The sequence below is a fragment of the Salvia splendens genome, chromosome 3, assembly GCF_004379255.2.
Source record: "Salvia splendens isolate huo1 chromosome 3, SspV2, whole genome shotgun sequence".
Lineage (NCBI taxonomy): Eukaryota > Viridiplantae > Streptophyta > Magnoliopsida > Lamiales > Lamiaceae > Salvia > Salvia splendens.
In genome coordinates this window covers 3,968,732-4,040,820 of record NC_056034.1, presented here as the reverse complement: position 1 = coordinate 4,040,820, position 72,089 = coordinate 3,968,732, and the positions used below count along the sequence as shown (strand labels likewise).

Below are 72,089 nucleotides of genomic sequence, written 5' to 3'. Positions count from 1 at the left end.
GCTGTTTTCCAGACCTATGGGATGGATTGGCTTCCTCCTGGTTCTCACGGGCAGGAATACGGGTACTCTGCGATCTGGTATGCATTTTTTGGGTGGAAAAAAATGGATCAAAAATTCGCTTTATCACAAATTTTGTTCTCTGCTTCCCACAGACGGCGCCAGTGATGGATCCGCGAATTTCTGATGTTAGTAATTGCTGGTAGAGAATGAAAACTACGACACAAAGAATTTACGTGGTTCGATTTACTGAAGTAAATCTACGTCCACGGGAAGAAGGGAGGGCAAGATTGTATTGCTTGATCTGTTTTCTACAGCTTACAAATACAAACTTGCTATTTGCTATTTTATCTCTAGAGAGCTTAACCTTCTTCTATCTGATCTAAGTTCTATTTATATCTTGAACTAAGATCGTGGCTTGCATCACCACCCTAAGTCGTGGATGTCGTGTAGGTCATGGCCTAAGATCGTGGATGTAGCGTAGGTCATGGCCTACGATCGTGGCCTGAGTTGACACCACGTGGTAGTGGGTGTGTTGGACATCCTGTATGGGTCCACTAACTCCTTGTTCGGTCGAATACTGAGACCGAACTGCTTTGGTTGCCGATCTGAGAGTAGAGCTTGATGCCGACCTGAGAGCAGAGCTTGATAGGATGGCTTTTACCGAGCTGTAGGCTGAGGCCGAACTCTTTGGTAATGCCGAACTCATACTCTTCCTTGGGCTTTGGGCTGATGGGCCGTCATTGCTGTTGGGCTTGTTTAGTACGCACCCCATCACAAACTTTTTGGGTTATAAAATTTCGTCGCTAACTGGATAATCCTAATACTTCTGATTTGAATCTCACCTGTAAGACTTATCGGATTAAACATTTTTCAAAAAAATTAACCATCATAATTATTTTCTCTTTGATTCCATATATTGATATATGTGTGCTATGGTGACATTCATGGGAGGACCCAAAGTGTAAGGGGAGGGGCTTAAGCCCTCAATGAAATATATTTTTAAACTTTTTTCTATTTATTTTTTTTGAAATTTAGTCAAGTTTAGTGTAAGTTATAGTGTAAAAGCCCCTACAAATTATCTAAATTATTCAAAAATATACATCAAAATAAAATTTAGAAATCTCAGCCCCTATGGATGATTATTTCTGCGTCCGCCCTGGTGACATTATAGTTAAAATGACAACCAAGGCAAGCAATATGCAATACATACGCAAGCAATCTGTGATACACAGGCAAGTCACTCGGCATATGGTTCCAAACAATCTGCGATACAAAATCAAAGCACTATGGTGACACCATAGTTAAAATGACAACCTAGGCAAGCAATCTGCGATACATAGGCAAGCAACTCGGCATATGGTTCCAAGCAATCTGCGATGCGAAATCAAAGCACTATGGTGACAACATAGTTAAAATGACAACCTAGACAAGCAATTTGCGAACATATGCAAGCAACTCAGCATATGGTTCCAAGAAATCTGCGATGCGAAATAATATATAATCAAGCAATCTACGATGCATAGACAAACAAACCTACCACGTGACAGGTTAAGGTTAAATCTGCTCTTAAATCTAAGGGTCATCATTGATGGTAGATTGTCATTTTAATTTAGATTGTCATTTTAGCATAACCCTATTGATATATAGTATAAACAATAAATATATACAAAAAGATGGATATAAATCATACTCCCTTTGTCGACCAAATATAGTTTCATTGGTGGACGACACGAGTTTTTAATACTCCAGTAGGAGAGAAAATTGGTAAATATAAAAGAGAAAAGGATAAATTTGGTAAAGTATGAAATAGAAAAAAAATGTGAATAAAGTAGGAGAGATAGATAGAAAAGGCGAGTTATAAAATGAAAGTAACTTTTCATTTTTAGTATAAGTCTAATTTTGATGGATGGTCGAAAATGAAAAGATGAGGCGTTTTTTCATGAACGGGGGAGTATGATAATTATAGATTCAGAAATCCCATTAAAGACAAAATATAACAGGGAATGAAACATTTAGAAGAGAAAGTGTGATTGAATGACTCACTCCGTTTCAAAAAAATAAGGACATTTGGGATGACACGGAAATTAATGCATAATTGGTAAAAGAAAGAGAGATGGGGAGAATGATAGTTAAAATGGTGTTTTAGAGTGTCCACTATAAGGCGGACACGCCCAATAGCCCCGCCCCAATTTTTGTCCATAGCTCCAATTTTGTTGTCCATAGCCCAAAAATTCTATTTCCGCCACTATAGTGGACACCTCCAATAGCCCTCAAATTTTATAATCAATTTTCATTTTTAAATATTTTTAGTTTCAATCAAATGTAATTTAAATAATCGCAGTGTAAATAACTAGAATACGAGGTAATTAGGGCCGAATATTCGTTGTATTGCAAACCGATAAAATTATACAACGAATAATTAAAATAAAATACAACTACAAAACTCCGCCACCGTCTACTCGGGTGATTCCTGAGAGTCGGGTGATTCGTCGTCTCATCGGTGCATTTTTTAGAGAGTGGTTGTGTAGATAGTGAGTGGAGGGATTTTGTGAAAATGGTGATAAATAGGTGGTGGAGAGTGGTATTTATAGAGAAAAAAACAAAAAAAAATTGAAATTGGCGCCGCATGCGCCGCGGCGGATGTCGCCACTATGGTCGCCGCGTCTATAGGCGCGGCTATGCCCCCCCCTGCCGCGTCCTAGCCCTGCACCCGGCGATCGCCCGTCCGCCCCCCATCGCCACGCCCGCCGCGTCCACCCCCGGGGCGGACGACCTTGCCACTATAGCCCGCCCGCCGCCCGCCGCCCGCCCGTGGACGCGGCTATAGCCGCGTCCACTCCATAGTGGATACCCTTATGGATAGTGAGACCCATATTATTATTATTAATGTTTAATGATGGACCTTAGTGGTATAAGTTGTTGTACCCCATTATATAATGTCCATATTTACTTTTTCGTTTTAAGTAAGTGGGCTCCACTTTACACTAACTCATTACTCTCACATTCTAATATGAAATCAATATAAAATGAGACTCGTATTCCACCAACTTTTTCACCTCAATTTTCTTCACATTTCTTAAACCCGCATCGGATAAAAGTGAGAATTTAAATCGTGGATGGAGGGAGTAAATAAATTGATGTATATGGGTAATGAGTTTGAGAGAATCCTTCATAAATGGAAGCGGATATTTTTATAAGACGAATAAAAAGAAAAGTATCCTTATTTTTATCGGACGGATGAAGTAGTGATTTACTTCCCCAAAGAAAAATGTGATATTGAGACAACAAAAAAATGAAAATGTGACTGCCTTTGAACGAAGAGAGTATCTTTTATCCCTTTCATTGCGTTAGTGCATAATCATATTAACATATTTCACCCACAATGTACAACAAAGCTTTTATTAGATGGAAAACACTTTGACAGCGAGCACTTCGGCTGGACAACAGTTTTTGCACTAGAACACTAATGACTTTGGCAGTGGCAGAAGAATGGGTCAAGGACTGTTAGGGATGAGCACTCGAACTGAATAGTCCGAATTTATATTCGGATTGCAGTTTTACAGCCCTAATCCTATAATATATCGAGCAGGTTATTCGAGCTGACCATTGGATTTCGGACTAACTTGACATTCCTGCAAACTACGTTAATTCTTGTTGGAAAAATAATGAATAAATGTTCAATTTTGGTTGGATACCAAACCTCCAAGATTGTGTAAATTTAAATAAACTTAGATGTAATATTCCAAATATATAGGATTTTATGAAACTAAAATATACTCATGTTTTATAGAAACTTTATAGAAACCTAAATAGAATTGGATTTTTCATTATTTTTAATAAAAAAAGTAAAGGGAATATTTTCGTATGATTTAGGTTAATTAGCGTTAATGGGCTCATTAAGTAATTAGTCATTACGTCTAATTAGAAAAATGAATATACATACTCCGTGTATGAATTATGATTTTGACTAGCCATTAATTGGCCAATTAATTATTACTCTGTTACCGTTGACTAACAAGGAAGTCAGTTTTGACCAATTAGACGTTTCCTAATTAATTGTTTAAATAGTTATTTTATGGAAAGGACTTTCGTGATTATAATTAGGGTTTATATTCCATATTAAATCAAACACATAACAGAAAATACATTCTCCGTGTATAATTTTGACTAGCCATTAATTGGCCAATTAATTAGTACTCTATTACCGTTGACTAACAAGGAAGCCAGTTTTGAGTTTTGACCAACTAGACAGTTTGTTGGTCATATTAATGAAAATGGCGTTTCCTAATTAAGTGTGTAAACTTTAAATAGTCAATTTGATGGAAAGGAATTAGGGTTTATCTTTATATTAAATCAAACACATAACAGAAAATAAGTAAACTAGAAAAAGATAAAAAAAAAGAATCTTTAGAGTTGTGCCCGTTCAATCAAAGAAGAGAGTTCAATGAGGTTTTATTCTATAGATCGTCAAAGTAATTTTTTGATCCGACTATGACTCAAATTAATTATGTGAAATAAGTACATTTTATTCAATGATCCTATATGAATTATATTCATTTCCGTTCTCGAATACATGAATTAAATAATATCCCACATAAAAAGACACCCCTACATAACTATTCAACTACTAATCTGAAAATTTAAATCCATAAATTAACAGATAACATAGTGTTATTAGATATCAAATAATATCTCTCAAAATGGTAAATGTAGAAAATATTAGCCACTTGATTGTGTAACAAATAAATCTAACCATTTTTTATCTCGTCAAAATTATCTTTGAAATTAAATTTCTACATAACTATTCAATTTAAATTACTTTTTTTACAAAATATATAGTACTATAAAATTAATTATAGATTTACAAAGATTCTACGAATATTTTAATTGAGTGGAAGGAAATTATAATATTTTTTCATAATATCGTCGACAAAGCAATTTAATATCGACATATACAATATCATCTACACTCTATGTACCAATATCAACTACACATCAATACAGTATAACCAACATAGCTATTCAACACACATCAATACAATATAACCAACATAGCGATTCAACACATGCTTCACAATATCGTTAACTCTATGTAACAATATCACATCACTAAGTATAACGGGATTAGTAATTCTATGTTAAGGAAATTATTCGCACTAAAACAAATCATTAAAGTGAATTTTTAAATTTTATTTATCTCAATGATCGATATTTATTCTAAGGGATGAGTAATCAGCGTGAAATATGACAAAATTATTCCAATTAATATATATACAACGTTAATTTATCAGCACTCCTAAGCCCAACACAGCAACCAAAAAACATAGAAAAACAAAATACTAATAATTAAAATTGCCATTAATATCTGGTTGATTAAAAATAACCTAAACCATAAAAACCCTTTTTTGCCGGATTGATTATCCACAATTATATTTGACGATTACGCATTTCAACAAACAAATGAAATAAATGAATTATAGAACTAAAATTAATTAATCAATCCCCTCTTCGCAACGAAAAAGATGAATTACCCATTTTAGCCTTTCCATTCGATGCACTGCGAAGTAGGCCTTGATTTGTCCGGACCAGCTTTGAGTGGGCAGGGCGTGTCTACGGGCAGCACCATACAGTTATACTGTAGACAAATCGACGAGCTCAGAGGAATCGCCACCGTCGGTTTAATCTCGATCCCGCTCAAAAAATTATGCTGTAAATACAACACTTGAATGCTGCCCTCCAATAACCGGTCCACCATGCTACTCGGCACCCGCCCCGTGAACCGGTTATTGTTCATGTACAAATTCCCAACGGTCGACAGCATCGGCGATACTTCCCCCGACAGCCGGTTAAAGCTCAGATCCACCGTTGCGATCGTAACTTGATCAACCGGTTCGATCGGGCCAGAGAACTGGTTTCTCTGCAGCTGAAGGTTGCTGATCGGGAAACTGAAAAGCTCGGCCGGGATTGAACCGGTCATCTGGTTCATGCTTAGATCGAGGTAGTTTAATTGGTTCAAACCGGAAAAAGCCCGGTCTAACGAACCGGAAAGGCGGTTCGATGCGAGTGATATGTATTGGAGCGATGAGGGGAACCGGAGCGAGGAGATTGAACCGGATAGGTTGTTGTGCTTTAAGTCGAGGCGGGCTAGCTGGTGAGAGACAAAAGGAGGAATCGGGCCGGTGAGGTGATTGTTGCTGAGAACCACATTGGCCAGCGCCGGCAACGCGCCGACGGGGCGGGGTATGGATCCGGTGAGCTGGTTGAAGCTGAGGTCGAGGGTCTGTAGCTGCCGGAGCTGGCCGAGTCCCGCCGGAATATCGCCGGAGATGAAATTGCGGCTGATGGCGAGGAATCTGAGGGACTTGAGCTGGAAGAGAGTGCGGGGGAGCGGGCCGACGACCCGACCCGGGACGATGGTGAGCTCTGCTAATGCCGAGAGCTTGCCGATAGCCGGGTCGATCCGGCCCGACAGCCCGGGTGACCCGGCCCGTGGGTCGCCGAGGTTGAGGGCGATCACGCGGTCGGCGTCGCAGAAGACGCCGGAGAAACTGCAGGGTTCCGCCGTGAAATCCCAGGAAGAGAAATAGTTGGAGCCCGGCAAATCGTTCAAGCTCTTTCTGACCGATTGTAGTGCCAGGAAATCATTCGGGTCTAGCAACGCATTTGCTAGAAGCCCGCATTGCAGTAGCAGAATCAGGCATGCCGAAATTGTAGAGAGATAAGCAGTGTGCATCCTGCAGATATATTGTTGTCGGCGATGTGTTTCTCTCTCTACTTGCAGGTTTGAGAGAGATAGAAAGAGGTGTGATCAAGATGAAGAAAATGGTGGGGGTTTTGATGGTTTTGGGAGAAGGGGAGTGAATGGAAATGTGGTGCGGTTTGTTGTTGTCTAGCTCTCTCACTATCTCAGGTTTATGTTGTCGTTGTGTTTTCTCTGTCTACTGTGTGTAGCGGGTTTTTTGCGGTGATAACATGACGGTTCACTTCTTATTTCATTTTCACCAATATTTTTAATGAAGAGTGTGAATAATTTAATGAGGGAGGTTTGGAGGGCAAACGGTTGTCCGAGCCTACGTGGTAATAAGACCTGAGGCTCGGACTGACACCTCACTTTGGGTTTCGTGACGTGGAATTGGAACCTTTATTATTTATAACGATGATGCGCATTTGTCATTCTATAGTCTATACGTTATTGCATAATTGAAGAAATTGAATAATCTTATGTCAGAGTTCTCTGATTAAATAAATAAAATGTTATGTACACAGTTCGCAAATCAGACTAGAAGTAAATTACTCCGTATATGTTAGCTTACTGCTTACCTAACCAAAAATTTATTTGGTTAGATTATCAATTTTATAGTATAATTTAAAAATATGTTTTGCAATACTCCCTCCGTCATATCATAGGTTACTCGCACTTTTCTTTTTAGGTCATAATTTGAGATTGATTTTTTTAGTACAATTAAATTAATCTTTGATGAATTGTAATAAGAAATCACTTAATTAACCATCAAAGATCTAGAGTTCGAGTCCTTCTTGGCACGACCTTTAAATTTATATTTATTTAACCCATTAAAAGAAAAAGAAGAAGAGAACACTTAATTAATTACTATAATATATAAATTAAATATTATAATTCTTAGAAATAATGTAAGTAGTGTCACGCCCGCATTTTCTAAGGATAGAAAACACGGTTGATCGCGACTAGGAGAGGATTAAAGAAGCGGGGAAGAAAGGGGAAAAACAACACAACTCGACCATAGCTCGAAACAAATGGGAATAGCTCGAATAAAATCAGAGTATCTCAACAATCAACAACTCAAAAATGAATACTATCTCAACAATACAAGAACTCAAAAGAAGGACAACTACTTAGCGGAAGCATTTGAGAGAAGGAATATGCCACGTGTGAAGACATGACACATTCTACACACTTAACTTTCTTCAACGGTCTTGCTCAACACCCACCGCACCCGTCACGCTCAACCTGCAATTTTTAAAAGAAAAGCAGGGTTGAGTACTTGATGCACTCAGTGGACTCATGCCGAAAACATTTTATAAAAGTATTTATCATTTTCACATAAAAAAAATATACTTAGGGCATTGCCCTTATTTAAAAAGAAAGCCCACCTCAAACGCTTAACTCCTCAACACTTTCTTGTTCCAACCGCAACAACGTGCACAAGTTCACCCTTTTTGAAGTATCATGATATGCAAAATTAGACTTTGCAAAAATAATAAATTTAACAATGTAAGCATCCTAAGTGTGTGCTCTATTTATCCCCTTTCTCTTTTCTTAGCAAAACCTCATATGTCAAACTTGTTCCAACATCACTCGAAAATTAAGAATTCGGACTCATCAATTATATACAACGGTACCAGGCATCACTTTAAATCTTTTGATCATCACTAAACTGATATAAGCCAATTATGTAAATTCCAACCACACATGAATTTAAATTACCCAAGCTCAAAAGGTCAATCCTAGTAAATCAATTAAAAAAAATGAAAAAGAGTTTGTAACTTAAAATACTCCCAAACACCACGCATATACTCCTTTCACCAAAACATGTATATATATACATATTAATATCAATTTCCCACTTTAAAACTATTATACACTAAAACTAATTGAGCTCATCAAATAATATAATTAGTACTGCCTCAACCAATTAAAACAAAAATGAAAGAAAAGAGTCAGCAACATATATTTTTTTAACTCCCAGCCACCTTCCTTTTAAAACTAGCAAAACACATAACTTATTAAAATACTCCCAACCAAACATACGTACATATTGCTATAAAAAGGAAAAAGAGAAGTGGTACTATTTAAAAGTATACTCCCACATGCATCCCTACACGTCTATACTCCCTTCCAGCACACGTATATGTACAAAAAGAAACAAAAAGGAACTGCATACCCCCTACCGACAACGTATCTCTCTCCGTGTCAATTCGTTGCCGCTGCCGTCTCCTCCGAGCCGTTGTTGGGATTGCCATCGCCGTCGCACCCCTTTTTCTCCCCTCATCTCTCGGTTTTCTTCTCTCCAAAATTGGATGTGTGATTTTTTTTTTTTTTTTAAATTAACTTCATATATTTATATCATATATATGAAGGAGGAAATTACAAATCAACTACTATAACAAGGAGGAAAGACAAATTACGCAACCCAGGGTTCGAACTCGAGACCTCCAGGATGGACGCGGTATCCAGCACCCTTTACCGCTAGGCCAAGGGGCTTGGATAAAATTGGATGTGTGATTGTTACTAGGGTTTTGAATTAAAGTGGGTAAAGAGTTATTATTGTGTGAACGTGGGATATATATAGACAAACTAATAGATATTGATGGATTTGGTGGTTGGAGAGATTTTAGGGAGTAGAGATATGGGGAAATCGTTTGGTGATAAGGTTTGGAGATATATATTTGACCAAGTCAACTAGGAAAAGATTTAATTAGATTTATTTTATTTTATTTGATTTTTTTTTCTCTTTTTTTTTCGGGGTGTTACAAGTAGTTTGTGTGTTTTCGCACCGTTAATGTAATGATAACTTAAATTTATTGTTTACTTTATTTCTAGTTTTATATGCGTGCAAAAAAGTTACAAATGAAAATCATAACCTTAAATTAAATCAAAAACAAAATTTATTAACATTACGTTAAATGTATGAAATTATGACTGATTATATAGTTTCGTTCTTATACTTATTTTACCATTTTTAATGACTACATGAATAATTATATTAGATATATAAGTAGCTAATAATAAGAAAACAACATAAAAATTAATTATTATATTAAATTATCTTTAACATATATTAAAAAAAACTCTAAAATCAAAATACAATAAAATAATTATTACATACTCCATTCATTCCAAGATAAGCGAAACACTTCTTTTAAGCATGAAACTTAAGAAAATAAAATTTAAAGAGTTAAAGTACAAGAGAGTAAAGTATAAGAGAGAAAAGTAGAGAAACAAAGTGAGAATAAAGTAGGTGGATAATAAATTAGGAGAGATGATTTTTTCCTGAAAAAAGGAAATGGTTCACTTATAATTGAACATCCCAAAAAGGAATATAATTCGCTTATCCTTGGACGAAGAGAGTATATTTTATATTATATATTAAATTATTCTTAAAAATGGAAATATAAAAAGGATGAAAAAAAATTATAGTTCACAGTGGAAGAATTTGGGTCAAATATATATGCGTTCATTATATTAAAGGTAATCTTAATTTCTGGAAAGTTTCCAAAATTTACAATAATGTCTATTTTCAGAAAATAATGGAAGTATTTAGTGGACTTCTATAGATTCATTTGTCAAAGTATTATTAGTTGAACATATCATATCACATTGCGCGCTTAGTATGTATTGAACGTTGAATTTTTTTTCTTATAACATTGACCATTATCGTTTGACCATTAATGTACTACTACAATAATCAATTATAGAACTTGAATAGGTATCCGTGCTCTTGCCAACGAGTATGGATGTGGGCCCGGACCCACTTTTACTCTCTGTCCTTAGGCAAAAGCACAACACTCACATCCGTGCTCTTCCGCAAGGACAAGCTCAAGGTTCCAACTATTCTATTATTCAATTTTAATATTTCCACAATATAAAAATGCATTAAAATTACCCGGAATACTATTACAAATTATAAAAAAAAATTACATATTTAAAATTCTAAAAATTAAAAATTACATAATTAAAATCCTAAAAATTTAAAATTACATAATTAAACTCCTAAAAATTTAAAATTACATAATTAAAAGCTAAAAATACCTTGTGGAAGACTATTCATCCGGCTCTACCCCCAATGTTCTTTGGAGACCCCGTATCATTGCCACATGCGATCGAAGTTGCTTGGGGATCATAGTTGACCTATCGCCCAAATTGAGTTGGGCCAAAACCCCCACAACGAGTTGGTGGGGGGTTGATGTGGCACAAAGAGAGCAGGAGCAGGAGCGGGAGTGGGATCGGGGGGGGATGGAGTCGTGGCGCGACGACGGTTGGCTGTCGACTTCTTCCTTCCTTGCGGTCAGCGTTGGGAACTACTCGGGCAGGCGTCGGGGCTACCCAAGTTAGCTCCAGCGAGCTGGGTGGACACCTCATCGGAGCCGGCGTCGGATAGGGATACCGACCTCGACCGTTTGCTGGAGGAGCTAGAGGAGGATGATATAGGGCTAGCAATTTTCGACACGACACGATAATCTGACACGAGTCCGCACGAAATTATTGGGTTGGGGTCAAGTCTTATTGGATTCGTGTCCTTATCGGGTTGACCCATTAAGAACCCGATAATTTCGGGTTGGGTTCGGGTCGGATGCGGGTCGGATACGGGTAACCCATTAAGAAATAATATTATTATTTTTATTATTATTTAAAAAATATATATTACTTTAATTTTTTAATTTCTTATAAATTAGGTTTAAATATTATAAAATGAATTTTAATTGTGTAAATTAGGTTAAAAATTAAGGTTTAATCGTGTAATATTAGGTTTTAATCGTGTAATATCAGGTTCGGGTTGTTATCGTGTCGTGTCAACCCATATTATATCGTGTTGATAACGGGTTCGTGTCGGGTGCGGGTCGTGTTCGGATTTGAAGGTAGCAGGTCGGGTTCGTGTTCGGATTTACAGTTTCCTTAACAGTTCGGGTTCAGGTTAGGCCTTATTGGGTTGGGTCATTATCAGGTTGACCCGATAACGACCCAATCCGCACGATTTGCCAGCCCTAGGATGACACGCCTCCCCTATACTTCTGATGCACACGCACCTCCTGCCAAACATTGAGGTACTTGAACGGTTTGTAGTGTTGGGATTGGTAGGTCGCCAACGCGGCACTGATGATGTCGACCTCGCTTCTGTTGCTGCCCACCGACCGCTCTTCCTGGATGTAATACCCCTAGAACTTTTGGATTTCTTCGTTGGCTCTGTATATGGCATTGTGCACCATACTCTCGTTGCGCTCGATTGTTCTAGCCGACCGGTTTTGATTGTACCGGCGACAGACGCGCCTCCAAAAATGGTCATCGGATTGATTCGTGTCAATCTCCGGATCTTTGAAGATAGACAAAAACGCTTTGAATAATTGATCCATCTCCCCCGGAGTGTACGGGGTGCGGACACCACGAGTAGGAAGATGAGGAGTTTGAGAGCTGCCGCTCCCTCCCGCTCTAGGTACGGGTGGTTCGGGTGCCCACCCGTATTGCCCATCGGGGGCATCTTGGGCGTCCACCGGGTAAGGCCGATAGCCACCCGGAGCTTGCGAACTTTGGGTTTGAAGAGGGGCCGAAAATTCCGTTTCCGGACTAGGAAATGGTTGCGAGTCGAACCATTCGTGGTTCCAACCGCGGGAGTCGGATGGGTGATCGCCGGAGCCAGACATTTTTTTGTTGTAAGAGTGAAAGAAAGATTGAGAATTGTAAGAATGGAAATGAGAGAATTTAGATGAGAATTGTGTAGTGTGGTGTGAAATTTTTTGTGTGGAAGTGAGGATATTTATAGATGAAAATGTGAATTTTGGGAGAAAAATTGAAAAATAAATTAAAAGTGGGGAGAAAACGGATATAATTTTTTGGAAAGTGGGAAAATATTTTTAAAAAAAAAAGAAAATTCCAACGGCATTGCCATTGGCTAATCAGGCACTGACACGTGTGCTGCTCGCTGGCACGGACGTACTCGATGCATCGAGCAGCGCTGCGCCGGAGGCAAGAGCGCAGCGGTTGGAGCGCCGCTGGTACGGACGGACGGACGGCGTGCTGTCACCGCTGCGGATGCTCTTATAGAAGTACGGTATGTATTTATCTCCATTCCCATTATTCATTAATCGTAGCCAGGTATGCATCTATTTTATTATAATGCCATGAATGATAATAGGAGTAGTACCTAAATGATGTACAATTATGACGGAGTGGCCTCATCATTAGATTCTTGAGCTACCAATGTCATTTATGCATGCCTAATATTAATAACCAATAAATTTTGTAATTAAACTAAACCTATATGGCGTGTGGTTCAAAAATTTATTTTATTGTAAATATTGAACCTATAAATCACTTTTAATAAATCTATGTCAGAATGAGTGGTATTTGTGCAATTGATTCGTCCTAATAAACTTTAGTATGGTTCCAAGTAATAATAATAATAATAAATAATAATAATAATATCTATATCTTTAATTCTTTTTATAGGTGTGTGGATCTAGTAGCAAAGTGGTTTATTGACATGGTCTAAATTGCCTTATTCAAACCCATAATAACGTGACTATTAAATTTTATAGGATTATTTATTTGCCAAGTGCAAAATAAACTTAATGATCCGTGATCACTAATCAATTTTTAACAAATGAACAATGAAATTTATATGAATTGATGTTTTACAGATAAAAACACATTACTGTATATCACAAAAATGTGGTACATGTTCCAAACTATATATTAAAACAAAGTTCAAACAAAATTATAACTGTAATTTTATTTCTAAAATTTGGTTAAAAAGACAGAATTCTAATCACCAATAAAGACAAGTGCACCAAAAATAAAATGTGCCTTCAATAAATCCAAGATTATTGTACAGCGGTTTAATTTTTAGAGTGCTGAAAACATGAATGCTTATTATTTGGAGTACTTCATAAAACTATTTTTAGTCTTCGGAATAGTGAAAATGATTATTGCCATTGCGATTAGGAGCTGTGCCAGAATTATTACATGCATTGTTTGTTGGTACTCCTTTGAACTGTTGGTAGTTGAATCAACAAACTGCCACCTATCTACTTTTCTCTCTTCTTTATTACTAGTAAGTATATTATTTTTTAAAATTTTCAAATACTTTATAGAAAAAAAATAGTTCTTCTCTTAAAAACAATTGAACAATTCATTAATTTTTACTCAAATAATCCTGAAATTTTCTCTCAAAATGTAAGTTGAAGTGTTTGTCGACACTTTGAATTGAATTAGTCGGACTACTTCGCGAGTTTCACCTGTATTATGTAGTTGGAGTTCTAATAAAAAACTTTTTTGAGATTGTAAATATATGTGGTTGATTAATAAGTGGAAGTGGAAGTATAGGGGTAATAAGAAATTAAGAATTGGTTATAAATTTATAATATAATTTGCCACTTCGAAAGAAATAATGTCAAACATCACTTCAATGATAATTGATAATGGAATTTATAACAAACTGTCATAACTTCTGTTTGCAGTCACACTTATGTATTGAGTGTATTAATTTCATTTCCTATACACTTTTTGAATTTTTGTTCATTTAACAAAAAAGTAAATATTAAGTAAAAAACAGTAAGATTGTCTATTCATACATAAATAAGAAGTGCCATTATTTATAAAAAGAACAATGCAAATATTGACATACGATTGTAACTGAATTGAGTAAAAAGTAATGAATGCAAAGTGTTCATGCAATAAAAGTGAATAAAGAAACAACGCAAATATTGACTATATGAATGTAACTAAATTTTGAGTAAAAAGTAATGAATGCAGAGTTTCTATTTTTATGGGATAGTGAGAAAGAATATCAATTTTTCTAAAATAAGTGTAAAAAAACGACTCTGCGTGGAGAGTATTATAATTGAAAGTCATCAAAATATAAATAGGTGTTACATAAAATAAAATTCTAGGAGTAGTTAATTCCCCATGTTTCACGTCTAAAAATTTGATGGATTGGGTTGTCGAAATAATTAAATAATATAAATGGCCCACTGTGGGTAAAAGGGCATAAATGGGTTGGATATAAGAAAATTTCTGAAAATTATTTTCAAGCTATCTCAGTTTATATACTTATTATTTTCAACATGTGTAGGTTTATATTATTAAAGTAACTGCATATTATAAATCAAATTCAAACTTTTCCATACCCCTTTATTTTCTTCCACCAAAAAAACAGGTTCAAACCCTTCACTTAACTAATTATTTTCTACTAAATGGGTTATTTTCTTATTAGTTTATTTATGATTCTAAAAATTTTCAAAGGTTGCGATTCTTCATATATAGAGGGTTAGTTTAGTTAGAGAAAATTATTGAGAATGCAAAGAAAGGGCATTTAATTGTATATATGAAACAATGTCGGTTATTTGGGGGCGAAATTAGAAACTTTTCATTGACTTTCGAAATGTAACACACAAATACAGAGATTATGTATGTATGTATGTATTCTAATTATATATAGGTTTTCTTTATTAGAATTCTACAGTACATTTTTTATTTTATTTTTATTTCTTTAAATCTGGATTTTTCTATAAAAATCGAGATATTTCTGTTATAACATATCTTAATTTTATCATATTTGACGGTATAATAGACATAAAAAAATTAATTTTTTTATCTAAAATGTATTTTACTAAACCATTAGTAAATGAACCATTTTTTTCTTAATTACGACATGCCACAATATTAGCTGAAAAACACTACTCTTTAGCTAATGTATTAGCCACAATATTAGCTGAAAAACACTACTCTTAATTAAACAAACGCCCATGAGCAGTAAAGCTGTGAAGCAGTACCATCTAGGCTAGGCATATTTGCTTGTAGAATATATCTACACATTCTTTCCTAACACTGTAAAAACAATGTAGATCATAATCGATTCCTTCGGTTACCAAGAATCCTCCACTTAATACAACAAAAGTTAGGCCAAGAATTATGGTCTTCGACTTAGGAGTCATATTTGAATTAACTCTCTTTTTATTTGGACCTAGCATCACACTCGATTTAATTTTATCATAATAAACATACTCTCTCCGTCGCACAAGAATATGCACTTTTATTTGGGTTTCTCCACTTTAACTATTTATTACTCCCTCCGTTCTGCAGTAGTGAAGTTGTTTCTTTCCGGCACGCGTTTAAGAAAAATTGTGTTAAATGAGATAAGTAAATGAAGAAAAAAGTAGGAAATGAAAAAAAGTAGAAAGTTTAAGAGAGAAAAAGGTAACACAGAGTAAAGAAATGTGTTGACTTTTACTAAAAAAGAAAATGACTTCATTACTATGGAACGTACTAAAATGACAAAATAACTCCACAACTATGGTACGGAGGGAGTATTATTTTTCTAAAGAATAAAGCTATGCGGCCACATTATGGCCAGCCATAAATTAATTAAATAACAAAAAAAATTGATTTTTTTCAAATTTTTGGTTTAATACTACTTGATTTTACTTTTATATCATCTTCATTATATGTTGCTCAACATATTAGTGTTGCTCTTTCGTAGTTTTTGTTCAACTTATTACTACTGTCATTTCTTGATTGTTGCTCAACGTATACAGTAATTCGTGATATTAATGTGTTTTACGTAATGGAATTCAAAGATAAGTATCAACGTACAAGTTCATTCACACACATATAAGTTTATATCGGTAATTCTAATTTTTTTATACATGTAAATGGACTAAATTAACTCTTTATGGCCGGCTACATTATGGCTATTTAGCATCACTCTTTTCTAAAACGAGGACAGAAAATGTAATGCCTCTATTAACATGGAAGAGTTAGGGTATATTACTATATGGAAAGTTCAAAACAATTACCATGTTTTTGGATTATTCATTTTCTTCCTTAAAAAGTAAATTCCCCATTAATTAATATGATGTGAACCTCCACTTGTCAAATTATCATTAATAAGACATACCGGGTCATCATGCCAATATGGTTTGTCTAGTCTATTGAATATTTTTTGCCAGATGCACATCCTCAAACACTATCCATCTTGGTTTCTAGGAAAGCTGGAGCACAACAAGTGGATCTAGTCATTTTATAAGTTCCATGACCTCTCGACGATAATCTACCAAGAAATCGTATTGGTTCCAAAAAAATGAGAACAAAAATCTGTAACAATGATTTATGTATATTGAAGTAAGTATATATTAGTAATGATTGCAGAGATGAGTTTGGAGAAAGAAAATAAAAAGAATGCACAAACAGAAGAGAAGGGACGTGTATGTTTTAAAAATCCTAACTTGGGGAAAATGAATACCTAGGTTTGGCTGAGGAAACAAAAATCCTAAAATTATACATAATTTTTCTTATTTTAAGAAATCAGATTACTTTCCTTATTTTCTTACTCTCTCCTGTATAGAGCTAGGTCCAAAGGGGTTGACACATGTTTTAATGTATAATTGTTAGATTAAAAGAGAAGGAGAAAAAATAATTGAAATTGTGTAGTGAATGGTGGGACCCATAAACAATAAAGTAAAAACAAATGAGAATAAGGTTGTCATAAATGTTTATGAACTATTTCTATGAAACAGACGAAAAAAGAAATATGGTCTATTTATATGGGACGAAGAGATTATAATTTCACTAAACATGGGATTTTAATAATTAGGAATCATATTACTTTCCATCTTTTCATCAAACGCTTGAATTTAATAATTGTGAATCAAATTACTTTCTCAATACACAATCCATGTCAAGCAGAGTAATTTTAGAAGCTAAATAGTAGTTAATTAAACCTATCCTAACGTCGTGTAGAGAAAAAACTAATGCTGAAGTGCTTCCACCCATATATAGATTGAAATCAACTGCTGGGATTTAGTAAAGGAATTTGTGATTGGATAAAACTGGTTCTTGTTCTTCTTTTTTAGGGTGGTCCAGCAATTGCGGTAACAGATTTTGGGATAATCACAAGACAGATTTGATGTGAAGATTTGGAGACTGAAGTTTTGGCCTAACATACCATGCTTAAAGATGGTTAGAGTCAAAGTAAATGAGTTTGAAGAAGAAAAAGAAAAAAGATAGATCTTAGCCCAAATGCATGAAGTAAGAATAGTTGGACTTGTTATATTCAAAGACTTAGTTCATTGGTTTTATTCCATTTCCAAACATTGTAATTTCTTTTTTTTTTCATTAATAAAAGATATCTCATTCTTTGATTCCATTCACATCACTCTTACCCGTCGCTTAATCCAATAAAAAAAAACGTGGTTTCATGAATAAAGATCATTATTTCGAATACTCTTATCTTCAATCAAGTAAAACGTACTCCCTTCGTCCCAAGATAGTTGGGGCGTTTCTTTTGTGCACGAGATTTAAGAAAATGACTTAGTTACCTTGAGACAACAAAAAAGGAATACGACTCAACTACTTTGGGACGGAGGAGCAAAAGAACATGGGCTCTTGGATAAAAACTATTCCATATATTGTCAAAATAAAACCAAGACGACATGTGGTTAAACGTCAAAAGTTTACTCGCGAACAAACTATTTAAAAAGAAAAAGGTGGGACATCACATTCTACCCACATTAATAAAATTTGCATCCCAAAATTTATATACGTCATTCGAACAGTTGCTAGTGTTTCCTTCATTTGTCTTCCGATTCCCAAGTTGATTCCTCATAGGCATGATGTTGTTGTAGGTGTAGAGGCAGAGTTGGGTTTACTCTTGGCTCAGTCTGAAGTGCCTGCAGTAAGAGGTGTGGTCCTTGATAGTTGCCTTCCCCCCATTCCAGCATTTTTGTTTGGGCATTCCCTAGAGAAATGTCCACTCCAGCCATAGTGGTAACATTCATCAGTCCCAGCCTTGTACTCCCCAAAGTGGTTCCTGGAGCACTTAACGCAGAAAGGGGACTTAGGTCGGTATCCACCCCTCTGATTATGAACGTCTTGTCTCCCACCATCATGCGGGCAGTTTCGGGCAGTCTGTTGTTTCTTATGCTCATGTAGGATTTGGTCCCCATCCCAATTCCTCTTCTTTTGAAAATTATGTTGTTGTGGCGAAAGTGTTGGAGCATAATTCACCACGGATCTCTCCTCGAGCACAACTTCCTCGATATAGAGTGCTCATTTGAGGGACTCACGGTAGGACAGTCCTCCATGAGCGGCCAATACTATTATGATCTCGTGCCTCAGACAGTATCGACCTGGTCACATGCATATCGAGACATGTTACAAAACATCCAATTATATTCTGCCACAGACATTTGGCCTTACTCCAGATTGTAAAACTCAATTTCCTTTGCCTTACGGTAACTCTTTGGAATATATTTGTCATATATTCCAGTCTTGAAATCCTCCCAAGTCAACTGTGCCAGTTGTTCCGGAGTCATGGTCTTACTCCGAGCTTCCCACCAATAGTCGGTTGATCCCGTCAACAGAAAAGTCGCGCAATTAAGGCGTTCTTGGTTAGTGCAACGCAAGAAGTTAAAAATACGCTCCACACTGCGTATCCATGTCTCGGCAGTAGCCGGGTCTCCCATCCCATTAAACACAGGTGGGTTTTGGCTTAGGACTAGTTCCTCAATACTTTGTTCATGTGGGGGTGAAGAAGGCGGCGGCGGCGGCGGTATTCCCCTTCCTCCTTCATTTCCTTCTGATTCATTTTTAGGCACTTCCACATTTCGCGGTCGCCCCGCTCGTCTTGGAGGCATTCTAATTTATTACCATAAAAGTTAGCACAACATTCTATATCCATTTGTTACCACATCGTTCTGGCATAACTTTTTGTAATCATTTCATAATAATAGGTTTAATACTAAATGTAATGAAAAACGTTGAAAAAAATAGGGTTCTTCTCATCAATAAATTGTTCGAAAGAAACATCTAGTCAATAAAGTAGGTAACGGAATAAAGAGAGTGATCAGATGTTTTATTTTTTATCAAAAAAGAAAGTTACTCAACTTAGTTAGGACAGCTCAAAAAAGGAATACAAATCAACTTAGTTGGTGCAGAAGGAGTACTAATTTTCACTTCAAGATTAACTAATTCTTTCTCGATCTGCATCTCTTGTCTCAAACTCTCTCTCTTGGAATTTCTTTTCATCTCGATATCATTCTCTTGTTGAGCTCTTCCTCGTAATTTCGCTTTTTCTCAATATCTTTGTTTTTATCGCTCAGTAAAGCGATAGTGAAATTGTATATATTATCTTCAGTTCAAGGTCGAACCATGTTCAAAAAGAGGACAGCATCTTAAAGCATTCTATGTCTGTATGGAAAGTCTCAATTCTGTACTTAATAGTTTCATGTGTCATAAGCTTCGCTGTGAAAGATACTTTTTTCCTTCATCATTACAAAAAATTTGGAACTTTCAATTCAAAGTACATGTTTCTCTTACCTAAATCTCAAAATTCCTAAAAGAAACTAGTTATAACTTCTCAAATTTCAAATCTCACTCTTTTCTTAAAACATACCAAAGCACTTCGTCCTCTTAAACCGAAATCTATCACTCAGAGAGAATGTGTTACCTCTTCCTTTACTGTACAAAACTTTCTCCATTTTCTCTTTTGAAAACTGTTTACCTTTTTCTGGTTGAGTGTAACGAGTGTTGGGACTTCGACGTTTAACCTTTTAGTCTACTTAGTACTATTCCTATTCAAGACTAAGATTGAAAAAAGACTCTTGGATTCAAAGGGTTAAAAAGAATTGCTCTGATACAATTCTCCCACAACCTCACTTAGCTAAAGATAGCAAGCTCGGTTTACCATGACTAAGGACCTGAATTCGATTAAACTAAACTAGTGTAGTAGGGGCGTTCCCCTTACTAGACAAACAGATAAGCATTGTTAAAGCCAAAAACAAGGCAAAACAAAACATACTTAAAAGATAAATAACTTTAATCATACTTGAAAATGTTTCTTTATCTTAAAGAAAGTCCATTCCGTAAGCTTAAGTCTCTTTTTTAGAAATTCTAGCTCTGATCTTTACTTGCTTGTGGTGATATCCTTTTCAAAATAGAGATGACATGTTAATCAACTTTAAGAAGTCGTTTAACTTAAAAGAATGCATGCTTCCTACGTGGTGTTCATTTTATTCCTGATTCTTTCTTATGGAATTTCTAAAGTCTTCCTAATTTAATTAATGGCGTTAATAAATTCAGAAACACTAAGTTCTTTGAATTAATCATTCGGGAAACTAAATAAATCTAGAGATTAAATAGTCATCTCAGAATTATTGAACCGTCGGAATAGCCCAATGCTCATTTAAAAACCTATCGACCCAAGCATAATAAATCCCAGCCCAATAAAAAAAGTTAAACTGGAGCCCACTTAAATAATTCTTGCAGCCCAACCCAATGGGGATAAATAAAAGAAGGCAGATTGGCTGAGAAAATTTTATTACGCTTATTATTGCTATAAAGGAGTTGTTGGGGTGAGTGTTACCTGAAATGATTGGTGAATAAAATGTGGTTTCATGAATAAAGATCATTCGTAAAATTCTTATCAATTGGTATTTTGAATATTCTTAAACTTTGATCAAGTAAAATGAGAAAGAACATATGCTCTTGGATAAAAACTATTCTATAAATTGTTAAAATAAAACCACGACGACATTTGGTTAAAATTACAAAGATAAGCTATCTAAATCCCAAAATGGTTTGGACGTTCTATTCAACCTGACTGCATTTAATTAAACAAAGAAAATAGACATAAACACCAAACAGGCTTGCATTTGATAAAACAGTCTTGAGTACTCCCAAGATCATATGTAAATCAAAAGGCAATGATGAAATTTTTGATTATATATGTGTTGTTGGATATAGAAGAGGATTGAGGATTCAAGTTAGACACTCCAGAAAGTAGAAACTAAAAGTTGCAGTTTTTAATGAATCAGTCAAAGGTATAAGTAGCTAATATTCAGTGATAAGCAGAATATTCCTGTCTGAAAATACAAGCATTAATTTAGGGCTAGATGAGTGCAGAATTTTTTCACAACTCAAGCACAAGAGAAAATGGAATTCAATTCACACAGAACATTCACCTCAATATCTTGAGCTCTACAACTAACATCATGCGACTATGACGGGAACTGTCCCACCGGCTTCCACGATTTGTCGCTCCAACTGCAGCATTCAACAAAAGAGATGCATAAAGAATATAAGCTGATAGAATGCACATATTAGAGGAACAAACAAGATAGATTACCTATAAAAATCACACACAAAACTTACCCTAAACAATGTTTCGAGCTTATTCTTTACAAGAAAATACTCGTGATTTAATTGCTGCAAGCACCTCAAACACCTGCATCCAAACAATACTATCATCAATTATGAGTCGATCACAACATATGACTGATACCTATAAGCATACTTTGGAATGAGGGTGGGCTACATTTGAAGCCTTGGCAAGGACTGAAGCACATTTAGGTCCCGAGAATCGCAAGGTATTGCTAAGAGAATTCTTAAACGTGAAAATGCTCTTATTAGCAGTTATGATGATCTAATCTACACAACATTTATCAAAACAAGCCAGTATTCGAAACGAATAAATCAGCAACTATAAACCTCGTTTCCATTCTGATCCACGCATTGAGAACGAAGAATCAGATGAGCAGAAAGCCTAGAACTCACCCATCAAGGTTCTTCTCTTCACAGAAGTTTCTGAATGCAACACACATGTTCTTCACTCTTTGTGCACCTATGCTGGTATTAGATGGAACGAGGATCAAACAATGCGGTAAACAACTAGAAGAAAACGAGCAACCCGCCTAGAACTGCAGCCAGATCTAAGTCTACATGCTCTCAACACAAACAGTTAGTTGCAAAACACAAATTCAGATGGCATAATCAAACCATAAGATCTCAACTTCATGAATTCGAATCGATGAAACAGTGCAGTTTATATCAAATTCTTGATCACTATTACCTTGAACTGCTGCCTTTGAACTGATGAACATGAGCATCAACCTGCTTGAAATCTACAACCTGCTGTTGACTACATAAAACACACAAAAAAAATAGAAAATAAAAGATTTAGGAGGCATCTAACAAAAGAAGCAGAGAAATCAATAAAACTCACAGAGCAGTTGCCAAATTATTCAGAAGCTTCTCAGAATCATCAAAGAAGAGTGAGACAACTTCACACACGAAATCAGGGTTGCTCTCATCTTGCAATTTCTGCAGCTGGAGATACTGTTCATCCAAGAAACCCTTTTTCCCAAAAATTAAAAACCGACAATTATTGTTAGATTAACAAAATTTAACGAGCCCTCTCCAAAATTCCTGAAAACAACTTTTTTTCTGAGAATACAAAAGCCCTCTTAAAGTTCTTCAAGTAGTCTTAAATGAAAATTCTTGATTGGAATCATGAAGAAAAGTTAGATTGGCAAAATCCATAGAGTTGTTTAAAAAATCTATCAAGATTCGATAGTTCTGCAAATAAATCATGATTGCTTGGAGATTAATAGAGAAAAACAAACCTCGCCGTAAAGAGAAGTAGAGAAGTCAACAAACTGTTTCTGCAGCTGCCCCACAATCTCCATTGCTGTGCTCAGAATCTGTGTATTCTCTCTCTTGACCCGTACGCACAACGCAATCAAAGGCTTCCTTTTTGTCGTTAGAGATCGGATTGAGAAACAAAGGGTGTGATTTAAACGTGAGAGAAATCGACTTGCCAAAGCAACGGAAAGGTTATTAGTGGTAATTAAGAATTCATAGGTTAATTAATGATTAGTTTTTTCGTCTTAAGTGGAAATTATTATCATAGGTTTTTCGTCTAAAGTGGAAATCTTTCTATGATATGACGTAAGCTTTCATTTAAGGAAAATGCAAATCGCTTTTTTTTTTGTATTTCATCTATAATTCGAAGTTTATATTTTTACTTTATACTAGACTGTATTCATTGTTCCTCTTTTTTTTATTTTCACATTTAGAAAAAGGAAATAGGAACGTGACTGGTTGAGGGCGAATAATTACGAAAGTTTAAAGTGAGAGTTAAAAATGGAAAAGAAAAAGTTTCTAAAAATAAAATTAGAAAAGGTATAAATAATAAATCAAATAAAAGGCCACCTTCTATAGAAGTGTTGCCCAACACCGTGCAATGATGTACTTCGTCGTTTGAGCATATTCGTGTGTTGAGTATGTCACTATCGATACGCTTATGTCTCCATATGTAGTAGTTTCAAATGATATGCAAAATACCATCATAAATGCATAAAAGGTTGATAAAATATGTGGTTACGTAGTGAGAACGTCCACAGTTATATTTTTTAAATCATTCATTCACTACAAAATTTATGGATCTCATATACTTTTTAGTTTTTACCTATTTACATTCAGTCATTTTTCTTTAACTATTCATGAGTCTCACTTTTAATTTTTAATTTATTTCTTATTTCAATGTATTTATTATGAAATATAATTAAATTATTTTTGATTTAATTAAAAATAAGATTCATTAAAGTTAAAATATTCACACGCAAATTATACAAATGAAATACACATAATAGCGAAATACTTATAAACATCCCACGAGAAAAATCAAAGAAAAAAAATTAAAAAATTACAAATAAACATTTATTAAAAAAATGGAGTTGGATTTTGAACCCAAAACCTTTAAGTTTTATCAAAACACATTTAGCAATAGACAAAGCATTGAGTGTTGTCGCAATGGATGTCTTGCAACAAGATCTGCATCGGTTCCATTTTTCCTGGCATAGAACGGTAAAAACTGTTGCCAATGCTCATAATATTCATGAAAATCAAAAAAATAAATTTTAATTCCAGGAACAAGAAAACAAAAAAAAAACCGTCGACAGCAGGGTTCGAACCTGCGCGGGCGAAGCCCAACAGATTTCAAGTCTGTCTCCTTAACCACTCGGACATATCGACACCTTGCATTAAAATGTCAAATATAAGATATTTATAACGGAATATACTAACGATGCGGGGTAAACAAAATATTAAATTGAAGTATGGTGAACTCGAATGTGAGACACATTAATGATGGTACTCTTCTTTGCTGTTGTATAGTTGTAGTGTTCACTTATGGATAGAAAGAGTTGATAAGATAAATTGGAACACTAAGCAACTAGATAAATAAGTCACATGAAAACATGCATAGGTGTCAGCATATATGCCAACATTCTTGAATGTTTGCATAACTATCCCTGTAATATCTATATCAATTTCAATATGACTATATTCTTATATCCTAGCTATTTCAGTCTCCACCTACATAAGAGTACTGATGGGGTGCGTACTAAACAAGCCCAACAGCAATGACGGCCCATCAGCCCAAAGCCCAAGGAAGAGTATGAGTTCGGCATTACCAAAGAGTTCGGCCTCAGCCTACAGCTCGGTAAAAGCCAACCAATCAAGCTCTGCTCTCAGGTCGGCATCAAGCTCTACTCTCAGATCGGCAACCAACGGCCCATCAGCCCAAAGCCCAAGGAAGAGTATGAGTTCGGCATTACCAAAGAGTTCGGCCTCAGCCTACAGCTCGGTAAAAGCCAACCAATCAAGCTCTGCTCTCAGGTCGGCATCAAGCTCTACTCTCAGATCGGCAACCAACGGCCCATCAGCCCAAAGCCCAAGGAAGAGTATGAGTTCGGCATTACCAAAGAGTTCGGCCTCAGCCTACAGCTCGGTAAAAGCCAACCAATCAAGCTCTGCTCTCAGGTCGGCATCAAGCTCTACTCTCAGATCGGCAACCAAAGCAGTTCGGTCTCAGTATTCGACCGAACAAGGAGTTAGTGGACCCATGCAGGATTTCCACAACTTCCAACACACCCACTACCACGTGGTGTCAACTCAGGCCACGATCGTAGGCCATGACCTACGCTACATCCACGATCTTAGGCCACGATCTCCACGACATCCACTACCTAGTAAATGGTGCTGCATGCCACGATCTTGGTCCTTTGTATAAATAGAACCTAGATCAGATAGATAGGGTTGGACTCTCTCGCTCTCTAGAGATAAAATATCAAATAGCAAGTCTGTATTGTAAGCTGTAGAAAACAGATCAAGCAATACAACTCTGCCCTCTTTTCTTCCCGTGGACGTAGATTTACCTCAGTAAATCGAACCACGTAAATTCTCTGTGTCGTGATTTGTATTCTCTACCAGCATTTACTAACATCAGAAATTCGCGGATCCATCACTGGCGCCGTCTGTAGGAAACAGAGAACCAAATTTGTGATAAAGCGAATTTTTGACCCTTTTTCCACCCCAAAAAAAATGCATACCAGATCACATACTACCCGTAATACCGTTCGTGAAAACCATGAGGAAGCTAGTCCAGCCCGCAGGTCCGGAAAACAGCCTCGGGAGACAGCTACTTCCAGTTTTCACGATGAAGGAACTAGCCGCTCCAAAAGCCGTCACACCGAGTCTTCCCAGCAGCCCGATTTGAACGAGGCTGTCAAGCTGTTTTTGGCTGAAAAGCAGGAGGAATTCTTAACCTTCCTGCAAAAAAGCCAAAAGCAGCCGGAGACGAAAACGGCGGATTCTCCCTCTCCCTCCATACGAGACAGTCACTACCGCAGTAGTGTCATGTCTTCCAGGAGAAAGAATCCTCGGTACCGGAATCACAGGAGAACTCCATCTCCTCCATACCGAAGAAATGTCGGGTTCGCCATATACGGAGCATTGAGGACTCCGTTCTCGGGCGATATTACCCGAACTCCCCTACCACAGAACTACCGAACTCCGTCGATAACCTATGACGGACTCGTGGATCCTCATGATTTCTTGGGACGCTATCAATATAACATGGCGAACCAGGGTCTCAACGAGGTCCACATGTGCAAGCTGTTCCCCGAGCTGCTTATCGGGAACGCGCGAAGGTGGTTCGATAGCCTCCCCCAAGGCAGCATTAGATCTTACCGAGATCTAATGGATGCTTTCCACAGGAGGTTCTTTCAGAAAGCGGAAGCCCGGATCACTTCGGCTCAGCTGCTTTCTATACGTCAAGGTCGCGACGAAAAGATCAGCGACTTCATGACGAGATTCCACAAGGAATGCCTACAAGTAGATGATCTCAACGATCTACTTGTCATTTCGACATTCCAAAATGGAATCCTGCCCGGAGCTCTCTACAGAAAGCTCGTGGAATGCAGTCCGCAAACAGCTCAAGAGATGTGGGACATTGCGGACCAGTTCTCCCGAGCCGATGAGGCAGACCGTCGAAAACGGTCTTTAGACAGCTCATCTAGAGGAGACGAAAAGAAGCCCGATCATAGCGATCAGAGGCTTCCTCGCCGAACACCTTCCCCACCAAAGGAGGGATAGCGGTCATCCGAGGTGATCGAAAAAGAGCAAGTGTGTTCGCAGATTGCGCTTAAAAGTGCCGAGCAATCAGTTCGGCACCATCAAGCATAGCAATCACAGCAGCCGGAGTCAGAGGCAGGCGAAATGACCGAAGTCACACCGGAGCCGAACTCAATGGTGTACGGCACTGAAGCCGTGATTCCGGTTTAGATCGGCATACCCAGTCCCCGAACTCAATTTCTCCTTAGAAATGAATGGTGACGGACTGAGAGCCGAACTAGATCTTGCCGAAGAAAGAAGAGAATTGGCCTGCATAAAAGCAGCCAAGTACAAGGAGCAAGTAGCCCGGTATTACAACCAAAGGGTGAAGAAGCTGCAATTTCAAGTGGGAGATCTCGTCTTGAGAAACAACGAAGTAAGCCGAGCAGAAAAGCTGGGCGAACTCGAACCCACATGGGAAGGTCCATATCGGGTGTCAGAAGTCCTCGGCAAAGGGTCTTACAAATTGACTCACGTGTCAGGAGCACAAGTACCCCGAACATGGTACGTTTCCAACCTCAAAAAGTTTCATTTGTAAGAGACAGTCCGGTCAGTCAGTCTTGAGTTCTGTTCGGTCAATGTGCTTTCTTTGGTTTGCTTGGTCTTTGTTTGTCTCTGTGCGTTTTATCTGTGCGTTTTGTCTGTCTATGTGCGTGTCGTCTCTTACAAATGTTACTGAGGTATCTTGTTCTTCGAAGGCTGATCCCCTTCTTAGAACATATACGAGCCAACGATTGTGAGTCAAAGCTTCTAAAGAGGATACAAGACCACAATTCAGCTTAAACAAGCAGTTCGTCTGAAACGAACTGCAATAAGCCAACGATTGTGAGTCCAAGCTTCTCAGGAAGATACAAGACCACAATTCGGCTTAAGAAATAAGCACTTCGTCTGAAACGAACTGCAATAAGCCAACGATTGTGAGTCCAAGCTTCTCAGGAAGATACAAGACCACAATTCGGCTTAAGAAATAAGCACTTCGTCTGAAACGAACTGCAATAAGGGAAAGTCCGATCCACGCGATAAACCTCGCCGAATTAGGACGACCAAGTTCGGTCAAAGAAGTTTACCTCATAAGACCGATGACGACCATGTCTAGTCAAAGAGGTTTACTGCATAAGACCACTTCGGTTAACTGGGAAAGTCCGATCCACGCGATAAAACTCGCCGAATTAGGACAAGGGAAAGTTCGATCCCGGCGATAAAAATCGCCAAATTAGAACACAAAGACGAGTCCGGTCAAAGATGTTTATTTCATCAGACCAAAGACGAGTCCGGTCAAAGATGTTTATTTCATCAGACCCAAGACGAGTCCGGTCAAAGATGTTTATTTCATCAGACCAAAGACGAGTCCGGTCAAAGATGTTTATTTCATCAGACCAAAGACGAGTCCGGTCAAAGATGTTTATTTCATCAGACCAAGGACCAAGTCCGGTCAAAGAAGTTTACTTCATAAGACCAAGGACCAAGTCCGGTCAAAGAAGTTTACTTCATAAGACCGAGGACAAGTACGATGAAATTTTTCGCTAAGCTGTAAATGCAGAGTGTTAGAAGCGAAAACAAAATTTCATTTTTCAAATCTTGTTCGGCACACAACTCCGCTACCCTACGAGATGGCGTTACGCTATTACAAAGGACTATTATACTGTCCAGGGTTGCTAAAGTTGAGCCATCTATTCACAAAATCCTCGTGAAGCTGAGTTCGGGCGTTCCAGGCAGCCGCAGAATAAGCAGGTCGACGAGATGCTCTAATCGACCTGCCACCTCTTCTCTGAGCCCGGGAAGCCCTAGCACCTCGGCGGCGAAGAGTCTCTTCACGAAGCATTTGCCGATCTTGCTCGCTCATAACCACAGCTCCTCTGCGAACTTCAGTTCGTCCTCGACTTGACGTCTCCGGTTGTCCCTGAGTTCGTTGCTGACTTGGAGTAGGGTTTTGAGCAAGTGAATCAGAGGTTTGAGCTGGAGTACTAGCATCTGTTGGCGGGAAATGCCTGAGGAATCTCTCAATTGAGGGACGCCGGGCAAGAACTATGTCGTACCGAGAAGCCCAGCGCCGCAATGATTTCACGACTTGTTGGCAAGCCGAGCTCTCCAGCGCATTGTTCCTCCGGAGTACATTATATTCCTCCCACAGTTCGTCAACTCGTTCCTGAACTTCAGAGATGGTCATTCCCCCACGCCTGCAGATAAAATCCTCATACGCAGTCCTCTCAGCGACGGCAGTGTTCAGCTCGGCCTCCAGATCCTTCTTATCGGACTCCAAGTCCTTATTATCGGCCTCCAGCTTCACTAAACGAGCCAGAAGCTCGTCATTCTTCGTCTGATCGGCTATAGCTCTTTTCTCAGCTTCGTCTAAAGCCGAAGAGTACAGCCGTTTCCAGTGAAGTATCTCCATCTCCTTGAGTACAAAGCAGCTATATTAGTTCGGCAGCTGTACCGAGCGGATAGTAAAATACAACAGGAATAAAGGCGAGTACGAAAAGCTATACGAAGACAAGTGTAGAGAATTTTTCATTCACAAGGAAAAATTTTTACACTAGGAGGGCTTCAAGGCCATTTCACAAGGAAGAAACTAGACTAAGAGAAGGGAGACGAAATCATACTCCGCCAGCTTCGTCTCCGGATCCTCGGTCTGGTTCAGCTTCTTTCTCCTGAGCTACCTCAGCCTCGGCCTCGCATCCTGCCGGCCTCGCCTCCGCCTCCTGATCGGCTTCCTTCTCCGGATACCCGGCCCGCTCGACTTCGGCCTCCAGCTCCAGCGGCTCGGCCTCACCCTCTCCGTTGTAAGTCGAAGCGGGTGAAACGGGTCCCACGGAGGCAAAGATAGCCTCCAGGTTCTCGTCCCGATCAGCTCGACAACCCCGGACTCGGTCTGCAGAAAGCAGGACCGAGGATGAAGCGAGCTCCTCAAGGAGCGGCAGATTCTGAAGCCGAGCTGCTATCTCTCGGCTGTACAGAGGCAGCACGACGTCGGCCCCCTGCTCGCCCTTATCGGTAATTAGCCTTACCAGACTACCGACAAAGGCCGAGAACTGGCTGCTCAAAAAGAGTTTCTCCGTGTAAACACGGAGAGCCTCCCCTTGGGCAACCACAGCAGCAGCATCCCTCCGTTTCGTCTGCTCCCGCTGGATGACGAGCTGGTTTTTGGCAAACTGAGCTTCATCCTGGGCCGAAATCCTAGCAGCTCTGGCCTTCTCAAAGTTAGCCTCAGCCTGTTCGGCCCGATGACAGGCAGCCGCCAACTTCCTCTGCATCTCAGCATAGTCATTGGACGCTTTGGAGAGTTCGACGGCGACGAGCTTGGAGAGCATATCGTTCCTCTGAAAATGAATAAAGAAAAAAGTCAACAAAGGGGCCACAAAAAATACAGGAAAAAAGCAAGGCCAGAAAATCAAGAAGAGAATTCACCTCGGCGAAGTCCGTGGGCCATAAAAACGGCTCACAGATATGTTCCGAAGGAGGCGCCAAGACCACGTCTTTCTCTGGCGCTCTCGGGGGCTTCTGGGCCTTCCCCTTCCCCTTTGCCGAAGTCGACTCCGGCTTCTTCGGATCCGAAGAGGTTTTTTGCCTTTTCGGAGTCCTCTCGGCATCAGACGCCGAGCTGGTGGTTTTCGGCCTCTCCGGCTCCTTGGACTCCGAAGATTTGCGGCTAGCCTTGTTCAGCATGTACACTGCCAAAAAGCAAGGAAACAAGGTTAGTTTTCGCTGCTAAAGCAGTAAAGCATAAAAAAGAAATCCTCACCCTCAGTTTCTTCGTCCGAAGACGAGATATTGAACACGAGGTCGCCCTTGACGAGCTCAGTTTCCGAGTATTGTTTCCTAATCATAGGAATCTTATTGAGCTCGCCCTCGAGCTCGGCCAACGGTTCTAACCGAGGATGAGGAATCACGGACTTCGGCCCTCTCCAGGGAAAGCCCGGAGCCGCTGTCCTATTATAAAAAAAGAAGCGGTTTTGCCATTTCGGCCACTTGGTTTTGCAGAATGCCCTAAAAGGCTGTAAGGGGATCAAGTAAAACCAAGATCCCTTCCTTTTAAATTGGAAAAAATTAAGGATTGCCCGCAGAGACAGATCCTTATCTAGCCTACGAAGTTCGGCAGCAAAAGCCGACAAGTGCCTCCAAGAATTCGGAGTCACCTGACCTAAAGGGAGTTGAAAAAAATCAAGAAGCTCTACAAAAGGTGGGGGAAGAGGGAAACGAAGCCCGCATTCTAAGCAGGCTTCGTAAACGGTGGCATAACCCTCCGGCGGGTCGTTAGCCCTATGATCATCGTCGGGAACCACCGCCTTCCCCCCGGGAAGAAGATATTTTTCGTGTAGAGATATCACGGTGTCCTTACTCAAGACGCTGTGAAAGTATTCTACAGTCTTCTCTCCGGACTCTTTCCGGCTAGAAGACCCCTTGCCCCCTTTCCTACCGCTACCTAACTCGGAAGAAGAAGAAGAAGACATGGTTCTTACTCTTTGCAAAATCTGAAGAAATTCTGAAGAAATTCTTGAAAGCGGAAGGAAATTTTTACGCAAAGGAGATAGAGTGCAGAAGAAGCAGTCGCAAAAGTGCTTCAATGATGAAGAAGGGAGGTATTTATCAGATTCGGCGAAGATTTCAAAATCGTCGCACCGTTTCGAATCCCACCTTTTCAGGATTCAACGGCCGGATTTTACTGTCGCATTTAATGCAGTCACATGCAAGGCACGTCCCCTGACGTCAGCCTCCCCCGTACCTTTATCCAGAATGCCGAAGTGACTCGCTTCGCCGAAGTGATTCACTTCGTCTTTCGGGGGGGGTAGTGATGGGGTGCGTACTAAACAAGCCCAACAGCAATGACGGCCCATCAGCCCAAAGCCCAAGGAAGAGTATGAGTTCGGCATTACCAAAGAGTTCGGCCTCAGCCTACAGCTCGGTAAAAGCCAACCAATCAAGCTCTGCTCTCAGGTCGGCATCAAGCTCTACTCTCAGATCGGCAACCAACGGCCCATCAGCCCAAAGCCCAAGGAAGAGTATGAGTTCGGCATTACCAAAGAGTTCGGCCTCAGCCTACAGCTCGGTAAAAGCCAACCAATCAAGCTCTGCTCTCAGGTCGGCATCAAGCTCTACTCTCAGATCGGCAACCAACGGCCCATCAGCCCAAAGCCCAAGGAAGAGTATGAGTTCGGCATTACCAAAGAGTTCGGCCTCAGCCTACAGCTCGGTAAAAGCCAACCAATCAAGCTCTGCTCTCAGGTCGGCATCAAGCTCTACTCTCAGATCGGCAACCAAAGTAGTTCGGTCTCAGTATTCGACCGAACAAGGAGTTAGTGGACCCATGCAGGATTTCCACAACTTCCAACACACCCACTACCACGTGGTGTCAACTCAGGCCACGATCGTAGGCCATGACCTACGCTACATCCACGATCTTAGGCCACGATCTCCACGACATCCACTACCTAGTAAATGGTGCTGCATGCCACGATCTTGGTCCTTTGTATAAATAGAACCTAGATCAGATAGATAGGGTTGGACTCTCTCGCTCTCTAGAGATAAAATATCAAATAGCAAGTCTGTATTGTAAGCTGTAGAAAACAGATCAAGCAATACAACTCTGCCCTCTTTTCTTCCCGTGGACGTAGATTTACCTCAGTAAATCGAACCACGTAAATTCTCTGTGTCGTGATTTGTATTCTCTACCAGCATTTACTAACATCAGAAATTCGCGGATCCATCAAGTACATATGTGCTTTGTTGATTTTTAGAGGCATGATCATAAAGGACATGGGCAATATGCAAAATGGAATACTAACAAATATCTAAAATTGGTTAATTAACTTCGTTTCCACTTATATGTGCAGTTTGCGTATGAGTATGGAAGGTTTAAAGGATATATTCTCATATAGATTTAGGAGTCGTTTGGTTAGCATGACAACTCCTGTTAAATGTGTGGATCATGACTTAACCAGGTGTTTGGTTGCACGGTTGGATAACATGAGGCCCGATGTTGGCCCGGCAAAGCCCGCACTGTTCACACAAACAACATGTGATTCGTATCAGTATTTGAGCCACCGATTACAAGCATCCCTCGACTCCCGTGCCCGATACATCATCAACATTTCCATTTTGCCCTCTATATTTCATTTGAATTTTGGAAACGCCTCCTCCAATCATTCACCCCCTCTCAAAAATTTAATCAAGAAGAAAGAGCAGGTTGATATTACCTGTGATAATCATCGGGATTGATATCATATCCCGAATCCTGCAAAAAACACAAAAATGATTCGATGATTAGTACTCCACTTTGCTAAATTGAAGATAATTCGGTAGAATAGATGATGAATTAATTACCCGGAGGCCAACTAATGAGCTGCCATAAGTTCTGAATAGCTCTCTGTTCATATCCTGAGCTTCGGATTCAGAAATTCCAAATTTCTCAGCAAGAAATTCTGCAATAAAATCAACCATTTTTAACTAAGCTGGGAATGAGTTTATTTAATAAATAATGATGGTAGTTAACCTTCAACGTTTCGTTTAAGAGCTTTGCCAATTCCAGTCTTGGAAGAATACAGGAGGACAAAGGAGGAAGGGGTGGTATTAATATTTGGTGGATTATTGAAATAATGAGAAAACCCTAGGGGCAAAAAAGTAATCACACCGTGTGTCACTATATAATTCAATCAACCAAATAGCCAGATGGACATTGTCTCATTTTAATAAATGTGCAACCAAACACCAGTAATGCTATGATTAATAACATGCTTTGATTATAAACCAAATGGTGGCCCGAACATCTTCGTAACCCATGTTAACAACCAAACGACTCCTTAAAGGATATATTCACGTATAGATTTAACACGCAAAAAAATTTCAAGAAAGGCGAGAGAGAGACGCCCCTTTACCCATCTTCCCCAATTTGATTCATCAATTCTAACCTTTTTTTCTCAGTTCAGCTGTTTACAAACTACAATTGATACTACACGCAATATAAGGAGATGCTAATCAGCAGCGATAGCTAACAGAGACGCGCTTTTGAATGGTCGTCCTGCAAGAATGGCAGTCGCTCATCCCTTGCTTCTCGTGGATCATATTGCACTGAGTGCAAAGAACCTGATGAGCGCAAGGGATGAAAACCACAGATATCTCGTCTGTCATGCACATGACACACTCCCTCTCTGGCTTAACATCTGGAGAGTCGCTTACGTTATCCTGAAAGACAGCAAACCCATTTGTCACTTTAGGTGGCTCTGATCCAGGGAGGCCCGTCATATAGCTGCTATCTTTGACTTATCAGACTCGAGATTCAGCTCCATGATCATTTTCTGAAGCCTCTTGATGTCGGCTTCACATCTCTGCATCTCCTTCTCGGATGCTTGCTTTATGCTGTCGGCTTCCACTTTCATCAAAGCCTCTTCTTCATCTAATTTGCTTTTCAAGGAATCAATATTTTTTTGAGCTTTTGATTTTTCCTTCTCCTCCTGCTTCCACAGAGCCTGAAATGGTGTCACAGTTTAACCTTGCACTTAGAAAAAGGGCATAAACTAGGGTACATCCAGTTGATTCTTTTACTCCAATTAAAGTTCACCAAGCCCAGTTGGGGTTTATTAATCTCTTATTATGATTTATTAATCACAATTAGGATTTTATGATGGATGCACCGAAATACATGTGCATATTGTCCATCGGGGGGCAAGATGTTTATACACCCTAAACGAATTGATTAAGCAAAAATACAAATCATGCCATGCCTTGAACTGATCCTTGCGGCCTCTAGCTTTTTCGAGTCGTTTGTTGAGTGAAGTTATTTGGCGTTGGAGATTTGTGAGTTCGTCTTGGACAATACTCTTGTCTGCCTCCAATGACTGCAGTTTCTTGAGGGTCTGCTGCTCTCTTTCTAGAGCGGACTCCAAGTTAGTAACCGCACGTATCGCCTGCATCTTTGCAGCCAACATATCATTCTTCAACAGATGATTTTCCTCCAGAAGAGTTTGCTTCTCTTTCTTGAATTTCTCCATTTGTTCTTTCTCTTGCCTCAACATTTTCAATTCCGCCTGGTCCTTCCCAAGCCTTCGTGCTGCTTGCATGACCTTCTCATTTGCCCACTCCGTCCATCCTTGGAGCTCTTTCTCAATCTTTTGCTTGTAGGGGACTAGTGTCACTATGGCTTCGTCTTTGTCATCTTGTGGGACGCACTTTCGTCGAATGGGATCAAAGCATAATAATCGATAGCCTTGGGAGTATGAGAAACATTGGCCCCGCCCTTCGAAGCATCACAGGCGGAAGAAAGGGGTGGCGAATTGCTTGAAGGATGGCTGTTTTTCTCCGCAGCCGTTCCAGCCGGAGTTGGTAACTTGGAATGAACTGCTCCCTTCATCGCAATGGTAGCACATCCGGGCGGTGCCCTCAATGACTTGTCTAACACCATACTTCCCCACGCAGCAACTTTGGCCTTGAGCTCCCTTAGTCGGACGACCTTTGTAATGCTTCTCAAACTGAAACGCCTTTTGTCGAAGCATATCTCTCTTGGAATTAACCGATAACCCTTTCTTATTACCCACTGATATTCCCTTGAAACGAACTCAGAAAATGCTCCTTCACAAAGCTCGATAAGTTCCCCTTCGCTTCTAGAGCAGCAAGAACACACTTTTCCGGGACTAGCCAATTCACCACCAGAGGGGGGGTTTATCTGTTTTGAACTGCCTAAGTCGTTAGAATCCTTTATCTGACTGGTGCTAGAAGTCTCAGATTTAGGCTTGGGAAGTGCTTGGCTCTCTCCAGAAGCTTCCTGACTACAAGAACCTCCCACGGTGCCTCCTTCCGCTGGACATGTATTCACTAGGTTCAAATCACTTATCAATAAGCACCACATCGCTTCTGATACACTTAAGGAGGGCCAAATCTCCCGAAGCACACAAATCATCTCCAACAATGTGTAGTCTACGAGGCTCTCCAGCCCCTCAAATACAGGATGCTTCATCATACTAATATCCTTGTCCCTCTTCAGTATACTCAAAGCACTGTCAACAACATTAGACACGGCGTCTTTACCACCATTGAACAGGCTGCTGTGTAAAATGGCCCACTCAGCAACTTCTTTAGTGTAGCCACTTTCAATAATCTTCTTCACTTCGCTGCTGAATATCACCTTTAAACTGTTCAACAACAACTCCTCAAGCTGACAGACCACAGGATTATCCCAATCGGAGCCTTGAAGTTTATCTGTGTTAGCGTCTCCAGACCTCTCAATTCAAAGCATTTCGGAATGTTTCCTCTAGATATAAATTTGATGCTTTGGCTGAAATGTCCAGGGACAAATCAGTTAAAAATTTCCGTTTGTTTCTACCCTTGTCATTGGCCGAAAGAGACGAGACTCCATTACTGCCATAGTCAACACTACAGTCACAGACACTGCAATTTTCACTCATGTTTCTTGGGTTTTTTCTTTTTTGGTTCTAGACTGCAATTATCATTCTTTGAGTGTACTGGACTTTTTTTTATTCCGCCTTTGGGAGAGACGCATGACCCTCATGCGTCTCCTTTTAATGAAACGCATGACAATTATGCGTCTTTGTGGAAGATGCATGAGGGCCATGCGTCTCTCAATTTTTTTGATTTTTTTTAACGACGTATAAGCGTCATGCGTCACAAAGGGAGACGCATAAGCGTCATGCGTCGCTATTTTTTTTAAAATTTTATTAGACGACGCATGAGAGTCATGCGTCTTAGGGAGAGACGCATGAGGCTCATGCGTCTCTAAGTTGCATAAATCAGACGAGGGAGGCAGTAGCGGGCCGAACGCGAGAGAGAAATAGCGGAAGCGACATAAGGCGATTTTCTGTTACATTCTGGTAAGTTTCCTTCAATATTTCAACATTCCTCCATTATTTGTAGTTTATTTGCATATTTTGTTTAGATTTTTCTCAATTTTGTAAATTAGGGTTTACAACAAATTGCTCAATTTTAGCTGATGTTTTGTTGTTTTGCTAATTGTAATGGATATTATTGTTGAAATTCATTCTATTGTATAGTTTTTTGATATTTTGAGATGCTTGGTGTTGTGATTTTGGTTGTTATTGGAGAATAGAGTATGGGTTGAAATGTAACTTTTAATTTAACCTTCTAATTTAGTTATATGTAAATTAGACATTATAAATCATGAATTGTGTTGAATTGGTGTGAATCATTTGGTTTATGATGTTTTGTTATTTTGACGATGAATTTGAATGTATATGTTAATTGTGTTGTAAATGTGAGTTTGTAATTGTTGTTTTGTGAATATGTTATTAGATTAGATGAAGACTTCAAGTTCAAGGGGACAATTATTATATGGACCCGAAGACCCGTTCGTGCTATATCTGCAGAAACATCACCTTTCAAATAAACTAATGAAATGGGGCACAACACAAGTATTCAAAGTCCGAAGGACAGAAAGTAAGACATGGAACGTAGACATTCATGAGAATGTGCGGTATTGGCTTGACGCCTTTGGTTTCAAAGGCATGATGGATTGTGGAAGGTCGATGAAGGTCGACAATGAGCTGATCACGCCTTTGATTGAGCGTTGGAGGTCGGAGACGCTCAATCTAGACAAAAAAATGGAAAACCTGCTGAAAACCTGCTTCGATGAGACTATTTGTAAGTTTGTTATATTAAACTATATGCTTTCATGTGTTATAAATTGTTTCATATTGATATTTGTATCATTTTTTTTGTCTAGGTTGAGGGTTTTCAGCAGGTTTTCCATTTAACTACTGAAGACGAAATGGACCCAACGCTCAATCAAAGCCGTGATCAGCTCATTGTCGACCTTCATCGACCTCTCACAATCCATCACGCCTTTGAAACCAAAGGCGTCAAGCCAATACCGAACATTCTCATGAATGTCTACGTCCCATGTCTTACTTTCTGTCATTCGGACTTTGAATACTTGTGTTGTGCCCTCTTTCATTAGTTTATTTGAAAGGTGATGTTTCTGCAGATACTCGTCGAAACGAAGGAAATAACTAGAAAAAGCAAACTCTTTTTCAATAATTTACCAACACCGTAATTGATAAAGTTAGTGAAATGGATAACAAAGGTGAATAAATCTGTTAAAAAAGAGAACTCACAAAATGGTTTGAATAGTATTGTCCTCTGACATGAGGAAACACCCTCTCTCTTTTTGAATAAGTAAAAGTTCTTTGCTCTTCAATTGTCACATTTGATTTATATTGCGCCACTACATAAACATGAGGTAACTTTTAACTCTTTACTCAAATTGAGAATAAAATAAAATTTGGTAATGAGATTTCGAAAACCCTATTTGGCTGATTATGAGATGAGCTCTATTTAATGTACGACCGATTTTTGCATCATTCCTACCTTCCCACTTTAATGTCGAAATAAAAAATTGATTGTATTTTTCAATTTTTATAACTATAACCAATTCTGATATACTATGTAGTAAATCGTGTCATAATTATATCATTAGCCGAATCAATAGTTCATAAATGTTATTCATAGTAGGCCAACCACATATTTCGCATATTATCGCCACAACTTTGTATTCTAGGTAAATTAGACTAATAAAATTGGGGATATCAATTAAGTCAACTTATCACATTTTGAGGCAGTTCTATTTGAGTTGCGAGCTAGCTATTCAAGTGAGGACTAATCGAGTTGTAAATTTTAAACTCTAATCCGAATTGTTCGAAGTCTAGGTTATTACATCGAGTTAATAGGACTAAAAACCACTCCCTCCATCGACCAATATAAAGCCAACTTTGATCGGGCACGAGTTTTAAGAAATGGAGTGAAAAGTGAATGGAAATGGTTAGTGGAATGTGAGTCATACCTTTATAAATTAGTTTTACATGAAATGTGAGTGAAATAAAGCTAGTGTAATGTGGGGTCCATTAACAAAAGTAGTAAAAAGCAAATGAGACATTTACTGTTTGTCGAACGAAAATGGCAAAATGAGACGTTTATTGATGGACAGAGAGAGTATATATTAAAATTAACATGTATGGGTAGACACAATAAACACAATGGAGGTCTTAAGCCCCTATCCTACTTTATTTATTTATTTAAGTAGTACTTCTAAAATTTTAGTAAATCTTGTTCAAGAATAAAACGTCTTGGAATGAATAATAGAAAGGGGTTAAAATTGCATTAAAAAATTATAAATTGTAGAGAGTGATAACAATGGCGGTCTTCATACATGTTGTCAATTTGACGAAGAAGATGAAATTTTTTTAAAGTGAATTAATATAAGAGTAACTATAAAAATATCATGTAAAGTGTTTAAACTTTGCACGTTTGAGGGGCTTTGCACATTTTCAACAATTTTTCTAAGTAATAAGATACCCCCAAATCAATCAGGGGCATTTGTGTACATTTTTGGACCTCAAATCAATAAAGTTGTTTTTATCTATTTGCACATCAAAAATTGTTTTTGGACCCCATCATTAAAATCCTAGGTTCGCTGGTGGTGATGATAACCTATGGATATAAACTGAAATTATAATTCAATAAATACTGTTGGAACAATTCTTAAAAAATATGGAGATAACTCTTTTTCTCATTGCTAAAGCAATAGAAAATCAACCCCGTGAAGAAGTGGATTTGAACTTGAATGATATTGTTGGTAATTAAGAACTAAATCAATTGAAGAGTTCGATGTTACTATTTGTAATAGAGTACGAGAGAGTACTTGAATAAATGACCTTGAAAAATTAATTGGACATATGTATCAAAAAAACATACAAACTAGTATTGAAGAGAAAGAAGTTTTCAATATATTTGGTATAAAATTTATATGATTAGGATATATTTATTAAAAGATGTAATTTTTCTCTTTTGGTACTATCTTTTCTATAAAGTCAGAGATCGACACTTAAAACACTTTTACAAATACCAAATTATAAAAATTTAATTATCATATTAGGACTGTGTCTAGTTATCACAATAATGCTCATCATATTAGGACTCTAACTAAAAAGTGATGATACACTTTTGACTGTTGAGGTAGTATGATTTACACACGATTTAAGTTATTCAAATTCTGGACCTATTAATTGGACACTTAATTTTCTTGGAAGTCTTAAGCAAAATCGATTATATTTCCCTAAACAGTTTGAGCCGATCGATCTTTATAAGCCCATACTGTCTACTGGGCCCAAACATGAAAATGGCCCAAAGTCAAAAGACAATATTACCCTCTAATATGCACCACTCCTAAGCAACCTGTGCAACACTACACTGACGAAGTCACGATTGCACGAGTATTATTCGACTTCATATAAATTGCTACTTATATTAATTTTTCCTCAATAAAATTCAAAGAGGCTTAATTGTTGAACTTGAATGGTACAGGGCGGCATATTTGAGAGGAAATACATAGTAAATATTATGCTCAATTATTTGAATACAATTTGATAATATTATTTAATAGGTTTAATCCCTTTAAATAGGGATTATGGTCCATGTGTATCTGACTATAGAAAGCAAATACTATCCTAAACACAATATTATTATCTAAAATCCCGAATTTGATTTCTCACCTTTGTTTTCTAACATTAATCACTGTTCATGAAAAAAAGCTTTGATCTTTGCGAAGATTACTCCGCCAGTCCGATTCAAATACAGTTCGTGTTTGCTGAACTCAAATCTTGACCAGTTGGCTTTTATTATAGTCCCCTCTTTACTGGTTAAGTCTAATCCTTGATTGAACTACCAACTTCAGTTCCTGATCCCTCTCTCTGTTTGATGGAAGCGCTTCGTGAAATTTGGCCACGAGACTGAGTTGTGGGAGGAGGGAATAATGGGGAAAGTTCTAGTTGGCTTTGTATTGCCCTTGTTGCTTTTGATAGGTATATCCTATTTCAGTTTTCATTTCATTCCATTCCAAAAGTTTTCAAGATTTTAGCTCCGTGTAAGCTTGTTCGATCTGAATGTGGCCATTGAGTTCACTCTTTAGAGTTTCTTACTTCTTTTTTACATAAACTTTGTGAATGATACGGATTTTAGAGGAGTTTTGTATTGCAAGACTGAATTTTTAAGTTAATTATTTGTTCTTTATGACCTTAACTTGGTGCCTGGGTTTTGACAGTTTTCTGTTGCATTTGAGATTTTGAGGCTAATTCCAATGATATAGTATCACGTTTTGTGATTTGCAGCTCCTACAAATTGTTATGTGATGTATTTCAATGTGCGGAACTTTTTTTTGATACTACATATTATTGCTTCTTATAATTTCTGTTATTCTTGCAGCTGGATTACTTAATTGGAGTCTGATTTCTTTCATCAATTTGGTGGCTTCTCTTATTTTCCGGTTCACTTCCCCTAAAACAGGTTACTACATATATGTGAACTAGAATTAGGCTACTTATCTGCTTATATATCAGCATTTATCTGCTCCCATATAGTTTGATGGCATATTTCTTCATTTTTACACTGAGAATCTATTGGCATAGGTTTTCTCTTAGTATTTGATTTCCTGATTGTTTCATGCCTCTTTTCATTGTTAATCTCTTTTCATGTGATTCGGCAGGATTTGAATATGGAGGGAGAGTCCTGTCTTTGTGGCTTGTTTTCATATACTCGGCAGTTGTGATTATTTCACAAGTAATTTTTTTAATTTTAAGTGCGGTTCTGGATCGGAGATGGACTGTTCCAGAAGCTTGGTGGATAGAGCTTATTGGACTTATGAAGTAGGAACTTTTTTTCCCATTAAAAAGCTGCTTCTGCATTAATAAATTGATCTAGATATTGCAATTTTCGCTTATATATGTTATGGTAAGTGTTACCTGAATGGTGTTCAACATGTATGCTTCTGCAGCATTGAATCCTGGAGATCTCCCACAGTTATCTACTTCTTAGTAGTACAATTATTAGCGGGACTAGTTGCTTTCATTGAGATCAACAGGAGCAGATTTGGCTTTATTGGATCTCAAGATTCATGCTGGGACCATTTTTCTTTGCTTGTTGAACAAATAGGTTTGTCAAATTGACCAATATCCACTGTAGCTAATTATTGAAACATTCTTCTTGTTGCCTGTGTCGTTACTAAATATTTGCAGAAATTAACTTATATTCTTAAAATTTGCTACATACATACATACATACATACATACATACATACATACATACATACATACATACATACATACATACATACATACATACATACATACTCACAAGCGGAGACAGAACAATCAGAACTAATTGAATAGTAGATGCCTTTAATATTTCTCTGCTAAGAATTGTTTTCGAATGAAATATTTGTTATATCAACACCAAAATTTATGCCAAAAGGCAAAAACTTTGAATTAAAGATCTCATTGTGATGTCATATCTTGCTGATAATGTCTATTTCCTCTCAATGGAAGGTTACCGTTTCCGCTTGGTTTGCTGCTTACTGCTCCCAGCTGTGCAGTTAGCTACAGGGATCAGCAATCCCTCTTGGCTTTCGTTGCCATTTTTCATTTGCAGTTGCGTTGGTCTTGTTGATTGGTCTCTGACAAGCAACTTTTTGGGCCTTTTCAGGTTGTTTATCCTTTCCAATGTCGCTTAAAAGTTGTTCTTTTAGGTTTATAAATCAAGATTTTCTTCATTCATACAAAAAGTGAGGAACGGTGTTTCTCGTGTACAGTTTTCCGTTAGTGTTTATCTTCTTATACATTGTGAAGGTGGTGGAAGCTGCTTTGGGTATACGGTGGCTTCAATATTGGCCTACTTTATGTTTATCAGCTTCCTGTCGGGCTCGCACAGTCTTTTCAAGGGATATCTGACTCAATTGGTCTGTACAAAGCTTCTGTCAGTTCTGACTGGCAAGAGATATGTAGTGGTATTTCCCTGATGGTGTTTTACTACATGGTACGCATTTTTTTATTATCTTTCAGAGTGACACATAACTTTTCCTGTTTCCTTTTTTTGACTGATGATTAATTCGTGGATCTGCTAATGTGTGTAACCAGTCTTATTTTAGGCTAGTTACAATCATCTTTGGGGTCTTTTATCCGTTTCTGTGGCTATCTACTACTTTAGATAGATCTTCCCAAAGTATCAGTGAAAACTCCCATTTCCTAATTAATAATATGATTGAAATATGAAAACCTAGTACATTGACAAATTTAATAGGTTGTGGTGAAGCTTATGTCGGGGTATTGTATCAGGCTCTTAATGAGAATATTAAATCTATGTATATTTTAGAATTTTCTTCTCAGCCATTTCAACAGAAGTTTGGCATGCATTTTGTAGAACAAATAGTTGAGGTTATATACTTCATTCTAAAAAGGGTACATGTTCCCTTTTACTTGCAGGAACTTCATACAACTCATTCAATTGTTGAAACTGGCCAACTTAGATAAGATTTTATTTATAACTGAGGAACTCTCTTTGGTTATTCTGTAAACACTGAATGAAATAAGTGAGGACAACAACACAATCATTGATGCATAATAGTTCTTCGGAAGCCACATAAATAGTAAGTGCTTATCATGGAACTTTCATATATTTCTTCATTATTATGATAGAACATTGGTTGTAGTGAAAATAAGATTATATGGCTAATTTAAACCACTTAAGGGCTTCACATAGGTAAATTTGATTGAATGCATAATAGTTCTTCGGAAGCCACATAAATAGTAAGTGCTTATCATGGAACTTTCATATGTTTCTTCATTATTATGATAGAACATTGGTTGTAGTGAAAATAAGATTATATGGCTAATTTAAACCACTTAAGGGCTTCACATAGGTAAATTTGATTGAATATAGTTTTAGAAGGCTATTTTTTAAGGGACAATCAGCGTTTCCAGTTTAGGTGAAAAAGGGAATAACAGCAGGATTGCTCGTAATGAACTCATCCCTTGATTATAATCATTATTTATGCTCTGAGTTACGATGAAATTTTAGGTTCTGTAGGTTAGTGGATCACTACATTGTATCCATGTGTTTAATAATATTGATTACAAGACTCTAGAGATGATGAAAAATGGGGTAATGTTTTTGCTCCAGTTTATGCATTTCAGTAGCTCAAATAACAAATTACTATTATATATCGTTGACGCATGCTATCTGGATCACGGATGCATATATGTTATGCAGAAGGGGCCCTTTTGTAGCCTCTACTTTGCTTGCCAACCCTCCACTCCCCCAGCTGTTTTGAGTTTATTGAACTTATTTGTTTTGAGTTATTGAACTTATGTACATCCACTGTTTTTCATACTGGCAAGAAAAAGCTTTTATTAGAGGAAACTTCAATAGCAATGCAATATAGTGCTCCATACTAGTTGAACTATAAGAGTAGCATGTATGGTGTGTAGATTTGTTATTCCATGTCATATATAAACTGCTATTTGATGATCGGTTTAAAGAATAGTTAATATCTAATCTTTAACTACATGCACAGCTCTCTTTTGTAAAACATGATTTGGAAGACATGGAATTCATGATGTCCATGAGAGAAGGCAGCCTGACTGAGCAACTTCTTCCCACGAGAAATTCCTTTTTCGTTCGCCAGCTGAGGTGAAAAATGCTTTTGTCATTTGATTGTAATTTCCATCTTTTCAGTCCAGGCAATTTCTTCGTGCTGCAACAGAACATAAATTTTATACTTTGTGAGTAGTAACGAAAGCTAGTGTTATTTGGATGGTATTAGCTGCTTGATTTGCTTTGTCTTCTACAATTATTAATTTTTTTGTTGCATTAACACTTTGATTTATAACTGTTATGTAACATAAATTATGGAATTTCTTAGCAGAGATCTTTTTCTTCTTTACCTATTTTCTTATGTTAAGGTTATATGACATTCTTGGCTAACATTACTTTTTATATTAACTATTATGTATTGTTATTTTGTTAGTCTTTTCTTTCACATAATCACAGTTTATTATGTCAAAAGTATATGGCACATGTGCTTTCAATCATCTGTAGTAATAATTTATAAATTATATAGTGTCTGTGCTGTTCACTATCTTGTTAAATATTCTCTATGTTTCAGGTCTGGTGTGAGGCATACTAATATTTTATTGAGGGGATCAATTTTCAGGTTTTTCAGCATCAACTGGTTCACTTATGGCTTCCCGGTATGCATTCACACACTTGATTTGTTTCCTGATGGATGTTTGAACTTAAAACTCTTGTGGGATGATGGATAAAATGACTTATGCAAGTCGTTGAGGTTTTATATAGGAGAAATCAGACATGAATGAATCTAATTCAGAAGGGTCTTACTTGTATCAGTAACTCAATTCAAACATGATTAATGGTATTCTATATTTTAAATGTATGACAGGTATCCTTGTTTTCCTTATGACAGGTATCCTTGTTTGCTCTTTCATATTGGAGCTTCAGTTTTGCAAGTATATGTGCATTTGCATTACTTGCATATGTTGGGTATGTTTTGTATGCCTTTCCATCTTTGATCTGGTTGCACCGATTAAATGGGCTGCTTCTGGTTTTCATTCTCTTGTGGGCCATAAGCACATACATTTTTAATGTGGCTTTTGCGTACGTGAACTGGAAACTCGGGAAGGTAACTTTTATCTTGACCTTCAGCATCACTGCATCAGTTTGTGAGCTTGAGTTTGACTTATGTTATTCCTTCTTACTCAGGATATGGAGATCTGGGAGATGGTTGGGTTATGGCATTATCCTATCCCTGGTTTTTTCCTTCTAGCACAGTTCTGTCTTGGGGTTCTTGTTGCTCTTGGTAATCTTGTTAACAACTCGGTATTTTTTTTCCTATCAAATGAGGAGAGGCAACTGTCAGATGAGAACAGGATCGAGGAAGGTACGGATGCATATATTAACACCACCGAAGTGGCAATACAGCCTTGCCAAACGTTAAGATGGTGTAGTCATTTGCTTCTTTTGTCTTGAAGACCATGCTCTCAGTTAATCTACACTCTTTAGATGATCACCCCCCATTTCTGTTCTAATCACTTAAATAAACTGCTCACAAGTAATTTGTTAGTACATCAACTGAGTTTGGTTTGACTATTACTCTTTGTAGCCAGGATACTTATGTGGAACAAGACTGCACTGATTATAATTATTCTTGGCTTCTCTCATCTGCTGTTGGGAAAAATAAATCTGTCTAAATATTCTAACAGTGGCTATGAGTGGTGTGTGTTTTTCACGGTTCTCTTTATTCAAGCCTCCCGAAGTAGTACACATTCTCACATATCAGTAAAGATGACCTAGAGACTATCATTCACATAATGATTGGTCATTGACAACTTGTTTTATTGTAGGTAAACTTATAGTTTGAGTTTCTTATTGTTCATGGACTTGAGAGTTTTTATTCGTGATCTACTGCTTTTTTCGTGCTTGTTATGATTATTTTTACCCTGTTTAAGTGAAGCTACTTTCATGTTATACCTAATTACCATATATGTTTGCAGTGAAAGAAGATGCCAAGGTCTTGATTGTAGCCACAATTGCCTGGGGACTCCGTAAATGTGCTCGGCCTATTATGCTATTACTCATATTCCTGATAGCTGCAAAACCTGGTTTAGTTCATGCTGTTTATAGTACGTCGAAGTATTCCCAATAACATTTCATATACCTTTCTATCTTGCCTTCTCCTTCCCCTCTCTCTCTCTCTCTTCCTTATAATCTAATGTAAGTGCAGCCTACATGAATGGGTGTTCAGTATTCTGATTAGTGTACACTTTCTTTCAGTAATATTCTTCTTTGCATACCTTTTGAGCCATCAAATCAATAAAAGGATGCGTCAGTGTCTTATTCTTCTGTGCGAGGCCCACTTTGCTGCTCTATACATTCTTCAGCTTAGTCTTGTATCCAGAAAATTGGAGCAGAAAGGCTCTATCAGTTTGGAATTGCTACAAGAATTAGGTGTGGAATTTTGTTAGTCTTATCTAAAATGTCTTACCTGTATCACTGCTAAATTTTCCTGCATTCTCAATTATTAATGTTTGCTAATTGGTTTGTGAAATGCTTATAGGTTTTGTAAAAAGTGATAGTACTTGGGAGTTCCTTGAAATAGCTCTGCTTGCATGCCTTTGTGCCATTCATAACCATGGTTTTGAAATGCTGTTCTCATTCTCTAAAACTGTCCAACGCACACCATATCCTCCCATTGGATTTGGCATTCTGAAAGCTGGTTTGAACAAATCTGTCCTTTTGTCAGTTTATACCACCTTCAACTTCAGAGATCATCGTGACAATAGTTCCCATGGTACGGCCATATTTTCCATGGATTATAGATATCTTTTGATTAATTCTATTGCACTTAAAACTATATACATATGCTGAGGTCCTTCCTGTCATCACGTATGCATGAGGATTGATTGTCCCTAATTTTGTTTATTCTTGTTCTCTGTGGTGTAGTAGAAAGATACTGTATCATCCTGTAATCATATGGTTTTTTTTCCATCTTCAGAGAGAAGGGTGGCATTGTATCTCAGTGCAATCGGGGAAAAGTTCTTATCCATATATCGATCATTTGGAACCTATATTGCTTTTCTCACCATTCTTTTTGCGGTATACCTCGTGAGACCCAATTACACATCGTTTGGTTACATTTTTCTTCTCCTCATCTGGATCATCGGAAGACAGCTTGTTGAGAGGACAAAACAGCGCCTATGGTTTCCACTCAAGGCATATGCGATTGTTGTTTTCATTTTCATTTATAGTTTAAGTATTTTTCCCACTTTAGAGACATGGATGTCCAAAAAGGTTAATCTTTTTGTTTGTTTTGGCTATAATACTGAAGCCTCTTTGCTAGAAAACCTTTGGGAGTCTCTAGCAATTGTAATTGTCATGCAACTTTATAGCTATGAGAGAAGGCAAAGCAAACGCATGAACTTGGAAGATGCCGATCCCCTGCAGTTTGGGATTTTGGGGTTCATTAAACGGTTTTTGATCTGGCACAGTCAAAAGATTCTGTTAGTGGCATTGTTCTATGCTTCATTATCTCCAATAAGTGCATTTGGTTTTTTGTATATTCTTGGTCTCATCTTGTCATCTGCGTTGCCTAAAGCATCTAGAATCCCATCCAAATCATTCTTAATATATACGGGATTTCTGATTTCAGTTGAGTATCTTTTCCAGATATGGGGTACATTGGCTCAAATGTTTCCAGGACAAAAACACCATGAATTGTCCCTTTTCCTGGGTTTACAGGTGTATGCACCTAGTTTGAAGGGCCTAGAAGCAGGTTTAAGGCCAAAAGTGCTGGTAATTGCTGCATGTATCCTTCAGTATAATGTTTTTCATTGGTTGGAAAGAATGTCTGGTTCTCTTCTGAATGCAGGGAGATCAAAGGAACCTTGTCCTTTATTTGTTTCGGAGGAAGATGTTTCTACTGTTGTTTTAACCCCCAGCAGGGATAGTGAGGCATCATCTGAATCTAGTGAGCTGCCCCGTCAAAGGATAAGGAGCAATTCACGGTCATCTTTCCGACAAGCAAATGATCAAGTGTCTCAAGATTTGTCTCCTGGTACAGGCTTTCATGAAAATGGAAGCAATAGAAAATTCTCTTTTGGTTATATCTGGGGAAGCATAAAGGAAAGTCACAAGTGGAACAAGAAAAGAGTTGTTTCCTTGAGGCAGGAGAGGTTTGAAATGCAGAAGACAATGCTAAAAGTTTATTTGAAGTTTTGGATAGAAAACATGTTCAACCTCTTTGGGCTTGAGATCAACATGTTAGCCCTGCTACTTGCCAGTTTTGCTCTGTTAAATGCCGTGTCTCTGTTCTATATTGCCTCTCTTGCTACTTGTGTTCTTTTGGCGCGCCCCATCATACAGAGGCTGTGGCCAGTATTTGTTACTCTTTTTGCTATCATTCTTCTTGCTGAATATTTTGCAATGTGGAGCACTATGATGCCTTTCAGTCAACATGTACCTACTCCAACTGATACATGTTGTCATGATTGCTGGAAAAACTCGAGTATATACTTCCAGTACTGTGAAATGTGTTGGCTGGGTATGACTTTTTTCTCATTTGTTTTTTTTGGCTACTCTTGAAACTGACACACACGCACACATATTACCTCTCCCATCTCCTGTTTGTTGGTGCACTCATATATTTCCTACAATCACATGTAGTTCCAAAAAGATTCTAAACGCTTGTCCAGTTCTTAGTTTCTGGTTAGGTTCCAGACATAGAAATACTACTTGTACTTATATCGTCAAGAACTAAAATATCTGTGCATAGATGCTCATCAGAAGATACAAAACTAGTTTTCTGAAAAAATTACCTCAGCAAGTGTTAGGACAGATAATTAATACACATAACTTCTTTGCTGCTATCCTAATCTTCTGCTGCCTATCTCTGAATGCTGATAGTTTCCGTAGTTATATCCTCAAGAACTAGTTTTTGATGTTTTCTGTTATTTATGTAATATTGCAGGGGTAGTAGTTGATGATCCTCGAATGCTCATCAGTTATTGTATGGTATTTATGCTGGCATGTTTTAAACTCCGGGCAGACCGTGCACCCAGTTATTCATGGTCATCTACATATCAGCAGATGGTTTCTCAACATAAAAATGCTTCTGTTTGGCGAGATATCTCATTTGAAACCAAGAGCATGTGGACTATTCTGGACTATTTGAGGGTTTACTGCTATTGTCACCTATTGGATCTGGTACTTACTCTCATTTTAATCACAGGAACCTTGGAGTATGATATTCTGCACCTTGGATACCTTGGTTTTGCTCTAATTTTCTTCCGCATGAGGCTATCCATTTTAAAGAAGAAAAATAAGATCTTTAAGTTCTTGAGAGTGTACAATTTTGCTGTTATTGTTCTCTCTCTGGCCTATCAATCTCCTTTCGTTGGTGACTTTACCGCAGGGAAGTGTGAAACTGTTGATTACATCTATGAGGTGATTGGATTTTATAAATATGATTATGGGTTTAGGATCACCTCAAGATCTGCTCTGGTCGAAATAATCATTTTTGTTCTGGTATCTTGTCAGTCATACATGTTTTCTTCCTCAGAATTTGATTATGTATTTCGATATCTTGAGGCTGAACAAATTGGTGCAATCGTTCGGGAGCAAGAGAAGAAAGCTACTTGGAAGACTGAACAGTTGCAGCACATCCGTGAATCTGAAGAGAAGAAACGTCAGCGTAACTTACAAGTGGAGAAGATGAAAGCTGAAATGCTCAACCTGCAAATTCAGCTCCACGGTATGAATTCTCCTACTGCTGGTGCTGATTCTTCACCTGCTAAAGAAGGATTGAGGAGAAGGAAAAATGTTTCACTTAATTCACAAGAAACTGGTAATGCTGAGAAACAGGATGGCGATACCAATGCTGATTTAGTTTTCCCATCTCATCTGTATGAATCTCCCAGAAGCTTCAGAGCAGAAAATCCATTTGCTGTAGAATTTACAAAGCCACAAATGTATGCTTCATTCAGTGAGATAACTGAAGTTAGGGATGATGCTAGTTATACTGCTGGTAATGATTCAGATGAAGTGAAGAAAGGTAAAGCCCAGTCGAAGGAAAATCATTTAGCTTCTGCTGTACAACTGATAGGTGATGGTGTTTCTCAGGTTCAATCAATTGGGAATCAGGCAGTAAGCAGTCTCGCCAATTTTCTGAACATCTCACCTGAAGACTCAGATTCAAATGAACCCCCATCTTTGCAAGATGGACGTTCTACTGATGAAAGAAGCACAAATGATAAGCAGACACACTTGAGTAGTTCATCTTCTGTGCTATCTGACAAGAGTAGAACTTCAGGATTTGCGAGTTGGCAGATTGGACGTATAATCCGTCATATATGGTCTCAGATACGGTCAAACAATGATATAGTGTGCTACTGTTTCCATGGTATACTTGGCGGCTCTGTTTCTATATGCTCTCTGCGTGAATACTGGGCCAAGTTACATCTTCTGGGTTATAATGCTAATCTATACAGAAATTTATATTTTGCTTCAGTATTTATACCAAATAATCATACAGCATTGTGGTTTCAACATCCAGTCAGACCTTCTCCTTGAATTGGGGTTTCCTACAAAAAAGATAACATCAGCATTTGTTATCAGTTTACTACCTTTGTTTTTGCTGTATCTATTTACTCTAATACAAAGCTCTATTACTGCAAAGGATAGTGAATGGATTTCAGTAGGATTTGGTAATGGTAAAGGGGGGCTACTAAACCGAGAGCAGGTTCAAATAGGATCTTGCTGGAGTGAGAATTCAAAGAAGTGTTTCCAATTAATTAAACAAGTGGTCATATCAGTGGTGAATAACTGTTGTAGATATTGGAAATCACTGACTCAAGAAGCAGAATCTCCTCCACACTTTATTCAATTGTCCATGGATGTCAAAGCATGGCCAGAAGATGGGATTCAGCCTGAGAGGATTGAGTCTGGAATAAATCGCCTGCTGCAGCTTGTGCACGACGAAAACTGTAAAAATGAAATGCTTAATCCTTGCCCTTGTGCCAGCAAGGTTCAAATTCGTAGCATTGAAAAAAGTTCTGAAAACCCAGGTGTGGCCCTGGCTGTTTTTGAGGTGGTTTATGTCTCTTCATTGACTGACTGTAAGCCAGCAGCACAAATTAATTCTCTTACGCCAGCCTCTGATATAGCAAAGGAAATACTTAGGGCACAGGAGAAGGAACTTAATTTTAAAGTTGGATTCCCTTACTGTATAATCTCAGTGATTGGAGGTGGCAGGAGAGAAATTGATCTTTATGCATATATTTTTGGTGCTGACTTGACTGTCTTCTTTCTGGTTGCCATATTCTATCAATTAGTTATAAAAAATAAAAGTGAAATTCTGGAGTACTATCAGCTTGAGGATCAATTTCCTAAAGAATATGTATTTATGCTAATGGTAAGGAAAATAAATACAGATTGCTATATCTAACTGAATATTTTTTTAATCATGTGGGGCTATACTTAATTTAATGTGCGTGATTTATAAAATTTGCTTGGTCTTCATTTAACATGCTTGAATTTTCTTCTTGTGCAGATAATCTTCTTCTTGATTGTTGTTGATCGTGTCATATACCTCTGTTCATTTGCAACTGGAAAAGTCATCTTTTACATTTTCAGCATCTTTCTTTTCACTTATGCTGTCACCCAGTATGCTTGGAATATGGATACTTCACGAAAGAGTACTGCTGGGTTAGCCATTCGAGCAATCTATCTTACGAAAGCAGTTTCTTTGGTATTACAAGCCATGCAGATTCGATATGGTGTTCCTCATCAAAGCACATTGTATCGCCAATTTCTAACCAGTGAAGTTTCTCGCGTTAACTATCTGGGTTATAGGCTGTATCGGGCTTTACCTTTTCTGTATGAGCTGCGTTGCGTCCTTGATTGGTCATGCACAGCAACATCCTTGACAATGTACGACTGGCTGAAGGTGAGTCTTCAAGTTTTCTACAGGGTATTCCTACCAACCATGCACGTGGAACTGTTCTTCTCAATTCCGAAAGTTTTGTTTTCAAACTAAGCTGCACTCTTTAACAGTAACTTAGTAAGAAGTATGGAAAAATTCCAAAATGCTCTTTTCTGATGACTTATTGAAGTGTACTTTGATCAATAGATTGATTACTTTCCTGCATAAAGTTTTAAGACTGTCAAGTTGTAGTACACAGGAGAAAGTGATCTATTTTGGCCAAATTTAGAGTAATACTATTAGTGAATGTTGGTTTTATACTTTTATTTTATGAAACCTAAGAGAAAAAACTACACAACTTGGACAATCCAAAGTGGAAGATAAGGAATCATTCCAAGGCTTAGCGCAGAACCAATGCAAATTACAACCTGCTGCAGATTTAGCTTATTCATGTACCTTTTCCATCAGGAATCAGTTATTGATTATTGTTGCCATATCGACTTGGTAGTCTTCTATATGAGTTTGGATAACCCTTCCCTCTTATAAGACCTTTTAAGTGGGTGAATGACATATTTATAACCCTCCCCTCTTATAAGACCTTGGTAGTGATCTTGCGTCTTCTATATAAGTCTAGATAACCCCACTCTTATAAGGCTTTTTAAGGGAGTGAGTGGCCCATATGGTGGTTGCCAAGGAGCAGATTGGTTATATTCAATCAATAAATCATATATTAGGACCCCTTAACATGCAAATTCTAGATTAGGTGTATTTGGAGTATCATTGTGAAAGATGGGTCATGTGGTCATAAAAGTTGGTCAAAAGTAATACATCAGCTATATCAATAAAGTTAAAATGAATATTGATGTATCTCTTTTCTCATTCAGTTGGAGGACATAAATGCAAGTTTGTACCTTGTCAAATGTGATAATGTTCTGAACAGAGCTTCTCATAAACAAGGAGAGAAGCAGACAAAGATGACAAAGCTTTGCAATGGCATATGTCTCTTCTTCATTCTAATCTGTGTTATTTGGACCCCAATGTTGGTAAGAAATTCCTGACACGACTCTGCTCTATGATAGTGTACTGACACTCAGTATAAATATTAAAACCAAATAGCAATGAAGATAATGACATATCTATTTGTGTTAGCTTATGTGGTGTAATGTATATTGATCTGATCTTTTAATAAACCGTATAATGAATATTGAAACAATTCCATGCGCTATACTTTATGATGTTCCTAATTTTCCTTTAAGAGTACAAAATGTAGGGATACTTTACCTGATTGCAAGTTGGCTGATAAAAGACTCACCCGGCAATTCTCTCAGCTTCTAGTTTCTTGGCCATCTAATTGTTTGACCTCAAAGTGTAGATGTTTGGTATGCTAGTTTCCATTTTTTATCTCTGAGGACACTTGTATTAGATGGTGAAAATAAGAGTTTATGTAATAGTTTTTCTTTGTAAAGGGTTCCTGTGAGTCTTCTGCACTTACTGATTCCAGTTAACTCAAATTGTTTATCTTAATTTCTTCTTGAGATGCAACTTAGTTGGGAATGATAAGAAAAGGTTAACGGTGGATATACAGTTTTTTTGCCAAAATCTGGAAATAGTGGCCCTACATATGAACAATGCCATTTTTAAGATTTTGGTGTTTGTTTGTTGAAGGTATTAATGTCCACCTTTTTTTCTACAGATGTACAGTAGCGGTAATCCAACTAACATAGCAAATCCAGTCAATGATGCTAGTTTTCAGTTTGAAATCAAGACAAATGGCGGCAGATTGATCTTGTACCAGACAACTCTTTGTGAAATAATTCCATGGGACAAAGTGCAGTCCAACGATGTTGATCCACAAAATTATTTGGACTCATATAATGCGAATGACATTCAGCTTATTTGCTGCCAAGCTGATGCAAGCACTCTGTGGCTCGTCCCTGCTGTGGTGCAGAAGCAGTTTATTCAGTCTCTATACGGTGGTATGGAAATGAAAATTTCTTGGATAGTTACAAGGGACCGACCCAAAGGCAAAGAAAAGGTGAAATATGACAAGAGTGTTGATCCATCAAATCTTCCTGATCCATCAGAAGTTGAGAGGGTTCTCAATGGTTCCTCTGCCTCAAGCAGCTTTAGGATTTACAATATCTATCCAAGAAATTTCCGTGTTACTGGTTCTGGAGAAGTTAGGCCAGTTGATCAAGTGGTATGCTTCTGAACTTTCTTTATATTGTTACCAATATTATTAGCAATCTTTCTAGGTCTTCGAAATTCATTTAAACTGCATAGGTAACAATGTCATGGTTTGAATTAATCTCCCATAAATTGGTGATCACTATATTGTATAAGAATGCTTGTTTTAGTCTATATTTCTAATTTAAAGCATCAACGTGTTGGTAACTGGTATTTTTAGAGAGAATAAAAGTTTATTGAATGGTGAAATGCTTGCTGCAGTATTACATCATCAAACCATTTACACTGCAAAACATGAGTCATGGGGAAACCTCTCTCCGTAGCCCACAACCACACCCAAACACAGCTGTCACCAAGTGATTTGAATTATTTATTTGGAGGAGACGGTTATATTAAATCAGCATCTGGCAGATGAAAGTTGTAATGGTTTATATTTGTATTCAAGTCTACCAGTTCTGATTGCTAGAGAAAAAATGTTTCACATATTTTGTTTATATAAACCCAATTACCACAATTCCGGAGATAATGAAAAATGCTTGGTTTATAAGCTCCTAATTTCTTAGAAACGTGGCTCATCTCGGTATAATGTCAGATAGTTGTTTACATTGCTGAGTGTTTTGCCTTGAAACTGAACCATTAACTTCATTTGGTTCTCAGTTTAAGGCTCTTGTCCAATTCGTGACATCAAATGGTATGTTCTGTAGCCACCCCTTGTAAATACCGCACGTCCTAAAGTTCGTTAAAGGGGGGGCCTTTACATCTAAATGTGTGTGTTTGTGCAATTGTGTGCAAATGGATTATATATAGCTACATCTCATGTTTTGTTATTTAATGTTCAAGCTTGACGTCCAGAGAATGATAGGTAACGTGGATATGTTGTGTAACTACACACTTTATTTCAAAAGAAATCGTGACTTTTCCTGTAGCTTTTGCTAACTTTGTATATTCTAAAACAGTCTCTTGTGAATGCGGATCTTGTCTTGCACCGTGAGACTCATGATTGGTGGTCGTTCCAAGATATCAATTCTCCAGATGCAGATGCCTGTAGAGGATTGTCCGGGCCTATGGCTGTTGTCGTATCAGAGGAAAGCCCACGTTAGTATTTACAACCTTATTACGTGTGATTGAATCTTGATGCATCTTTTTATTAATCCATCGAATTGTTCCAGAGGGATTTCTTGGCGAGACGCTTAGCAAATTCAGCATTTGGGGACTGTACATCACATTCGTTCTTGCTGTTGGCCGGTTTATTAGAATGCAGTGTTCTGACCTACGGATGCGAATACCCTTTGAGAATCTCCCTTCATGCGATAGGTAAGCGGATTTTCATAGTTGCTTTATGTCATTTAACAACTCCCTTGCGTCATCTCTCTCGTTATGACCCTAAGTTTCCGGTTGTATCGTGTCCTTAGGCTGATCGCCATCTGTGAGGACATATATGCTGCAAGAGCAGAAGGCGAACTTGGAGTTGAAGAGGTCCTCTACTGGACACTGGTTAAAATATACAGATCACCTCATATGCTGCTGGAGTACACGAAGCCCGACTAGTTTTTGCAGATCAGATGCCCCTATACGACAGCAAGGATCGATCGAGTTAACTTCCATGACAAGGTAGTACTAACCCTGCTGCTGCTTTTAGTTTTGAGAAAAGGGCAACGCCTAAAGTTTTGTGTATAGTCTTATTATACAACTCCTAAAGCTTTGTTGTAATCATATGTTCAGAATATACAAACTCCTAAACCTGGTTGTAAATTAGTAAACATATATTCTGAAAATGCCATACGAAAAGTTCAAACTTGTATAACCTGTTTTTGTAACAGCATATGTAGAAAAACGACTTCCATTAGTTCCACAAATACATATATACGTTTTTTATAGTATATGTTTTTATTTTATTAAAATTCATTTTTGTTCCCAAATATATGCTACTTTTATGATTTTAGCAAAGAACGTTATTTGATACTAGCTTCGAGTCCTTAACATTATAAATTTGGCCGACAATTGACGGTGATAGGGTCACATACGTGATGTGAATTGTGATAATTTCGACCAATATTTTTTGCTGATAAGTGATCGATGCCGAAGGTTTGCAAAACCTATGGATTTTGAAATTCTACGGTGGTGCCAAATTTGTTTGGAGGAAGTTAGTGCATGAATTCTCGCATGCATGCGATGACATTTTATTGGCACTTAAACACGAAAAGTTTAATTAATATTCCATCCACCTCATTAAAAATGACTATTTTTTTATCCCATTAATAATGACATATTTTAATAAACTAAAAATAATACTATTTTTTATTTTTTTCTCCTCTTATTTTATTCTTTCTCTATTTAATTCACAAAACAAAAATATATAAAATTTCATAGCAAAAATAAATGTTTCATACTTCCTTGCTTGACTTTGTTAGTAAAAATAAGTAGAAAAAGTTAGTGAAATGTGAAAAAGTTAGTGAAATGTGAGTTCTGATTTTATACGTTTTATAATAAAATGTGAGTAAGAATGAGTCAGTGGAATGCTAATGAGCGACGGTAACAGGTAACCATCATCATTAAAATTCCCAAATCCCACCGGAACCCTAATCACAAACTCACACCATGAACTTTTTAAAATCTATCATCTTAGACGATGAGGAGCCTCAGAGCCCTCGCCAATCCAACCTGGACTCCGCCCTCAACCCGCCGGCCCAAGATCCTACTCCAAATTACGGATGGAGCTTCGGGAGCTTGATCAAAACCCTAGCCACCACATCCGAATCGATGATCGAGACATACAGCAGAGATCTGAAGGAATTTGGGTCGGGTCTCAGAAAGGAATCTGATATCATCCGCGAAGCAGCGACCAGTGCTGTGAAGGAGCTCCCGGCGTCAATCGAAGCCGGAACTTCGGCGGCACACGGCGTCCTGAAGTCGACGGCGGAGATCATCTTGCAGGAGCCCCAGCTTTCGGATGGGGAGACCGATACGCCGGAGATCAATCGGAGCTTGAATTTGGGGCGCTACAGTAGGTTCGAGGCGCAGCTGAGTGCGATCCAGACCGATTTGAATACGTTCTGTCAGGAGCCTGATGATTTGGAGGACTACGATAAGTGGAGATCGAGCTTTAACCTTGATGAAAAGAGTGGCGAGATCGAGGGTTTGATTGGGGAGAATGGGGCTCTGGATGCTAATTTTAGAAAGATTGTGCCAAATGTAGTAGATCATGATACGTTTTGGTGTAGGTATTTCTACAGAGTGGATAAGCTCGAGCAGCAGGAGAAGTTCCGGGCTAATCTTGTGAAGAGGGCGATATCGGTGGATGAAGAGGCCGATGAGCTGTCATGGGATGTTGATGTTGATGATGATGAGGAGAAGGATGGTGGGAAGGCGAAGGGCGTTAGTGATGATGAGAACTCGATTTCTGGTGAGAAAGGAGGGAGTTTGACTGGTGAATTGCAGGAAGGAGGCAATGCCACTGTGGCTGATTCGTATGAGAGAGAAACCACATCTGATAAAGAGACAAGTTATGAGAGATTGAAATCTGAGGAAAGTGTCAAGGAGAAAACTGACGAGAATGTGGGTGTCAAAGGCGAAGCTGAACAAGTGGTGAAGCATGCGGTGAAGACGGAGGAAAAAGATATTGAGTGGGACGAAATTGAGGACATTGGAAGTGACAATGACAAGAAAGATCCGATTGGTGAGAGGCCGAACAGAGAAGAACTGAGGAAGCATCTCAGTGCTGCAGATGATGCTGAGGATTTGAGTTGGGATATTGAGGATGATGATGAGCCAGTGAAAACTTAATGGCTGCAACGAGGTGATACAATCTTCCTTCATCGGGCTAAAGCTGCTGGATTGGCAAATGAAAGGGATAACGAAGAATGATCCCATTGAAGCTACCTACCAAGTAAAGATTTGGATATGTAATTTTTTTCAAAATGATGAAATGTGTTTTAATTCTTTGCTGTTACTCTTCATGTGAAAGTGAAAGTGAAAGTATGCTGTAATTGCCTTTCTTTATGTGGCTCAATAAAGTATTCGTTGATGAAGAATTGTAAACCTCTACAAAATTTATGTGTTCTGTCTTGAATTTAAGTTTAGATTGCTGACAAAAAGGGATAACTTTCGAAATCTCAAAATAAGATTCAACCTGAAGATAAACAAGTTGATACAACACTGAACTCTCTCTTGCCTATTCTAAACTTCAACTTCCAACTGTGGGAAATTCAAAATTTCTAATTCTAAACCTATTTGAATAGAAGTGGAGTAAAACATAACGAAGCCCCAACTCATTTCCAGCTGGAAAAATTGCTTCTTTAAAGTATATAAGCAATAGCAAAATTCAACTTAAAAATCTCTAGCGCATACAAAACTCACTGCACCAATCCTCAACTCTGTGTATCTAGAGTGGAAGGGAGAGGAAGAAACCGCTGTCTCTGTGCGCGCGGTGGGAGGTGCTTTGCAGGTTTGGGCAACCCGACACTCCATGGAAGGAAAACCCCGGTGCCACCACGTGGGGTACCTCCAGGGCTGATAGCCATTGGGCTCAATGGGGCGAGCATCACAACAGGAGACTGCAGAAAGCCACATTTGGGGATTCCATCAAAAGTCTCGTAGCTATCTTGCGTTGTGTATGGAGCTGTGAGCCCTTGTTGCCATATGTTCATGGATTCGAAACTACTCTCTGCCTCGGCCCGTCTGAGACTCCTCACCCTGAAGAAAGAAATGCTCACCCTTCTATTTTGAGAGGAGCACATAGCATGCCTAGCTGTGTCTGAACTACTTCTTCTCATCACTAAAAGAGACCTGAAAATGACCAAAATCGAACTTGCAGATTTTTCTTAAAATAAATGTGCACAATGAAAATCTAGTGCGACAGACTTGGATTAAAATTTTGAGGCATTTAATCACAAGAATCACCATGCCAGAAGCAACGGTTTAATTGAAAGAAAAGATGAGACGAAATGAGATTCAATGTTCACAAATAAAAGTGCAGGAACTACACACCCTTCCTTGAGAGAGAGGGTGAGGGGTCCTTTGTAGTTTCCTTCACTATCACTGAAGAGTGTTCGGCCAAATGCCATTGTTGACTTTGAGAGCAGCAAGATGGAGAGGGGCTGGTCCAAGTGAGGCGGTTTCAGGAAAGGGTGAGAATACTCTCCCTGCAAAAATCAACAAGCTATTCTAGTTCATAATCTTCCTATTAGTACAGAGATGAAATGAGGTCCCACTAAAATGTTGGCATTCTTAGGGCATTCGCTATTTGAATTATCAAAAATGCGTGGTGGAAAGATAAAAGACGAAGCTGAGGGATACGTACCTCGTCAAAGAAGTTTATGATGCAGCTATTGGGTTTCCTGTTCTCTGGAATCAGATGCCACTGAATCAAGTGATCGATCACATCCTGGATAAGAGCTGGAATCGGCTGAATGTAGCCTGTTTCACGTCGTAGAATGCTTCTTTGTAAATAAAAAAACTGACATAAAAAGTAGTTAATGCATTTGAATGCAAACTTGGCATACTCTTTTGAAATTTATCAGTAGCATCTTCTTTTATCTGCCCAAAAATGGGAACCCCAAGCTGGATCAGCTCTCTCTTGTTCCCTTTCACATGCTGATTGTATAAAATGTAGGTGTCTCCTGAAATCAATACGAAACATTTGATAAGAAATCTCTACAACGTGCAAATCTAGAAGATGCATAATGTTTATAAATAAAGTAAATATTAATAACCAAATCTGCTCAAGCAAACCTATAAAAGATGCCCTTTAAAATCTCAATTCATAACTTCTAGCAGCAAAAGTAAAAAAAAAAATCTATTTTAACGCCAAAAGAATCACAAGATCTACCCGAGAGTTCACCATCCCTACCAGCCAAACGGAGTTCATTGACAAAGTCACTCAACTTTGAGAGCTCAGCACCAGTGAATATGTCTTGGTACAACTTGAGGCCTCTAACAACATTCACCTGTCATCCCATTATATATGTACGATGATCAGAAGATGCTCGTTGCATGTGCTGTGCGCGTGAAACAGACACATATACACATGAGAAAGAGGAGACTTGCCATTTGCCCCTTTACTGGCTCTTTCGCCACAAACCCTTTCGTCATCTTGATCTGGGCTTGGCGCGCCTCACATTCGTCGTGGTTAGAACATAATATCTGCAGTTCCTGGGATCCTGCAGTCCAGAATATGAGAAGAGATTTCAATGGCGAATACCATATTAGAACAAATCAACATTGCTTTACTCATGTTTCATTCTACAGATCCTCCTTTTCATGCAAGCACAAACATTATCCGCAATTTAAATCAAGATTATAGCTTTAGGAAATGAATGCATGATCCAGAATTTATAGCTTACTCAAATCAGTGAAATCGCAAAAATGCTCGAAAATCCATCACTTAATCAAATAGTAGTAGTATAGATAATGATCGAATTTGGAGGAAATCAATCACTAAAACCACAGTAATTACCTGAATCAGTGTAATCACTTTCCGGCGAATCGACCACCGTGGAGCCGCCGTCTTCAGCCACCGTTTCTCCGGCGTCATTATCACTACCGTCCACGCACTCCTCCTTTACCGCAACCACAGGGTCCCGCTTCTTCTCGGCGACTTTCTCGAGCTCGGCGACCACATCAACAATGGGGTAGTACTTCTGCATCTGAAGGATCGGGACCCAATTGAGGCGCCTGTGATGAATCGCGGCGTAGACAGATCCGTAATCGGCCACTCCGGCGATGGCCTCGAGCTCCTGCAGGTGGGTGCAGAGGGCGTCGATGATGGCGTTGGCCGCCGCGAACTCACCGCGGAACCAGGCGATGATGGCGTCCTTGGCGAAGACCTCCGGAACTGCCGCAGAGAGGAGCTGCGGGAGCACGATGGGCTTCGACGGAGCCCGGTCGCCTTGTAGCACTACGCCGGCCGCCGGCGCCATATGAGAGAAATGTAGAGGTGGGAATTGGGGAATGGAGATTGTGTGAGAGTGTTATTGCATCAAAGTGGCGATGAATGTTTTTATTGATGTGTGAAATTGTTGGGAGTTATATTGTTGAAAATAGAGGTGAAGAAATTGGTTAGTGTGGTGAGCGGAGAAACACGAGAAAAAGGTGGTGGCGAAAGCGAGGGTTAGGATCTCGGGGGTTTAGGTGGAAATTCATTAATCTGTCTAAATATGGGATATTCATTTTCTTCTATTTACTTTCGCTAACCAAACTAATAAACATTGGTAGTATTTAATTAACCCTTTTGTTTTATTAGTGCAAAGCTACTACTACTATACGGAGTACTAAAATAAAACTGCTGCTACTACTACTATACGGAGTACTAAAATAAAACTACTAATCGTATTACTAAGTGCGGCACCTTTGGTACCAAGAATGATGTCACCCGCTGAAAAGCCACCAAAATTTGGAGGATCTAACTTCAAGAGATGGTACCAAAGGTGTTGTTCTACTTGACAACATTGGACGTCGCCAACTTCCTCACGGATAACGAGCCGCCGGGCCAAGTGATCAAGAGACAAGGATCGAGGTCATGGCGGACTAGGAAGCTTGGCGCAAAGGAGACTATCTTTGTAAAAATTTCATTCTAAGTGCTTTAGATGATAGTTTATACAATGTATTCTCCGTTGTAACCACATCAAAAGAAATGTGGGAAAGCCTAGAAAAGAAGTATAGCATTGACAATGCAGGAACAAAGAATTTTGTAGTAGCCAAATTTTTGGACTACAAAATGGTCGACTCTCGACCCGTCATGGAACAAGTTCAAGAGTTCCAAATGATTATCCATGGACTCGTGGCTGAAGGGATGACCTTGCCCGACAACTTCACAAGGGGCACGATCATCGAGAAGCTTCCTTCTGGTTGGAAGGACATCAAGAACTACCTCAAGCACAAGCGAAAGAGGATTACTCTCGAAGACTTGATCGTGAAATTGCGCATTGAAGCTGATGTGCGCAAAACCGATCAAAAGGCTAAGGGCTACAGCCCACTTGATGCAAAAGCCAACCTGTTGGAGCGGGGTGGTCCCTCCACAAACGCCCTCACCCAAGTCGTCCCAATGAGAATGACAAAGGGAAGGGAAAGCAGTCTGCAAATAAGTTTGAAGGCGACTGCTACAAATGTGGCAAACCTGACCACTTTGCCAAAGATTGCCGCAGCAAGAAGAAGAAACCGGTTGCCCACGTCATTGAGAAGGAGTTCAAAGACTGGGATGAAAGTGACCTCGTTGATGTGGTCACTGAAGAAGTTAACCTTGTTGATAACAAGGGTGGCTGGTACATTGACACCGGCGCTACTGCTCATGTCTGCTCAGACAAAAGCAAATTTGTTTCCTACACTGCTGTTGAAGGGATGAAGGGATGAAGATCAATATGGGGAATCAAGCATCATCCGAAGTCCTCGGCATTAGAAATGTGATCCTCATGATGACGTCCAACGTCTCAATCACTTTGAAGGATGTGCTACATATCCCGGACATTCCCAAGAACCTAGTGTCAGGATCAATACTAGTTAATAAGGGGTTTAAACTTATATTTGAGTTTGATAGGTTCGCATTGTATAAGTTTGGGAAGTCCCTCGGAAAAGGTTATGTAACCGATGGATTTTTCAAACTTAGTGTGGCTACACGCCTTGTCCCAAAGCCTTTGGCTAATAATAATAAAGCATCTACTTCCTCTTACTTGAATGAATGTTCAAGTTTGTGGCATTGTAGATTGAGACATGTAAATTCAAAAGCCATTAAAAGATTAGTAAATTTACTAAAGGCAAATGAAGTGGATACCCAAGACAAATGTGAAATATGTCTTGAAGCAAAAATGACTAAGTTACCGTTTCACTCGGTTGAACGGAACACAAAACCCCTTGAATTAATTCACACGGATGTATGTGATTTAAAGTTAGTGCAAACTAGAGGTGGTAAAAAGTACTTTATCACTTTTATAGATGATTGCACAAGATATTGCTACATTTATCTTTTAAGAAGTAAAGATGAAGCAATTGAATCATTCAAAAATTATAAGAACAAAGTTGAGAATCAACTTGGTTGTAAAATCAAAGCAATTCGAAGTGATAGAGGAGGCGAGTATGTGGCCCCGTTTGAGGAGTTATGCAACACAAGTGGTATAATTCATCAAACAACTGTTCCATACTCACCACAATCTAATGGTGTTGCAGAACACAAAAATCAAACTCTAAAAGAGATGATGAATGCGTTGCTACTAAGTTCAGGATTACCCCATAACATGTGGGGGGAAGCTATCTTGATGGCTAACTATATCCTAAACAAAATCCCACTAAAAGGAAAAGACATCACTCCTTATGAGTTGTTGAAAGGAAGGAAGCCATACTACAAATACCTCAAAGTATGTGGGTGTTCGGCGAAGGTAATGGTTCCTCCGCCAAAGAAGTTACAATTGGCCCCAAAACAGTTGATTGTATCTTCATTGGATATGCACTTAACACTAGTGCATATAGATTTGTTGTTCACAAGTCTGAAATATCGACTATAATAGTAGGAACAACAATCGAGTCAAAGAATGCCGTATTTCTAGAAAATACATTTCCTTGCAAAGACAAAGAAGAGGTCACAACCAATTCTGAAATGAGAATTGAAGATGAAACAACTAGTTCTAAATCAGTAGATGAAGAACCTCAATCGCGAAAGCGAGCAAGGCCTGATCCAAGTGATGCAGTACTAAGACGTGGTAGTAGGGTCAGAACACCAAAAATATTTGGTCCTGACTACATTGGTTTTATGTTGGATGAAGAACCAACATTTATAAAAGTAGCATTTGCTGGCCCAGACGGGTTACATTGGAGAGAAGCTGTTCAAAGCGAAATTTATGCATATTTCGTGCATCGGTTTAGGGGTGAAATGTATGCTACTTGATCAGTTTATCGCGCAAAGCAAGTGTTAATTGTGCAGGAATGCCGCTTGACCAAGCGCAACAAGGCCAAGCTGACCAAGCTGGTGCAGATGGCGAAAAAGGCCAAAAATCGGGTGGAATGATCAAGGGGGTGATCAAGCAGTTAGGCGGGGACCACGACATTCTAGAAGAGAAGCACGTGTAGCTGATGCGTTGGATAGGATCATCAATCAGTTATCAAGAACGAAGGAGAATCCTCATTCGATTGCTGAGGGGCCACCACATTCTAGAAGAAGGGGCACGTGTCAATGGATGAGATGCGCGATCCTAGAGTGAGCGAATATTCTCTGCTTAAATCGTTATCTAGTTGGAGGTCGTTGCGGCGAGCTTATAAATAGAGAATGTGCCACCATAATGAGGGAGTTCGATAGCTTCTTCTTTTGGATCTTCTTTTTTATCATCTTCCTTCCGCTTCTAGTTTAGCTTTTCTTTTTAGTTTAGTTCTCAGTTCCAAGTTTTCCCCAGCTCCAAAGATAGCTTAGTTAGATAATAGCAATGGCTAGTTAGAAGAGAGCGACCGAAAGGGAGCGCGACAGAGAATTCAATATATGTTCGCCGTTGTCTCAAGTTTCCGATTGAGAGCTTCTCGGCTTTACTCGCTTTCTTACTTTCTAAAGTTATTAGCTTAGTTAAATTCCTTGTTTTTCCGTAGTTAAAGAATCGATCTTTTGTATTCCGCATGTTCACAGTACTGTTTTGAGCATTGAGTATAAAAATCGGAGTTATATTGTTTTCGTCATCTTGTCTACTGTTCCAGTTTAGCTTTAACTTTAAAATCTTTGATCCTGTGTTTAGCTATGTTGAATGAAAAAGTGATTTGTAGTTCCAAAGGATGTTTAGGTAGTTAAGTCCTTTTCAAGCATGATAAGTTACTTGATCCAATAGTTAGTTTACATTCTGCCTAGCGTAATCCAGTAGTTTTTAAACTCCCAACTTAAAGCGTGGCTGCAGCCGACCCCTGTTCACTATTCACACACTCAACGCACCGGTTTCTCTGTAGGATCGACCCCGTACTTGTCGCTTTACTGTTAAAGTAGTGCATGTTTGGGAGTTATAAATATATTTCGATGGAGCGAGAGAGAACGCCTTGATCATGTGGAAACGACATTTGCTAACTGAACGCCTTGATCATGTGGAAACGACATTTGCTAACTGATCCACTTGGTTTAGTTATCTTCCATATAGCTTGATCCAATCCGCGCTTCTCCGAACTCACCACCACACTTGGATGTTGGTTGATCAACCAGAAGGTACTAAACCTTTAGGGTGCAAATGGGTACTTAAAAGGAAATTTAAGGCCGATAGAACAGTGGATAAATATAAAGCTCGACTGGTGGTAAAGGGTTTTAAATTTATCCGAGTGCTTCTCGCGATTGTTGCACTGCACAATCTTGCGATTCATCAAATGGATGTTAAGATTGCGTTTCTAAATGGTGAATTAGAAGATGAAATCTATATGGAACAACCCGAAGGGTTTGTAGTACCTGGACAAGAGAAAAATGTATCCAAACTAGTAAAGTCCCTATATGGATTGAAACAAGCGCCGTTGCAATGACACTTGAAATTTGATAATGTGATGTTATCAAATGAGTTTAAAATCAACGAATGCGACAAATGTGTCTATATTAAGAACACTGATAACGGATATGTTATAGTGTGTCTTTACGTTAATGACATGTTAATCATGAGTATTAACACTCAAGTGATTAACGAGACCAAAGCCATGTTAAAAAGAAACTTTAGGGTTCACCTGTAACGAGGATTACATTTATCTGAGTGCTTCTCGCGATTGTTGCACTGCACAATCTTGCGATCCATCAAATGGATGTTAAGATTGCGTTTGTAAATGGTGAATTAGAAGATGAAATCTATATGGAACAACCCGAAGGCTTTGTAGTACCTGGACAAGAGAAAAAAGTATCCAAACTAGTAAAGTCCCAAGCGTCATTGCAATGGCACTTGAAATTTGATAATGTGATGTTATCAAATGAGTTTAAAATCAACGAATGCGACAAATGTGTCTATATTAAGAACACTGATAACGGATATGTTATAATGTGTCTTTACGTTGATGACATGTTAATCATGAGTATTAACACTCAAGTGATTAACGAGACCAAAGCCATGTTAAAAAGAAACTTTGACATGAAAGACATGGGTCTAGCCGATGTAATTCTTGGAATAAGAATTCTAAGAACATCTGATGGAATCATCTTAACCCAATCTCATTATGTTGAGAAAATACTGAAGAAATTCAAGGCCTATGATGGCGTACCGGTTAAGACTCCAATTGAACTCGACGTTCACTTGAGCAAAAACAAAGGCGAACTCGTTGCACAAGAAGAATATGCACAGGTCATTGGGTGCATTTTGTATTTGACTAATTGTACTCGACCGGACATTGTTTGTGCCGTGAACAAGTTGAGTCGCTACACGAGTAATCTAAGCAAAGAGCATTGGAGAGCTCTAGTAAGAGTTTTGAGATATCTAAAACATACTCAAAATCATGGCCTACACTTTTCGAGATACCCCCAGGTACTTGAAGGGTACTGTTATGGGAATTGGATGTCCGAAAATAAGGACTTACTTTCAACAAGTGGATACATCTTTACTATTGGGGGTGGTGTTGTCTCGTGGAAATCCACAAAACAGACATGCATAGCCCGATCAACCATGAAATGGGAATTCATAGCTTTAGATAAAGCTGGTGAAGAAGCCGAATGGCTTAAGAATTTCCTTGAGGATATTCCATGTTGGTCTAAGCCAGTGCCTCCAGTGTTGATTCACTGTGATAGCCAAGCCGCTATTGGAAGGGCAAATAATGGCTTCTATAACGGTAAGTCTCGACATATTCGTCGACGGCCTATGTGAAGTCAATAGATAATCTAGCGGATCCGCTAACCAAAGGGTTAAATCGTGATCAAATGAACAAGTTGCTAGAGGGAATGGGTTTGAAATCCACAAACTAAAGAATTGTCATAGTGGGAACCCAACCATGATGACTGGAGATCCCAAGAACTTGGTTCAATGGGAAAACTAAGTTATGAGAGTTCGTGTGAAACACTCATCTATATATATTCCATAGAGAGCAATAGAGTGTTGAAAAACTTGCCTTGTGGTAAGACTAAGTCTATGACTTTTAATGATTCCTAAGGATCTCGAGTAGATTGAGTTCTCAAGGAGACCGAGTAGGGCAAGATACTCGACTAGGAATCACCTATGTAAGCGTGAAGTGTGGTCGCTTCGTATAATACACTTATGAATCCAAAGTGGTGTCCAAGGCCGCAAAGGACACAAAACGTGAGAACGGATGAGGTTGGGGTGTTTAAGTGTTAACACCATTGTCTCAGTGCACGCCGTGGAGGAATAGTTCAAAGCATCGCGCTATTAGGCCACCTGCGTATCCGATGGTGTTGACTATGGATGGTTCAAAGCTAAAAACTACCTATCCTTATGCTTATATACCTCTCGAGGGTTGAGCTTGTGTCTACATGCATATGCATTTGGTTATTTCCACTCATGTGGATGATTGTTTGAATCTATGCCCGGTCAAAGGATTTTGACCAATTATAATTTCAACGAGACATTTAATTTATTGAAATTAAATGATATAGCGTCAATCTACATTCGGAGTAGATGACTTTTCAAATCTGATTCCCAGTGAGTGAGAAATAATGGATTAAAGTTGTGCAAAATTACAAACTAATTAAATGAGCTATGAGAGAAGCCATGAGATTAATTAAGAGAGTTAATTATCCCATATTGGAAGTTACAACCTTATTAATCAAGTATTTAATAAGAAGAATTATTCCATGTAATAATTATAGCGGACTAAGATGGGCTATAGAACCCACACGCGCGCGCCGCCCGCCACACCGTGAGCCTCGAGCCCGAGCCCATGTTCGTGCCCATGCCCGTGCCCTTGGACTTGGATCTTGGCAATTGGTCCTTAGGTGTTCTTTGGGCCTGGTCGTGGGGCTCGGTGCTTGGGTTCGACCCAAGGCTGGTGTAGTTCTTTATAGACCACCACTGTTTCCACGTCAGCGAGCCAAACGAAATGACACCCCGTCAGTATGACGCGGTAAAGCCGACGCGGTAAAGCCAACGTGGTTGACACGTGATGAAGTCCACGTCGTGAACAAACCTAGACGCGCAGTGTGTACCGATACGTCCGTCCAGGAGCAGCCTCTCCAGCTCTCGTAACCAGTGGCGGACGTAGAAAAAAATTGTAGTAGGGGCTAAACTATATACTTACTTCGTCCGCGAAGAATGGTCTCATTAACTATTTTATTTCTATAAGTGATCTACACATTCCACTAACTCGTCTCAATCACGATTTATTACTAAACTGTAACTCATATTCCACTAACTTTCTTTATTCATTGCTAATATAATTCTTAAAACTCAGACTAAGTCAAAGTAAAACAACGAATCACAGATAAAGAATATACTCCCTCCGTCCTACAAGAATATGCACTCTTTCATTTTTAATCCGTCCCACAAGAATATGCACTTTCTAATTTTGGAAACTATTTTCTTTCTAATAAGGTGAGATCCATTCTCCACTAACAATACTTTATTACTTTTTATCTTTACATCTTTCTTATTTTATTAATTTTGTATTAAAACTCGTGCCGAACTCAAATTGAATATTCTCAAACTCTAAGCCAACATCTTAAACTTGAAAGAAACTATATGTAGAATCCTATATGAATTAAACTACACGGTCGATGCATGACATGTCTTTTCATATTTTCATTCTTAATATTTATAATAAAGTGTATATTAAAAGTCATATTTTTTAAAATAAATATTTGTATAATAGAATTGTAAAGAAATAAAGGAAAGGAAAAGAAAAGAATATTAAAAGTCATATTTTTTAAAATAAATATTTGTATAATAGAATTGTAAAGAAATAAAGGAAAGGAAAAGAAAAGAAAAAAGTAAAAAATTTGACTTTACAATATTAAAGCCACGCAACCTTTTTACCACATAGGTAATTAAAGAATATATAAAGTACTTAATTTATACTCACTACTCCAATAATCAAAGTGACGCTAGTCACGCTACTTTCAAGGGATACAATTATTGCTACTAGAATTAACTTCCTACATAAATGTATAATTAATAGTATACTTATTTTAGGGTGGGGTGGGACATCTTCTTCCCCAAGCCTGCTGTGAAAGCCATATATTCCCTAATTTGCATTTGCAAATTTTGAATTCTCAGATTCAATTCAGTGACTTCAGCCCCTTGTTAACATTAATCTAATGCGATTTAGTCTTCAATAGCATAGATTTGGGAAGGGCTAGAGACCGTTTCTTTGAAAATTTCAAAAGATTTTAGCATAGGATGAAAGGAAAATTTTTTTTGGGGAAGGGTTTAAGCCCCTCCTTGGCTCTTACTGTGTCCCCCAGTGCTCGTAACGCCTTGTAACGGTCGGCGGTTACGGTCTTGCAATGATGACATCATGGATGTTGACCCCTGCAGTGGACTGAGCCTATAAATAGGCTAGCCATTCCATGCATATCACACATCAAACACTCAAAGCATTATGCATCTCTTCCTCTCTGCATTGTTTTTCTGTCGAAGCTCAGCCCTCTCCTCCATCCAGTTCGCTGGAGCTCTGCTGATAGCAGTACTGCTTCACCAAAGACGTAGCCGTTTTATCTTTGGGGACGAAATGTCAATCCGAGAGCACTACCGGGGCGTATCTCGTCTTGCGGAAAGAGGACTCATTTACTCGGCTAACAACTGTTCACGGTTTACTGTTTCGATTTCTATTTTGTACTTCGTTTCAGTTTGTTCTTCTGTATTCCTTTTTAGGTTATATTACGTCCGGTTTATATCTTGTACTTTCAGAAACCAAGACGACGGTCATCCAAAAACAAACTTAAAGGAATAGAAAAAAGTCGGGGGCGTCACATGTTTGAACTGATAGTAAATTGAATATGATTTTGTTTGAACTAATAGTTGTACTTGATATCAAATTATTGTTATAGTGACTTTGTTATTTCGTATTGTTACTTTGTTTTTCTCTTTTCTTGATTAGTTGCAAAGAAATACGTAGTGTTGTGCTAAATAAACAAATAAATATAAAAACTTAAATCTATAATACATATGGATTATCAATAAAAAGAAATAGTCGAAAATGCAAGACAAACTTATCGACTAGCATCTATATGTCGGTAACACTGACATACAAAGTTGTCAACAAACGGTGTAATGAACATCGTTTCCTTAGCAACGGACCCATGTTTAGTTGGCGGGAAAGTAAAGTTGGCAAGGAATATGATTACTAGAAAAATGAATCTCTAGAATATGATTCCTAATAACTTTACTTTCCTGTGTTTGGAGAATACCAAGATTTTAAATTTTGTAGTATTTCATTTAAACACCGAACTAAAGATAGATTTATTATTATTTTATTTATAAAAAGAATAATAAAATTTTTTAATAAATTATTAATTACAAATGATGACAATTATATTATTATATATTTATTATTATGATGGATAGTTTAAATATGAATCATCCATCACAATATATAATAATACAAGTATAATTATAGTTACATGGAGTATTATAATCATAAATAATTATAATAATAATAATTATTATTATTATTATTATTATTATTATTATTATTATTACTATTATAATATTTAAGGATATTATAATTAAATAAATTTTATAATTTAGAATTTCACTACGATTTTATTAATTATTAATTTATAAAATAATAATTAGTATTTATTACAATATAATTTATATTATATAATTATATTTTAATTATTTAATAAGTTATTAATTATTATTATGATAATAAAAATGTAACATCCCAAACTTTTGTGACTTTTATTTAATAAGTTGATTTGAAATTTCAATTATGAAATTTTTGTTCTTATGTGATTAAGTGAATTAAGTGAAATAATTATCGTGGGTGATGTGGAATGAAGTGGTTGATAATTTTTACATTTTCCGATGTGGGGAAATAATTAATAGGATCATGCATTTACTTTTGTTCGAGTCAATTCATTGGAATTTTCGGCCTCTTCAAAATTATTGGAATTAATATTCTCTTCTTGGATTTAATTAATTATTTTGGGATATTTATCCAAATTAAATCCAAACCAAATTATCCCTAATTTATGCTACATGAAATTCGAACTCTAGCTATTTTTTTTTGGGAGTTGCGAAAAATCCCCTATTTAATAGGAGGATGAATTATTTTTCTTTGATTTAATTGGTGCCTTATTGATTCCCTTCTTTTATTTCAAATCCAATTAAATCATGCCACATTTTATTTCCTCACTCTAATTGAATTGTTATTTGAAATATTTCCTTGGCTATTTGAGCCAAATAATTTTCGGCCCCTTCACTAATTTTTGGGAGAGTAATTTATTTGTTTCCTATTTTGTGGAATCCCTTTTTATTCAAATAAATACCTATGTCTAATTAATTGGGGATGTGAATATTTTCCTTCTATTTGGTCTCCACCCCACACGCCCCTATGCCTTTTTTTCATTGAGGGAATTTAATTATTTGTTACCTATTTCATGGGAGCCTTTTTCCTATAACGAAATTTCCTAAGTTAAATCCTATTCTATTTAATTGGGGATTTAAATAATTTCCTTGTGCATTCCTCCTCAAATTTTTGGCCACTACCTCATGTTTTTGCTACTTGGAGATTTAATTTATTTGTTCCCATGTATTCATTATTTTTATTTCC

At 38.1% G+C, this 72,089-nt stretch overlaps 4 protein-coding genes, 1 non-coding gene and 2 pseudogenes across 6 annotated transcripts; 2 read left to right on the top strand and 5 right to left on the bottom strand.

Annotated features, from left to right (window-relative positions):
• Positions 1-5,461: 5,461 nt before the first annotated feature.
• On the bottom strand, positions 5,462-6,984 carry LOC121793761 (LRR receptor-like serine/threonine-protein kinase ERL1). The gene has a single exon (XM_042191794.1). The coding sequence runs from the start codon at positions 6,731-6,733 to the stop codon at positions 5,537-5,539; it is 1,197 nt and encodes a 398-aa protein (XP_042047728.1). The 5' UTR covers positions 6,734-6,984; the 3' UTR covers positions 5,462-5,536.
• Positions 6,985-21,530: 14,546 nt separating this feature from the next.
• LOC121794446 (histidine-containing phosphotransfer protein 1-like) lies at positions 21,531-23,378 on the bottom strand. The gene is made up of 6 exons (XM_042192608.1): positions 23,152-23,378; positions 22,752-22,882; positions 22,599-22,667; positions 22,304-22,375; positions 21,902-21,974; positions 21,531-21,793 (listed from the first exon to the last, which is right to left on the bottom strand). Exons 1-6 carry the CDS (start codon positions 23,212-23,214, stop codon positions 21,740-21,742), a joined length of 462 nt encoding a protein of 153 aa, XP_042048542.1. The 5' UTR covers positions 23,215-23,378; the 3' UTR covers positions 21,531-21,739.
• A 1,102-nt stretch (positions 23,379-24,480) lies between these two features.
• On the bottom strand, positions 24,481-24,562 carry TRNAS-UGA. Its single transcript has one exon. It is a non-coding gene; the product is annotated as a tRNA-Ser (tRNA).
• Positions 24,563-33,952: 9,390 nt separating this feature from the next.
• On the bottom strand, positions 33,953-36,375 carry LOC121795641 (annotated as a pseudogene).
• A 4,076-nt stretch (positions 36,376-40,451) lies between these two features.
• Positions 40,452-56,326, top strand: LOC121794445 (annotated as a pseudogene).
• Positions 56,327-56,999: 673 nt separating this feature from the next.
• LOC121794444 (BSD domain-containing protein 1-like) lies at positions 57,000-58,480 on the top strand. Its single transcript, XM_042192607.1, has one exon. It carries the CDS (start codon positions 57,048-57,050, stop codon positions 58,230-58,232), a length of 1,185 nt encoding a protein of 394 aa, XP_042048541.1. The 5' UTR covers positions 57,000-57,047; the 3' UTR covers positions 58,233-58,480.
• Positions 58,481-58,530: 50 nt separating this feature from the next.
• On the bottom strand, positions 58,531-61,555 carry LOC121794443 (RNA demethylase ALKBH10B-like). Of its 2 annotated transcripts, none has more exons than XM_042192605.1 (7): positions 60,904-61,555; positions 60,495-60,607; positions 60,277-60,394; positions 59,951-60,067; positions 59,749-59,864; positions 59,436-59,590; positions 58,531-59,234 (listed from the first exon to the last, which is right to left on the bottom strand). In XM_042192605.1, the coding sequence occupies exons 1-7, from the start codon at positions 61,364-61,366 to the stop codon at positions 58,817-58,819; spliced, it is 1,500 nt and encodes a 499-aa protein (XP_042048539.1). In that variant the 5' UTR covers positions 61,367-61,555; the 3' UTR covers positions 58,531-58,816. The 2 variants fall into 2 exon arrangements, with proteins under 2 accessions (XP_042048539.1, XP_042048540.1); XM_042192606.1 differs by having other exon boundaries at positions 60,298-60,394.
• Between the last annotated feature and the right edge of the window lie 10,534 nt (positions 61,556-72,089).

Coding starts and splice junctions, on each gene's coding strand:
- LOC121794443 (XM_042192605.1), bottom strand. CDS start 61,366: ATGGCGCCGGCGGCCGGCGTAGTGCTACAAGGCGACCGGGCTCCGTCG. Junction 60,608..60,903: donor AAGTGATTACACTGATTCAG/GTAATTACTGTG, acceptor TCTGGACTGCAG/GATCCCAGGAACTGCAGATA. Junction 60,068..60,276: donor TAGGGATGGTGAACTCTCGG/GTAGATCTTGTG, acceptor TATTGATTTCAG/GAGACACCTACATTTTATAC.
- LOC121793761 (XM_042191794.1), bottom strand. CDS start 6,733: ATGCACACTGCTTATCTCTCTACAATTTCGGCATGCCTGATTCTGCTA.
- LOC121794444 (XM_042192607.1), top strand. CDS start 57,048: ATGAACTTTTTAAAATCTATCATCTTAGACGATGAGGAGCCTCAGAGC.
- LOC121794446 (XM_042192608.1), bottom strand. CDS start 23,214: ATGGAGATTGTGGGGCAGCTGCAGAAACAGTTTGTTGACTTCTCTACT. Junction 22,883..23,151: donor CTACTTCTCTTTACGGCGAG/GTTTGTTTTTCT, acceptor TTTGGGAAAAAG/GGTTTCTTGGATGAACAGTA. Junction 22,668..22,751: donor AATAATTTGGCAACTGCTCT/GTGAGTTTTATT, acceptor TGTTTTATGTAG/TCAACAGCAGGTTGTAGATT.